Source organism: Myiozetetes cayanensis, unplaced genomic scaffold (genome assembly GCF_022539395.1).
Source record: "Myiozetetes cayanensis isolate MyiCay16 unplaced genomic scaffold, myiCay2020 scf1, whole genome shotgun sequence".
Taxonomy (NCBI): Eukaryota; Metazoa; Chordata; class Aves; order Passeriformes; family Tyrannidae; genus Myiozetetes; species Myiozetetes cayanensis.
This window is the reverse complement of record NW_026086604.1, coordinates 42722522-42794610: the sequence shown is the minus strand read 5'-3', so window position 1 is coordinate 42794610 and position 72089 is coordinate 42722522. Positions and strand designations below refer to the sequence as shown.

General features: G+C 39.3%; 3 protein-coding genes across 3 annotated transcripts; 2 read left to right on the top strand and 1 right to left on the bottom strand.

Moving 5' to 3' along the window:
- Window positions 1-20506: 20506 nt before the first annotated feature.
- On the top strand, window positions 20507-28315 carry LOC126642338 (transthyretin). The gene is made up of 4 exons (XM_050319853.1): window positions 20507-20681; window positions 21440-21579; window positions 26136-26271; window positions 28021-28315. The coding sequence occupies exons 1-4, from the start codon at window positions 20613-20615 to the stop codon at window positions 28126-28128; spliced, it is 453 nt and encodes a 150-aa protein (XP_050175810.1). The 5' UTR covers window positions 20507-20612; the 3' UTR covers window positions 28129-28315.
- A 2912-nt stretch (window positions 28316-31227) lies between these two features.
- LOC126642343 (transthyretin-like) lies at window positions 31228-37731 on the top strand. The gene is made up of 4 exons (XM_050319867.1): window positions 31228-31394; window positions 32850-32980; window positions 35499-35634; window positions 37277-37731. The coding sequence occupies exons 1-4, from the start codon at window positions 31326-31328 to the stop codon at window positions 37382-37384; spliced, it is 444 nt and encodes a 147-aa protein (XP_050175824.1). The 5' UTR covers window positions 31228-31325; the 3' UTR covers window positions 37385-37731.
- A 1582-nt stretch (window positions 37732-39313) lies between these two features.
- Window positions 39314-71080, bottom strand: B4GALT6 (beta-1,4-galactosyltransferase 6). The gene is made up of 9 exons (XM_050319824.1): window positions 70594-71080; window positions 55095-55211; window positions 54639-54752; window positions 48504-48628; window positions 47818-47934; window positions 46837-47024; window positions 44497-44619; window positions 43534-43635; window positions 39314-42296 (listed from the first exon to the last, which is right to left on the bottom strand). The coding sequence occupies exons 1-9, from the start codon at window positions 70706-70708 to the stop codon at window positions 42149-42151; spliced, it is 1149 nt and encodes a 382-aa protein (XP_050175781.1). The 5' UTR covers window positions 70709-71080; the 3' UTR covers window positions 39314-42148.
- Between the last annotated feature and the right edge of the window lie 1009 nt (window positions 71081-72089).

Below are 72089 nucleotides of genomic sequence, written 5' to 3'. Positions count from 1 at the left end.
TGTGCTGTGAAGAGTCTGTTCGAATAGATTCATTAGGAGTGAGTCTCCATTATTTCACTTAGTCTCGTACCAAGGCTTCAGATGCTATCAGCATGTGCTAATGTTGGCAGAACATGCATCAGATTAAGTCACTTCTAATGGAACTGTGTTTTGTAAATGATGGTGAGTGGTGGGAGGAATGTACAGGCCCAAATTAATGGAAGTGCCTGGTTAGCATCTTACTACTAGATAACCCTGAGAGGGGGACTAGCCCTAGACACTTATCTTTGTGAAGAGGCCTTGTTCTGACTTCAAAAGGAAAAACAAGGTCTGTAATTTTCTTATCTAAGAAAAATAGAGCACAGTTATGCTGAAATACCAGCATGACAGGGATTATATCCATGCTGCTCTTCTGTGATTTATCTTAACTGTGACTCCCTGCTAAGTATGTTGGACTCCATAAATATGAACCAGCCTGCCACAACAAGGATGCAGCATGTATCCTGTGTACCCACAAGGAAGTATTTCCTGTGCCATCCCTCAGTGTATACTTGGAGCCAGGCTAGACTTCGCAATACAGGGCAATCTCTTCCAGGCTCCATTCCTTCCTGGGAATTTGACCATAATGGTTAATGAAAGGCTTAGAGCCTGTCTGGGTTATCAGCAGTAAATCAGTTTTAAAAGAGAAAATAAATCAGCTGCTGTCCCTTGGAGAGTGATGGTAAGTGTTTATGGCCTTGAGGCATCCCAAAAATGCATCACACCCTCAGAGTGCACTGCAGTAGCATAGCTAGTGGCACTGGCTGTCTCTTCTGCTGTCTCCTTCTCCCTCCTAGTGGCCTTTGAGCTTCCCATGAACTCAAAGTGCAGTGGCAGTGACAGCCATCCATTCTTCCTGCCTTATGGGCAGGAAGGTTGGCCTCTGCCTGCTACTAGCACAGGCTTTCAAATACATTCCTCCTGACAAGCCAACTTAGGTGAAAATCAGGATGGGAGTAGAATCAAGCTCTCTTTGCATGTGAGGACACAAGGCTGGTCTGAAGAGTGTCCCCAGGGGCTCAGAGTGCCACTTGAGTGTGGATTTTGACCCCACATTGTAGCACACAAGCCAGGAAGAACAGCACCGAAGTGCTTAATGTCCTGTTGGTGCTCACCACGTCATGCAGAATTTGCCAGCACACCCTGGGCTGCAGGGCAGGCCCCAGCAGTACCTGGTTTTGTTGACATGGCAGGCAGAATGGCTCCAGTCCACCTGGGCCCATGAAGGCTTTGGCTCAGGGGCCATCCATGGAGGTGGCTGAGGGACCCACCTGGGCTGTGGCCTGGTGTGGGGGGCAGCACTGTGCCCTGTGGGGTTTAGAGGGGTCAGAGTATAGAAAAGGACTTGGGGGCTGGGGCTTTTCCTAACAGAATTTGAACCCACTGCTCTCCCAGTCCAGGATGCGTCACATGGGAATGATTGTCATGTTTCCTGCTCCACAGAGCACACCTACAGCTGAAGCACACACTCCATTACAAAAGCTGCAAATGATAGAATTTACATCATTCCAAGGCACAAGTGCATGGAAAAGCAAGGCATTGGGAGTCACTGAACACACAGAAGTGGCTTCCAGCCATGGGAAAAGCTGATCTCTGAGAGCCCTGGTGTGAAAACCCTCTTCCATAGGCATCCTCCAATGGTGACTGCTGGTGATGAGAAACTGGATGACAAGAACTCTTGGCATGAGCCAGAAGAGGCTTGATGTCGAGGGATAACGGGACAGCATTCACCTGAAGCAAAAGGATAAATAAGGAGTGTGACTGAGAAGAAACAGGGTGTTTGCCTTCCCTGCAGAAAGCCATCACTGAATAAAAAAACGATGTGGGGCAGGGCTCTAATTGCCAATAAGCCCCCAACCCTCTAGTGAGAGTCACTGCCAGAAAACAACTGCACAAATGTAGCTGCTGTGACACTTGAGCTGCACAAAATGGTTTCAGTCTCCATCTCCCAGTTTCTCCAAGTGGCCTCACCTCAGGAGCCATCACTAGAGGTGGACAGGCACCCGGGCACATCAGATTGCTCAGGACCCAGCTGAAAATTGCGCTTTTATGTAATTCTAAGCAACTTTTTTTACGTGCCAAATGGTGAAAGTTCCAACTTGTGTTAGCTAGCGAAGCCCATGGAGAGAGGGATTCACACGGTGCAGATGTTCCTGTTCCCTCTACTTACTTCATTAGTTTCTACTAGATACTGACACATGTACAAAGTGGTAGTAGCACTGGTTTAAAAATTGCCCTGAACCTCATTTCCTTGAGATACACAACAGAAAGTGTCTTCAGCCATATGGTGGGAATGCATCCAGAAGCTGTTGTGGTCATGTTGGGGAAAAAACACATAGCAAACAATTCTACTCTGTGCTGGGGAGTGGGAGGGTTTATAGTCCTCCCACCTCAGCTCCAAGCTGGTTTCTGACCTACGATTCAAATGTTTAATCACAATACTTCTCCTAGATCTGTTATCTCTAGCAAACAGAACTCAGAGATATCACCTCACAGTGATTAAGCAACAAATTGTGTTGATTCCCTGGCTAATGATTATCCAAGATCTTTGGAGAGTAACTGAAGTTTAAACCCTGGCGGAGAGCAGGAGTTTGAGTAGACAGCGTAGCTACCACTGAAACAGATGACAGGTCTCCATCAGGCCTTGAATCCAGCCTCTGGAAACAGCCAGCTACTGATGAGGATGGGGCACCTGGGAGAAGCTGTGGGACACAGGATGGTGGCAGACACTGAGCTGCTGGGAGTAGCTGAGTGGCAGTAACATGGCACTGGGCAGAAGGAGGGCCCAAGCCCTGGGCTGGGTACCAGGGGCAGGGCTGCAATAGCCCAGGGCAACCTCCAGCCTAGCTGGCTGCCTTCACCACATTCTCTGGCCACCCACTATGCCTTCCTTGCTTCCCTTTATTTCTTCCCCTCACGAAAATCTCCCAGCACTGTCTTTCTAATGTAAGGCAGATTTACTTTTTTTTTTTTTTTAATCTGTAAGTATTACCCATTACTTCTTTCATCCTTTCTTGAAAAGAAAACTAAAAGCAGAGCTTCCAAGTAGAAGGAATTATGTACTTACGGCATCAGCTTTTAGATGGAGCCAAATCCCATCTCCCAGATGATGCATTGCACCTGTTAAAATGCACACCTGACAACACACAGCTACTGACAGGGGAAGATTTTCTCTGTGTGCAAGGGTGCTCACCATCTTGCCATTTATCATCCCGTTTTACATCTATCACTTCTGTAACCAGCAGGCTTGGCTTTTGCAACAGCAGGAAAGACAGAAAGCCTCTCACATTGTTTTTGAATCAGAATCCCAGAGAGGTACTGTCAAAATAATATATCTGTTAAAGAAAATCTTCCTTGTCATCCATCCTACCTTTGTTTTCTGAGAAAGGTGTGGGAGAGATGAAATACAGATCCATGAAAGTTTTTAATTTTTCATAGTCCTCATAACTTGGAACTCCCTACATTCTGCCTTTACTGGAATAAAATATTTTTCCCTAACACAAACAAACCAAACCATATGAGTCAGAGTTCTGTGTGAGGTTTGTCAGGCATCTCCTTAAACAAACAAGCAAATTAGACTTAGCGTCAGAAGGGTAAAAGAGTGGTTGTCCCCTAAATGCCCCAAATACTCTTTTCCAGGCTGTGCTAGTGGAATTGGTTAGTAGTTGAGCCTACTGCATTTTGGACAAATGGCTGTCAGCTGGGGCAGATGAAGCCCAGACTAGAGCAGGTAAACAAGCAGGATGGATCTCAAGCACATGTCCTAAAGAAGGAGCACAGGATCATTCTCATATCCTGGTTCTTTGAATTAATGAGGATTTAAATATTTGATACCATATGAAGCAAGTCCAAACAGAATGACCTTACAGCACCCTTGAAGTTAGGATGCTCTTCTCAAAGGAAGAGAAGACAGAATGGAACTGAACACAGGTCTTCTCTCACACGAAAATTTCCCTTACAACTTGAATACAGTCAACCATCATTATAAACTCTGTGACATTGCCTGGCTCACTCTGCTCACGTTACTTCATAAGATTAGTTCAAGATACTTGTGAGACACACAGAATTTTTTTTTTCAAAAGATAAGATTAAAAGAAAAAAATCTGCCTTTAAATCCTCACCCCTTCCCATTGTGTTTTCATCCTTTCAAATCCAAAAAAATTCCTGCAAAGCAGTTGGAAATTAAAAGAAGATACAAACACCTTGCACTTGTTGAGCATAACACAGTAATAAGAGCTGAGAAAGCAACTACAGTAAAATTGAACTTGTAAATTGATCCAGGTCAATAAAAAAATACAGTTAACTGTTCAGGGATTAAGGAAGTCTTTTGAAAGAGATGTTTAAAGAAACATTCTGCTAAAAAATCCTAAACTTTCAAGACACACGCTAATTCACTGAGAAGAGGTATTTCAGTGTACTGTTTGCCAAAGATCTCACCACTTTGTTGTGATCCCCTTCCTACAAATTCCACTGATAATTTGTAATGCAGTCTGACATCCCACTGTACTTGTGTTGTCTGGGATAGAGTTAATTTTCCTCTTAGCAGCTCCCATGGTGCTACATTTTTCGTTTGGGACCAGAGCAGAGTGTTGCAAACACAGGGATGAGTTGGTTATTGCTGAACAGCACTTGCAAAATGTCGAGGCCTTTCCTGCTTCTCACACTGCCCTGTCAGCAAGTAGGCTGGGGGTGGGCAATTATTTGGGAGGGGACAGAGCTGGGACACTACATCCACAGAGCAAAATCCAAAGGGAAGGGCAGAACACAGAGTGTCTTTACTTATTTCTCAGATATTCTATTCAAGTTTTTCACTGAGGAGTATTCTGTCCTATATCAAAGAAAAAAAGAATGCTATTGAAGAGTCTGAATGGAAGAAATATTCTTGATGTGATGTGTTGTGTGGAGCAAGAAAATAATATGAGAAAGAAAGCTTCCAAGCTTACAAGCAGTGAGGTTCTACTGTAAAGACAATTTTAGACTCTCTTATTGCATCAGCTGAAGTTTGGGATTATTAGAGAAGGACAATATGAAACAATATGTGATAGTGTGGAAGAAGGAGAGAAGCTATTATTTTTAAAATTGTTTCTGGAACAGAATGTGCTGAACATACCACTCAGTCTGAGTTTAAAAAATCATCTACTGAGTCTTAGGGATAAATATTCTGTGAGGAAGGTTTTCTGTACTGAAAGAAATTTGTACCACATATAAATGAGCAATTAGGACCACTAGGGTTGATTTCAGAGAGAGCCTCCTTCGGAAAGCCCTGCCCCTCAGATAATCCCTCTTTGTTTCTCTCTCACATCTACCTTTTCCTGCTGTGCTCTACAGCCAGATTAAAGGATCAATAGGAATTGAAATACTCCACAGTGCCGCCTACTCATCCAGCAGACTGAATTCTTTTTTGTTTAGAGGAGTTGGAGTTTGACAGTATCTACCTGAGTGCATAAGTTTGTCTGTGAAGCATTAGAAAAGAAATTCAGACTTTCAAAGGGAAGGGAAATCTGCCTTAAGCAAATTTTCATTGTTTACTTTGGTGACAGAATGATTTTTTTAGGGGATTTATTTCTTTCTATGTCTGGCTCTGTCTGCCACCACAGATAAGCTTCTGAATCACAGTGACAGAAGAATGGCTGACGTTTTTCATGGTGTTGTCGAAAAGAGAATAAGAGAATTGGTTTGTTATCTTTGTTACCAACAGATGACCAGCTGCTTCCCAGGAGGCACCAAAGGTGTAATGCGTTTTGCAAAGCAGAACCATTTAATTTTTCCTTCAAAAAATCACAGAATTGTTAGGGTTGAAAAGGACCTCTGGGAGACCTTCCAGTCCAACCCCCTGCCAGGGCAGGCTCACCCAGAGCAGGTGACACAGGAACAGGTCCAGATGGGTTTTGAATGTCCCTGGAGAGGGAGACTCCATGATATCTCTGGGTAGCCTGTTCCAGTGCTCTACCACCCTCAATGTAAAGAAGTTCTTCTTTGTGTTGAGTTGAAGCTTCTTATGGTTTAGTTTATGGCCATCACTCCTCATCCTATTGCTGGGCACCACTGACAAGAGTCTGGCACCATCATCTTGGCATCTGCCTTTGGGATATTTATATGTATTAATGAGATCCCCTCCCAGTCTTCTGTACTCTACACTAAGCACACACAGTTCCCTCAGTCTCTCCGCATAAGAGAGATGCTCTAAGCCCCCATTCCTCTTTGTGGCACTCTGCTGGACCCTCTGGAGTCTTTCTTGTATCGAGGAGCCCAGAACTGGACACAATACTCCAAATGTGGCCTCATTGGTGCTGAGCAGAGAGGAAGAATCACCTCCCTCAACCTGCTAGCCACACTCTTCCCGATGCATCCCAGGATACTATTGTCCCTCCATCTGTGTAGGAAAGCCTCGGAAAACAAAGCAAACGGGAAAAGAAAAAAAAAAATCCAGGAACTGAAGAAAAACACCCACCCAGCCACCCACCCAGGGATGGAAGGAGGATGGAAGGAGGCGGCGGGCCATGCCTGAGGCCACCAGGTGGCAGCCCGGGACCGCTCCCGTCCCCTGCCTGCCGGCGACGCCGGGATGCAAGAGGCTCAGCCGATCCCGGTGCGGGAGAGTGACACCCCAAACGTGGCGTCTCAGATTTCAAGGGACGGGGCACGGAGAGGGTGGTAAAGGCGCCCTCACGCCCCGCAGAGCCACGCAACAGTCAGTGAGGTCTTCCCAGCCTCGTTGCGTCTGAAAGGCTTTTGGTTTGGTTAAAAAGATATCGTTAGTGGCATTAGAACATAACCAGTGCTCAGTAAAACCCATGAGATTAAAGGACAAAGTCCTGGACTGCAATACAGCCTCTCTTTTCTAGTACTCTGTTTTGTGTAGGTTACAAATCCTTTCCAAATAGTAATTTTCCCAGCTTTGTCATTGATCTCTTAAATAAGTTGTTCTCTGACAACATACTAACACTCTCCTGCTATCAAAAGATGAATCCCTTAGGAAGCACTTACAGCATTTTTCTTTCAGAAGTTTTGACACATTCTATAATGAAAAGAGAAACAATACTCAACCTGATTAATAGGACTGCAGCTAGGCAAAGGTGACCTGAGGGAGCAGTGCATTTCCTTATTGGTCTTATAATCAAGTAATTCCAGAGCAAAGCCTTTAGCAGTGCATCTCCATTCCCATATCCTTCACTTTTCTTCCCCTCATCTTTGCAGAGCTTTAACCTGAGACAGCTCTACCCATGTGCTGGCCTTATACAGGTGATCAGCCAAGCTACAGGGGAAGGAAAAAAAACATCCCAGCATTGCAGTTCACCGTGTGGCAGTTTCTGTACAGCTGTCACCCTAAGTCAAAAGGGTGAAACCTATCAGTGACACCTCTAGAAAGGGACCTGTCGTGGATGTTGATTTTTTTTCATAGCAGCAAAAATTAAAAAGCAACTGAAAAAAAATATTAAACAAAACATCACAGGATGTCCTCTTGGAAAGAGAACAGACTTGTTATGTGCTCTGCAATACGTTATGTTTTTCCACTCCTTTTCTGTCTCCCTTCTTCAGAGTTTTTCCACACAGAAAGCAGTTTTTACTTCTATCAGTGCTTCTTTCTTTCTCCATCTCACTGCTCTGGAAGATTTGTAAGAGGAGAATAAACTTAACCTAGGGTCAAGACTAGACCCCATTTGCCACCAAGGCATTATTGTGTTTGGTTCAGCAGGGTTCTCTTGGTAGTTTCATCAGCACCCAGGCAAGGGCACCACTGGAGGGTCTAGAAATCTCTTTTCCTTCTGAGCAGAGCTCAGCCTGGGATGAGAGGCAAGTGTAGTTTTAACAGTAGTTTCTGTAAATCACAGCATAATATAGGGGAATGTATGTAATTATAAGGTGAGGGACAAATTAATCACAATGTCATAACTGAATATTCTGACAAATAGCAAGGCTGCCATAGTCGTAGTAATTTAGTTTTCATGGATGTGAGCAATATAGTTTTTGATAACCGTGGCCAAAGATGGGGTTTAGACTGCAGATGACTAATCACAAAAACAGTAGGGTGTCTGTAGGAGTGAAAAGAGAATGCTCTCTATTTTTGAAGGGTATTTTTCTTCCTTCCAGAATGACTTCAGAAGAAGAGGCCTTACCTGATCTTAGGTAAAACCCTTTTTTTTTCCCACAAAAAAAAAAATTATTTTTTTTTTTCCACAAAAGCTGTCTGCTCATGGGATCAAGAATCAAAAACAGGGGTTGTGTGTATCACTGCTCAGAAGTAAACACCTCCTCTGCATGCTCACTTCTCTGATTTCCACCATGTCCACATGGCAAGCTCTCCCAGACCCTTACTTCTGGATTGGTCTATGAGAACTGCCATGATGAAGTCAATGCTACATGTTCAGACTGAAAAGTCAAAAAAAAAATGTGCCTTGGATTCAAATGAGAAAGAAAGAAAGGGAGTGACATCCTGTCCTCATCAAGGGTGCTGTGAGAGAACAGAAGAACCTCAAGGGCAGTAAACACCTCCTGCAGCTTGTCAATTCTCTTCTTTGAGTCTGAAGGAGACCCATAACATACATGGGAAAAATTTGTTCTGGGGTAGGAACTGCAAAGTGAATGTTTACCTTATGTTTGAACAGCTGATTTGTCCCAGCAAGAGGAGTTCCATTTTTGGACCCACCGCTCTAGGCACTAACTGCCCTGATGTGGCCACTGAGCTAAAACCAATCTTAGCAAGCACAGTGTCCTATTTGAAAACAGCAGTTACCTCCAAAGAGAAATTACGTGCAAAGCAGAGTAGGGTGACAGGAGCATTACACAAGCTCTTTAGAAAAAAAAAAAAGACAGTGTGTATTTGTTCCTTCTAAAATTTGAAACAAAAGAAACCTCCAGAGTCTCATTTGCAAGGAGCTCTGTAAAGCAGAATGTCCAACAAACACAAAGCCTTGAGCAGGCACAGGGGCAGTGCAGCATTCAGGGCAGCACATGTCTAATGTCAGCTGCAGTTTAAAACACAGAGAAAATGACCCAGAAAATGTTATTTCAGCCTTGTTTTTTCTTGAATTACTGCTTCCCTGGGAGACTTAAGCCTAACACGTGGAAAATACCAGTTCCCTGAAAAGCAAGTGTATTGAACTTCCCACAGATTTGCTTTTCTATATACTGCTTTCCATTTCTGTGTTTTATTTGCACAACAATCTGTGTCCATCATCTCCTGAAAGTGTATCCTCTCTCCCACCACACGGCCTTCCCTTCTGTTGTTTTTGCAGCTCTTGTTTTTCACCATCCCTCCATGCCAATCCCACATTTTATTTCCCTTTAGCCAGGCAATTCCTCTCCCCACTGTCTTCTAAATGCTCAGCTCATGTTCCGTCCTCCCCCTCAGTCCCAGGGATGGGTCCCCACGCAGCTCTGCCTTTCTTTCTGTCTCATCTTCCTTCCATGGTTCTCCTTGGTGCAGCTTTTCACTTAAAATAATCTAAGCAGTTTTCCTACATAAGGAGGCCTTTGCTCCTCATGCTTCTGTGAATTTACATGCTGTGTACTACCACCTTCTCCTCCCAGCTGACAAACTACATCTCCTTCTTCTCTTTCCCTTTCTGTCTGCATTCCCAACACCAGCCAGCTATGCTGTTTCCTGATTTTTCTGTGCCCTTTTCAGTGTTCTTCTGCAATCCCACTTAAAGCAATTTCTTCCAGAGGTTCACCCTTAACATTTAATAATTATCTCACCCACTCAGACTTGTGTCTTCCTCCACTTTCTGAAGCTGCTTACCACTTTTGCCTGAGACAGTGGAATGTATGTGCTGGGAAAAGAGGAAAAAAAAATAGGGATTTTTTCAGTGAAGGAAGCAAATGTGTGAGCTCTGAAAGATCTGAAGTCTTTAAACCACTTTATGTACTCTTCCTGCTCTCCCAAAATAAATCATTCAGAAGGACTAGGTTAGGACTTTAGTATCTGAGGCCCCCTAGCAGCAGAGACCCTCGGGGTACCCCAGTAGGCAGAGACACTCTGGGGTGCAGAGGCTGAGTGTGGAAAGGAAGGGACCAGTTTTATCAGGATCCTGACAAGCCCCTGAGGAAAAAAACCTAAGAAAGGGTGAGGTTGAGATAGGAGCACAGCAGCTAAAACTCAGTTCTCAAATAAGTAACTGAAATGTATAATTACACAAGAGCGCTGAATAGAGGTTTCTGTTAATCTGTGATCCGATAATCTTCTTTCATTGCCACTTAGCAACAGAATTCCAAACTGAGGTTGGAAAGCCAGATTGACTTAAAATTCCTCTCTTTGCTGGGCAGAGATGAGAAAAGGTCCCTTTCTGGGCAGGCACAACAGTTTTCCAGGTACTGGTTGTGTTGTGCCTTTTAGCACTAAAATGCAGACACCTGAATTTCAAGTTGCCCAAAGTCCAGTTCAGTTGGGCAAATAAAGTTGTTTATAAGAATTAGCAAATTTTACTCCCAGAAACACAGGATTAATCCAAACACACTCACCCACAGACTCCATTAAAATCATACATCATAAGAAGGGACCACTGGGCCAAAACTGCTGCATTGGAAATTACTCTTAACTGGTGGGTCAAACAGCAGTCATCATACTTTTTGGGGATCCACAGTGTCACAGAGATGCTCAGAGAGGATGCAGGAGGGTGTTATCCTACTGCAACAATCCCTACCCAGATTCACTGGCAGTCATTTTTTCATCTTTGAGAGACACTCTACACCCAACAGAGAGCCAGCCTACCTCAGCCCTCTCCTAGGTTCAGCTATTTTCATAGAAATCAAAAAAAGTGTTAGCTTTAGGTGCCTCTCTTCTTTCCATCTCCTTCTTACCTTTTGTTTTTTCTACTTCTTCTTACCTTTTTTTTCTTTTCCTGTGCTTTTTGACTACAGAGTCAAGCAGCCAGATAAGATATCATCTTTCACAATGAGTCTCGGAATAGAGAAGCAGCTAAAAGACACGCTATAAGCTGCTTAACAGACAGGCTCAGCCGCATCTTGGAGTGGCTGGTGAGGCTGCATGCCCTGCTTGACATTCAGCAGATTCTTCCCCACAGTCCAACTCGGATGCCTTTTCCTTTGCACATGCCAGGATCCTCAGAGACAAGACTCCAACAGCAACAGCTTCCTCCCACCTTGAGGAATTTGTTTCCCATACTGTGGAAAGGATGGGCTCCCATCCCAGTAGTGCTGCCCATCAGCAAAGGAGAGAGGGGAGGTATTCCAGCCAAAGGGCAACAGGCACAAGGGTGCTGTTAAAATGAACGTTTGAATTAATATTTACATTTTAAAAGGACTAGCTTTGCTTTCCTGGGTTTATCTTCAGCCAAGGACATGGCCCCTTTTTTTGTTGTTTTGTTTTTACAGTAATGTTTTCTCTGAAACTGAGGTGCAAAGACCTGCCTGTGCCAGACACGTGAACCCTGTTTAAGAGAGTGCCTTTGTACCACAACATGACTTTGCTCCAGATTGCTGGAGTTCTTTATTCCCAGGCCAAACCAACCATGGTGGCACGGGTCTGTCCAAGGGGGCTGCAGAGCTCCACTACTGCTGGGTGTCCTGACATGGACCGCAGGACAGGGTCCCCTCAAAAAGGACTTGATGGAGAAGCGAAGAGGAATGGCAGGCTATGGCACTCTGCTACCTCCTCTATTGTTTTGTGTGGCTGGGTGAAAGGAACAACCAAGGAACTCTGCTTTCAAAAGAGCCCAGGGAATGGTTTCTACAACCAATTACACCTGTGTAATTACAAAGTAATTACACCTGTGTTGGTAGATGTTACTAGAGTACTTAGGGACATCTGCAGGAAATAAGCCTGCCATCCACAAGTCAGCTGGATTTGTGCAGCATGCAGTTGTGCAAGCACTTCAGGCAGAGGGGGAAAAAGTCTCCTAAGAAATGTATAGCTCAGTGCTTTCATGCCCTGAGATTTTCCCAACTTCTGCATGCCAGCCCTGGGTGTAAAAAAAGACAAATTGCTCAACAGAAAGGAGTGTGACTAGCAATTGCACACTTCTGCTATTTACAGCTTTCCTCACATAATGGTACAAAGAAGGAGCAAAATTAGTATGTGTTCCTCTTTTTATGTGACTTTTTGTACTTTGTGGAGGAACTTCAATAGACTCATCAAGATGATACTAATAAAAGATCTACAATTCTGTCTATAGTCAAATATTCCCCAGATAACAGTCGTGGGCTGGAGTTATTTGCTGGTTTTTCCCACCTCAGGTTATGCTTCTTTCATCATTTTTCAAAGACTAAAGCACCTACTTGCTGATCATCATCTTTAGAGAAAAAAATAAAATTTGCTTTTTTCCTATCACCAGGAGCCCAATAGGTAATGATATCCAGCTCCTCGGAAATCACCAGTACAAAGCAGTAGCCAGCTGTGAAGCCTGATACTGGGGACAGAGGGAATCTTTTAAATTGTGTGAAGGAAAAACAGGATAAAGAAAGTAATTCAGAGTGCATAACTCTTTTGTCCTCTGTTGAGGGAGAATGCTAGTTAGCATTGATCTGGCATTTCAAAGCCTTTTGAGGCATCCAAGCAATTCTAAGGATTTGTCTATTTGACCACATTTGAGAGTTTGTTAAGGTAGAACATAAAGTGTGGCAACTGTTCTGCTAGATGTGGACAAGCTGCTGGCCTCGGTTCCTTCTCTGGCCTACATGAAAGAGATTAAAATTCTTTTGAATCATGCTTAGAGGAGAAAATCACAGAGATGAAGAGGATTAAACGAATTTAGTTTACCAGTACATATTTCCCTAAGCGGGTTTCCAGTGGCTCCAGTATTATGGGCTGTAATGCACTTTCAGGAAGACATGGGATGCTGTGCACTGCACATTGTAGTGCTGCCCTACAAACAGAGAGCACCACCTGGCCTTCCTTAGGGCACCACCTAGCCTCATGCAGCCCCCAGATCAGCTTGGCATGAATGGTGGGGTGATGAGGAACAAGAGAGGTCCATGAGCCCTGGTCTGGGAATTGCTGTTAGAAGGGCCAGTACAGAAATCACAGTTCATACTATAAGGACTGCAGATTTTCTTGGATTACGTTAGTCAAACTACACCGAATTCCTCAGAGATTTGACAAACACCAACTCAATCTCTGGAGGGAAAAATGACCCAAAAGTTAAAACACAGCCTAGGCATGTTTTACTGGTACAATCTGTACCATAATCTGCATCAGAGAATATATAGATTTTGGAGTGAAATCTTCTTTGGTAAGAAGATTTTAGACTGCCTGAATGTGAAAGACTTATGGGCTTCTATTGAAGTTAAGTCATTGATGTATAGCATACAGTGGACAAACATCCAGCAGCAGGGCATTCTTTGAATGGCTCCACTACCAGCTGGAATTGCTGTGAGCAAGGAAAGTGATTCTTCATAAAAACTTGCTTGACCTCCACATCTTGCGACAGTAAGCAGTGGGAATAATTCCCCAATAGCTCCATGCTCATCCAGCACTGTGAATCACTCCACTTACATAGTGTTTTTTTATAAAATATTTTAAATCACTATGTGGACTCCAGGTTTGTAACACAAACTGTTGCAAGTCAGGAAGTCAAACTTCCTAAGTGTTTGACTTGAGTACAGGCAATAATCATTTTTCCTAACTCAAGCAGAGACCCGACAGGCTGCTGTAAGCCAGCTACTGTTTTGCCCCCTGGACACAACATACTGCATGACACCTAGAGCGTCTGTTGGATAAGGTGGTTGTTATTCTGCTTGAGTTTGTCCTAAAGACACAATAGGCCTCTGCTTTGTTACCATTATTGATAAAGCATGACTGGATGCAGAAAAAGTCCTGAACAGTTTCTCAGCAATGCAGTGTGTGGTGGGCCAAAATACTATGCAGACCAAGAAAGAGAAGCTATGTGCTCCCCAGAAAGAATACAGGGCTGGAGTAAAATGCACACCTCAGCTGCAAAAAGCAGATTTTGTTATAGCTCTTATTTTAGATCTAGAACACAATGGTCATAGATACAGCTAAGCTGTAGGCTCAGCTGATATTTATTCTACTTTCATGCTACTGGAGGTGTTCTGAACCTAGTTCAGAGACAGTGAGGAAAGACACTGCTATTTTTATCTGCAGCAAGTGTTGCATTGAACTATTCACAAGCTTACACTCTATAAACCTGAGCATGTACCTGTTATGTGATTAGAATTCAGTCTCCTAGCTTGACTCACAATAGATAAAGAGGGATATAACCCCAGAGGCTTAATCATGGAAAAGTATACACAAGGTGCCTTTGTTCATCCATTTAAAGCAGCAATCTCTGTTTGCAATTATGTACGGCAGACAGCAGTTCACGCAGAAAGCACACTGGAGAGTTTGTGTATTTACATATATGAAAGCACACAGAAGCTAGATTTTTCCTTACAACATATTACTGAATGATTGCCAGTTAATCTCCTATTGACTCATACATCCCACTGAATTTCAAAGGGTACAAATTATTTATGTCCCACATAGTCCAAAACCAGTTCAATTTATGGGCAATATGGTAAGAAGCACTAGAAATCTCAAAGACATTCACATATTTTATAGTATGACTTCACCAAGGATTTCCCATCTTGCTCACAGAGCTAGCTTTCACATCTGCTACAGGTAAAAGTAGCAAGAGGTTTTGGCTCAGGGAAGTTAGTCTAAGAGCAGTGGCTGGTCTACAGTAGCTATTAACTCTTCTGCTTATGCATCACACTGATGGTTCAGCAGCATAGAAGTGTTTAGCCCTTCTTCAAGATTTTATCCTTGATATGTTGTAGTATACTTTATTCTTGTTCTTAAAAGTTGAGGAAGAGCAAAATAAAAACAAACAAACAAACAAATGAAAAAAACCCAGATGTTAATAATGTATTCATGCATTGCACACGAGGGTCATAATCTGCTCTGTTCCTGCCCTTTTGAAATACCTATCTGTTTTTAACTCTCAGAAGATACAAAGTTATGTCCTGTCAGATCCATTTTCACGCAGTACACATTTGTTTTTGACAGACCGGTGACACTGGTAAATGTACTTGGAAGCTGATGCAAAAGTTCAGTGAAGTCTGTGGTAGATATAGGAACCCTGTTAATAAGATAAAATGGTTAGTACAGCATTTCCTCAGAGCTTTTGGCAGGAAGCAGGTACCCATTCAATTAATAAAAAGGAAGGCATAAACACGTGACTGTCACTGCAACTCGGTATCTCCCTGCTCAACAGCATGCCTGGGGGATTTTATTCCAGGGCAAATGAAGATATTATTCCAAGATGGAGCAGATTGACAGGAGGGATATATGGTCTGGTTAGCCCAGGACACAACGCAGCACAAAGGCACTTACAAATACACCAGTGACAGTTCACATCAAAGCTGCATCCAGTGAGTCCATGCAGTGATCTACCTATATCTACACTGATCTCCACTAAAGAAAGACTTGAGTAATTCAGATAACATTATAGGATGATTAGCCATCAACCAATGGCTAATTTGGCCTTGTGCAAATTTGAAGAAGCTTTTGAAGAGCCTACCCAGGCAGCCCTGCATGATGGAAAAACAGGCATTTCCTCACACCTATTTGTATTCAGGTACCAAAATGAAGTGCCTTAGACTCAGGAATTTACAACCTTAAACAGCAAGATGCGGAGCAAAGTACAGAGCTGCAATAGCTTAGCAAATACATATAACCTAAGAAAAGATTATAATTTAACCCTGCAAGACCTTTTTTTGGCCATTATAGCTAGAGGAAGATTTTCATTGTCATGTCTGATCTAATTAATCCTTTGACATCTGCAGTCCACTAAGAATAAATTGACAATTTATGGAAATTCACTTTTAAAATGTCATACACTCCCAAAAGAATGTAGCCAAGACCCTATGAAAATACACAGTGATCTCTGTGAATGTTTTCTTGCTATCAGAAACATTTGCATAATATTGTAGATTTACTGCGTACATCTTACCGTAAAAAGGGCACAAAAAATAAATTTATGATATAAACCATCTGATCATTTTACTAATGAATAGATTGACCTTTGGAAACTTTGATCTCATGGCAAGTTCCAGCATCTTCCAGCCACAGGAAACGTTACAGCATCAGGGCTGGCACAAGGCTATTCAGTTAGCTTTGTGTATAAACTGAATTGTGGGGTTTTTTTAGCAATCACTTGTCTAGACTGATAGATTAGTATGTAGACATGAATACATATTAAGCTGAATAACAGAAGTTTGTTTTCAGAGGATCACAGGGACTACGGGAGTAGCTAATGAAGTAATAATGTTCAGTGCCCAGTGACCTTGGAGTCTAAACGCTTCAGAGCAAAAGCCTGCTGAGATGAGCCAGGTGAATTCATACATTACAAATGCCCTAAACAAACAATCATCTGTTTAGATGTGGGTTTTGTATGGACTTCAGGCTATGTCCCAGGATGCTCCCTGGATATAACCTTGAAATGATCAAAAAAACCTGTGATTTTATAGCTCAAGATGAACCCAACCCATCTGTCTTCAAAATGGTTTCCTAACAGTATGCAATTTCTCATTTTTTAATTAACTGGATTTGATTTAGGACACAAAACAAGGATGACATTCTTAGTTTTCTGCTTAAGGTCAATAGTGTTTCGTTACTTCCCATTGAAATAGGAAGTTAGCCCTATGAATAAAGAAGTCTGAGAATGATCATTAAAACTCTAAATACAGACATACTCCTCATAGAAAATGAAAATGGCAGCAGCAGGCTGACAAACATATAAACACCACACATACCTGAAATGCCACCATTTTTTTTTGCTAGTCTTTACAAATTGAAATTCATGCTCAAACATGAACCTCACTGGGCACATTTATTAATTATAAAAGCATTATCCCTGGCTTTGCAGAGAGGGGAAATATTATATGATTGGCAAATAGTGAAAGCCAGAGAACATTTCTCACTGGCTTCCAGCAGTTGCATTGAGCACTCTACTGATGTGCCAGAGCTCTGCCACAGCAACTCAGCTGGCAGACACCTGGAGTAAAACTCAAAGAATTCTTGATTCTAGTTCAGAAAATTCAGGAAACCTTCTTTAAGAGGTAAATTTCAGGTCTTTTCCTGTAAGCTCCTGTGGAATGTTACTCCAGAGAAGTGAAAGAAGGTGTCACATTCAGGTCTGTATATTATAGAAGAGATTTTTTCAGAGCCCAGGAATTCATTAATTCTTTGAACAGTACTAGGGAATTCTATCCAGATTACTGAATGGCTTACCATCTATCAGTCCCTTTCATTCCAGTGTCACAGGAGAAGCTTACAGGTTTTTATGGTCAAAGTCGGGTATTCCAGCCTGTCTGAGCATTTTGTCATGTAGAAGCAGGTGGCTTTCTAAATAAAGTCAAATAGAAGGGAATGAAGCAGAGAATAAGGAGCTTATCTATGTAAAACAAGCCAAAGTGTGTGAGACTACATGGAAGAGAGAGAAAAATACTGGAGCACAGTGGGAAAAATCCTTGACATAAACAAGAGTATTAGCGGGACATGTTTGCTCTTGACCTGAACACTGTAATGCTTCCAAGCAGGGAACATGCTTTCATTAGAAATAGGCATTAATCCTAATTCTTCAGAGATGAACTTCAACTGATTTGGAATTCAGATAAGCCTTAAAGCATTCACATACTTGAGGATTATCTAAATTTTTCCATAACTGGGGGTCTCATACTTCCTGGCTTCCATAAAGCTGAGGTTACTGTGCACACCGGGGACTCTTTGTCGTTCTTTCCTCCATCCCCCTAATCACCCTGTATGCTGGGTGAGCACCCCTTCTCCCAGGTTTTGTATATACCCTAGCCCCCAGACAGCCTTACACTCTCTCTGTATTAGCTTTGTAACCCTACTGTAACCCTACTCTTTCTGATGAATTTTCAGTGAGTCTGTCTACTCTTTTCATACTAAAGAACTTTTATGCTACTGCTCTGTGCTAAGGCTCTGTGTTGCACCACTTTCCACTTTCCTGTGGCATGTATCCTGCTAGTCTCTGGGATCTGCACTGCTTCCTGCTCTTCATGGCAGCTTCCCTGCTCCTTCTAGTTTCCCAGACCCACTTACATCTCAGTGGTCAGCCCCATTTAGTTTCATTTTCATTAGATATTTTTTAATCTGCGATAAGTTATTTAGTTTACAAGCTTCAGAATGCCATTGCACAGAAAATGTTTAACAACAACAGGTAAGAGTCAATCAGCACTTGGTGGACCCTCAGTAGTTACCTACCCCTTTCTCCTTTTCCCTGCCACAATCATGTTTTGATTCTCCATCAAGGGAATCACTCACCATTCTCAGCCAGCTGTACCAAATTCCTAGCCCTCACCCACGTTTTACAGAAAACATTGCCATATTGTGACACTAAGTTGAGACTAACAATGGAAGGAGGAGGATCTATCTAGCATTGCTTTCACTAGTAATTTTAAATTAGGTTTTCACATAGGATTTTAATGGAATTCTTTATAAATTCTAGACTCTTCATAATCAGAGATATAAAAGATACTTTTTTTTTTTTTACCTTCTCACTGAGTCCACCAGTATCTTAGAACTTACAGAAATAATCTAGTTATGTGCAAAATGTGTGAATGGAGATTCACAAATACACAAAGTATCATTTCCACTCATACTGGTGCCCCTGCTAATAGGCAAAATATCCCTATCCAGGTTATGTATGGGATGGTGAGAGCTGAAAAACAAACAAAACAGCAAATGAAGGACAAGGAAAAAAATTCATGTTGGGGTGAGAATTTTTCATGTTCCTTATGCACTTTAAAAAAGAGCTGCCAAAACGTCAATGTTATAAAAGAGGGAAGCAAAATAGATAATATGGACAGCTGAAATGTACTAACCCTGTAGACCTGATTTTTCAGAAACTGCTACTTTGCAGGAAAACCTAGGAAAAAATCATTATTTTTTAAAGCAATTCTCCAATAGCAGAGCAATTTCTCATGCAGACAAGTGCCAGTATAATTATCTCCTTAGCATTATTTCCTTGCAGAAGAGCTGATAGCAAAACACAGGATAGCCTACTGCCCCAGAATACAGACAATTTCTCTTCCAGACTTGCAAAGCTGTATTGCCTCAGAGAAATATTTACAAGCAATGAGAGCAAAATAATGAAGTAAAGTGTTGGTGCACAGACCTAAGAGCAGTATTTAACTTTATGAGATCTGAATATAACACACAAGTGTTGTATTGCAGCATGCTTTGTTACTGCTGGGCACCTCGCACTGACTTTTCCATGCAGGCAAGTGTGTGTAGAATGCTACCTACATATCAGCCTGCTTTGCTGTAAGGACAAAGGGCACTTTGATCCCAGTTCAGGGGATTGCTGTATTAGAGATTTTTTTTTTTTTCAAAAATCAACTTTGCCTGAAGAGCATAAAGCATAAAGCAGCCTGAAGGCATGAAAAGCCCTTGGAGAATACCATCCATGATTTCTCTTTTAGACCTTCATCATAATCTCATTCAAGTTAAGGGGTAAAACTCCTTTTTTATTAGAATACTGTGAAATCAGTAAACAATAAGTGTGCCAGCTCCTGAGAAGTGTAGACTGAGGGTTGTTTGGGCCATCGGGAGAAGGAAATGCCAAACAGGGCTGTTTCTTTGTGTCTCGACCAGCACAAGGTACAGAATGGACAATTTTTATGTGATGCACCTGAAGAAGCCCAGCTATACCATGCTAACTCCCCCCAGCTGAGACCTCCCAGCTTAGGCTGGGGCTAAGTTCACCCCTGAAAAACCCCTAAAATGTACATTTCGGCGCATAACAATAATATTCCCAGCATAATAAGGGTTTGGCAACAAGAATGTTAGCCAGATGTTAACATAAGCTGCCAGGCTATGTTAGCTGCCTTGGCTTCTTCTGGGGTACACAGTGCATGAGAGGGCTCATTTCACTTCTCAGATACCTTTAGCATCCCAAGGGGACAGATTCCAGTGACTAAGAGGAGACCTCAGTATCTACCTAAGGATGAGGAAAGGTGAATCATTAGGAACTTCCACTGAGTGACAGATTTTGTCAGATCCTATCTAAATTGGGTCTCAAAAAAGAAACATTGCTCTTTTCCCACAAGCAGGGAGACTGTTTGGGAATCTGTCTCCCATCAAGGATCATTAGTACTGCTTGAGCCAGACAGTGAACAAACTCCATCACACATATAGTGGGTCTGCATCCATATGTAGGATCTGATCTCCAGAAAGCACTGAATACATTGAGAAGAAACAAGGGGCAGGTGCAGAAAAGCCCTTGGGGCATTTTTGTGCACAACCTGAGGGCAAGATAAGGAAGATGTCCTAAAACTGGATGACTTCTGGGCAAACAAAGGTCATTTGCGTTATTTTGTGAAGGGCTTTCTACTAGTCTAATCTCCCCAGGCAAGGGTCATGTTTGTGTCCCGTTACTTATTTTCTTTGCTCTAATGATCCTGCAGTCCTTCCATTGACTTCAATGGAAGTGCTATTCATGGACTGACTCTAGGACTGGGCTATTTACTAAGCAAATAATCGGAATCAGCAGTTTTGGAGTCATATGGGCACCCAATAAGCAGCCTGTTTTGTTGTCAGATTGGCTATAAAATCCCAAATCCCCTCCACTCCTAGCTGCTGGCACCAAGGCTCACTAACAGCAAACAGAATGGCCTTTCAGTCTGTGCTGTTTGTTTTCTTAGCTGGACTGGTATTTTTCTCTGAAGCTGCACCACTGGTGAGTCTCTTTGTATTCAAACTCAATCATTACAAGAATGATAATCTAGATTTTCTAGATGACTAGCATCCTCCTCATCATCCATGAAATTCTGTAACCACTGGGTTTTGCTGAAATGTTATTTTACTACTGGGTTTTTTATGTAGCATCTTCAGAATTCTGAAAATTGCTCCTTGTTGCCATTTACCCATCTATTTTAAGATATTATGGAAGTGGGATCTAGGGATGTGGCCTTTTTTTTTCTGTCTGTTTTTATCTGTTCATGACTCACACCCCATATTTTCAATAAAGAGGTTCTTTGCCAAACAAGTGCTCCAAAGCACTAAAAAATATTTTTGAAGTATGACTAAGGATTTGTTGTAATGTAATGAAGATTAAGAAAGGGATATTCTTTCAACCTTAGGATGTCATAAGTATTTCTTCATTGGTTTCTCTGGCTAACATACTCTGTCTGCACTTATAATAATTTACTATTTTCTTATTTGTGTTCTTATTATAACATTTTCCTAAGATCATATGCAACTCTAAATATTTATGAAGCAATCTGCATGTGGGTGTGTAACAAAGTTATCAGTGTAAATCTCTGAGATACCCTGCTTAAGAAATAGATGTTTGTGAACTAGCTTTGAACGGCATTTGTCAGAGAACTACTTTTAATTGAACAGTTATTCTGCAGTTAGAACCTATCTTTTCTTTGAAAGAAGGTTTTTGCAGGGCTGGTGAACAGTTCCTATACAACTTCTCCTCCTTTCCCCAAGGTCTCCCATGGCTCTGTTGATTCCAAATGCCCTCTTATGGTGAAAGTGCTGGATGCAGTCAGAGGAAGTCCTGCATCCAATGTAGCTGTTCAAGTTTTTAAACAGGCTGAAGATGGAAGCTGGCAGGACTTTGCTACTGGGTAAGTTGTGTGGTCTTACGGACTTTTCAGGACTCCTTGGGCAAACAACTGAGAAAAAAAGGGAACAGAGCTCTGATCAAAAAAGCGTTGTTTGCCACACCATCACTGTTAGCAGCACACAAATACTGGCCTAAAATCCATCAGATTCAAGTGGAACTTGTCCATGACTGAAATGTTAATTGCAAAAATACACTGAGATGCTAGTCTTAGCTTTGTAAGTGAATATGTTTAATGACTAATTTTTCTCCTAGCTTCAGTATTAACTTTCCTTTCTATAGAAAGAAGAAGAAAAAAAAAAAGCCTATTTACCAGCATTTTGTAGATAATCCAGACTAAACTATCCTCATATACAATCCATATTGAGCTTCATTTGCAGCTGTCATACACAAAATCTTCTCTGTAGGCTTTGCCTGTACACATGCAGATAGTAAAGCACATTAATTGTCTTCTCCTGTGTGACAAATGGGATGGTTGGAAGAAATTCCTTGACCAGAAAGTTTCAGAAAGTCCTTTTGTAACACAACATAGAAGCACAATCTCAGGATTTGTTTGTGGTCATTTCCATAAATCTGCATGGCTTTTGCCATAATGACAGCTTAATACCTACAAAGCACCCTTAGAACATCACTGAGGATCAGGCAAGGATGCTGACATCTTCAATATGTGAGAAATGTATGGGTAACAGAGGAACACAGTTTACTAAACTTCAGATAGAGGAGGTATTCACACATTTAACTTTCATTGCAACAACTCGTTGAATCAGACTTTTGAATAAGTCAAGAGAAATCTCTAGTCACAGCACAATAATCAAGCACTGAATGACAAGCACAAGCATGGACAGGAGTCACCAGAACATTCAACTGTCTTTTACTAGGATTTTTTTATAGCATGATTTACATAAAAGCTACAGAGAAAAAAGAAAAGACATAGAGAAGACTATAAGGAGAGAGAGAGACAGATTTCTCTCCAGCTGAATGGTTTCTTTTCATAAAATTCAAAACAAAAAATACTTTTCCCCATTGAAAAATAAGAAGAAATATTACAATACTGAAGGAGAAACAAACATCTCCACTCCCAAATGCTGAGTGTTAATCTAGGAACAAATGACTAAAAATGGATTTATATACTTCAACAAATAGAGAAACTCCATGAAACACTAACACATTGTTTTCAAATAAAGCAGAGACAAGGATAATGTCCTATCCCCAGTGGGTATTTCTGTCATTATTGGAAAACCAAATTATTTCAAATGTTTCATCAAGTGTTCTTTAACATCTAATACAAAATACAATTTACAGAGGAATAAGATAAATGTAACATTATTGTTAAATGCCCTCTCTTTTAGGGCATAACAGTGTTATCTTGTTCAGCTTGCAATGCTGCTCACAGCAAGCCCAAGGAGACAAATCTCATAGTTCACAGTCAACCTCTGTTGATACTTTATGTTACTACACCCAGGAAAATCAAATCATTTCTTCTTAAATATAAATTGAGAAGATTACCCTAGGCTTAGGTGAGAACCATTTTGCTGGGGGATGGCAGTAAAGGAACATTAAATCATAACTTTTATTGCAGCTAAAGATGTTGACCTTTCCCTTGAATTGCATCTTCCCCAAGGCTGCTTTCATTGACATCAGCTGATGACACTTTGAACAGGGTTTTCATATGAGATTGAAATTTTATTCTTTTGGGGAAGCCAGAATTTCCCTGTGTTAGACCAAGTGAAAATACGAATGCAGTCCAAAACCACCATCTGTAAATACTCCTGTCAGGTGAACAATATTTCGAAATTACAGTACCTAGCAGATACATATGGAAAAGTTACATTTTGTACAAATGTTTACAAAAAGTTTTCCTTATTTTTTTCCTTATTTTTACTTTGCTAACACACTTTATGGAATTAAGTAAATGCAACTAGTAACTGTTGAATTTGGAGTATTTAATGTATTTAAGGGGCAGGGGAGAGTTAGCATAGCAACAGCTACCTTTATTAACAGGCTTATTTCAAAATGACTCTAGCTAAAAATAATCAAGAAGAGATACGAGCTAAAAATATGCAGGAAGAGATAACTTGAGCTGATACACATACTGAGGAAGACTTTAGGGCACAGAGACCTGGGAAGCATGTGATTTGTATTCTATATGAGCTGCTCCCATGACTAGCTTTGACCTTCTGACTCCTCACAAGTTTTTGGAAATCTAGGTCTTATCGCATAGTTCAAGAGTTGCAGTCACTAACATGACTTTCATGCAACAGAAGTGCAAATCATGAAAGAAAAGAGTGCAGCATATTTGAAGTGGTTCCCCAACCCTCTTTTTTTTTTTTTTAACTCCAGAATAATAGTTCGTATTCCTTATATATTTCTTCAGAAGTCTGCATCTCAGAGCATAGTTTATCTCAGTGCAGTATGTGTATAGCAGTTTGTAAACATCACTGTACAGACAGTGTAGATTTAACCTGCACACAATATACAACCAAGGTCTAGACAGTGAAAAAGAGGATCAGGGTTGCAGTCTAGGCTGGTGCTGTAGTAACTTAACAGGAAAAGCACAGCTTTTTTAACTTAACTGTCTGTCTTACAGCAGACACTGGCAGTCCACATCCCATTAAGAATAAGCAACCATACTATATTTATTGCCCCACTCAGACAGAGTGTTCAGAGACAAGCGCTGATCAGAAGGAATCACTTGCAGCATTTTGCTACCAGCACTGAATGCAGAGCATCCTCTGCCTTGTGCTGATCCCCTCCTGGTTCTGAATCACACACTGTCCTGTTGGCAGTCAATGAAGTAGTAATTATGAAGGGTTTCCTTGTGAGACCACTTGCACTGAATGGCTACCACTTAATTAAAAAAAATAAAGAGCTATTAACTTCTGGTACTGGGCATGCCTTTTCAAGTGAACGCTTGTTTCCAGTTTCCCAGCTGTTCTGGGTGGGGAGCATCTGCAGCTCTGGGTCAGCACCCATTAGGGCAAGCACTGTTCAAGCTGCATCCAAACTTTATTCAAACTAAAATGTATTTGTTTGTCTGGACAAAGATTTTGAGACTGACACCATTTTCCCTTTTAACTGGTTTTTGTCTGGACTATCCAACTTGCAAGCAGAAGTACATAGATTGCTAATTTGTTCTCTGAACACTTCTGCAGAATCTCAGCTATTCTGCTTCACAGTTTCAAGGACACTTGCCAATGAATTCTTCCTCTTTTTCTTAAAGCAATATAGATTAAATCAGGAATTACTAATTAAAGCAAAGGAAAACAGATGTGTGCACTTCACAAATTGCCTGTGAGATGTTTCAAATAGGGCTTGGATTTTCTGCTGGTTTGATCTATCCCGGATACAGTTGATTACACTTGGACCAGTAAGACTTTTAGTAGTCTTGACATAAAAGAAAACATGAAAATTATCATGGGATTCTCCATCCTACTCCCTCTTAATTTAAGCAAAAGGTCTGTCATTCAGTCTTTTTCATTCACCACCATTAACCAAAGATAGCAAATAAGATGAAAGAGGAGACAGTGACTGGGAAACAAAAGCTCCGATAGCATACCTGATTCTGTCTTGGATAAGCTGTGCTTTCTTCACTTTCTCTCTTCTTACTCTAGCTTTTTTTTTTTTTGCTACCTAGACAGTTACTCCTTGCCATAAGATGGGAAAGTTCTACTAGGTCTTCCAGTCAAGACTTTCTTCATTTTTCCTTCAACTACATCATGTTTTTATGAAATGCTATGAATATCAAATAAATGTGTCTAGCAGAAAAAAAAAAACAACAACAAAAAGAAAAAACCAAACAAACAAAGGTTTAAAAATGGAAAAAAGGGAAATGAGATAAACAGTGTTTAGGAGCTAAGTATGTAAACATTTAAATAGCTGTCATAGAAAGCTTCAAAAAAGCTTCAAAAAGTTCCTTTTAAAACAAATGGTGTGCAATGCCAGCTATACTTCCCTCTTTCTTCTTCACTTCCTTCCCGCACAGTTTTTTGTTACTAGATGGGTACATAATCTCTAAGGTGGGAATGCCTATTGCTCATTTATATGGTACCCAGTGGAAAAGACCCTTGCTCTTCAACCAAGGCATTATAATTCAAATTAATAAAATCTTGTGATGTTAAATTGCTTTTTCAATACCCTACCGCTCAGGGTCACATAAAATCACATCAGTGTATAAGCGTACAACCTATAGCCTCAGTGCTAATAACTAGAGAACTAGAAATAATTTTCCACTAGAATTTCTCTTCTCTCCTTAATTATATTTTGAGATTTGGGATCTTGCCTTTCATCATGACAGTCTTTTTCCTAAGACTCTGACAGAGGGCACTTGGTACATGATACGAAAAGAGGCATTTGATTTGTGGTGTATATGGATGAGTTGGTAGCAATGGCAGACTCTGCAATATGGAAACACGCACTACGTAGGAGGAGGGAATTATTTCAGATGATTAGAAACTGATCAATGTAGAATTTGGCAAATCTGCTGTTTAATATTCCACACTGTTTCTGAACAACATCTGAATAAAAGTATAAAATATTTATGCAGATATTTTCTCATTACAGGAAAACCACTGAGTATGGGGAGATCCATGGGCTCACAACAGACGAACAGTTTGTAGAAGGAGTATACAGGCTTAAGTTTTACACCAGCTCTTACTGGAAGGCGCTTGGGCTTTCTCCATTCCATGAATACGCTGATGTAAGTAGTTGCAAATATAATTAATAACCTGTATACACTGACTATGTAGTGTTATCAGCTGGAAAGAACAAATACAGTCCTTTAATACCGAAGGAGCAGCATCATTCAGTGAAATGGTTTGCTGCCACACAACATTGGGCAAATAAAGGCAGTAAAAACAAAGTAAAAACTAAGCCAAAGGAAGTAGCCAACTTCCCTGCAAATACTAACACAGCTCTTCCAAAGTGGAGCTGTGCACATTCACCCATTCATACCAGTAGGGATCTTTGTTAAAAAAGAGCTATACTATTCAAAAGCAGACAGGATTTATCAAAGCAAATAAGAAAATAAAAAAGGTACAGCCCTGTAATTATGGGGAAAAAACAACTCTTTCTGGTGTGTCATTTTTTTAATGATGTTCAGTACTAAAATATGCAACTTAAAAAAAAAAGAAGGCATAAAAATATAAAGAAATAAGCATAGTGGGAAAGGAAAAATTAGTGATTTCATCGATACTCATATTTCATCAGCAGGCCAGCAATATAATCATGTCCTGTCCCTCCTTTTGCTTTCAGACCTACACTGATTTACTTTATGCTCTATTTACTACATTTACTTAGCACATCCAAAAATCTACTTAAATTCTTCAGGCTTAAACTGTCATTGAACTTGAGTTTCTCCAGTTTAAGTAGTCTGGAATAGCTATTGGTAGTGTTGTAGAACATTTTAAACCACAAGTTTATGAAGCTCTGTGGAAGACTAAAACAGGTCCATAAAAGTTTGAGGTGCAGTTTGGGTGAATTAAGTCAAATAAACAAAAACTCAAAAAAATTCCCTAACCATTTGGGTGACTAAAAGTTGTAAGTGCTTCACCTCATAAGATGCTTAAAAGTGCCTGATTGAGACCGTTCCAGCCAGGCTGTTGAATAAGCTTTTCCTTGTAAAAATAGCCTACAGGTCAGCAAACTAGCCTGGTAAGTGGGTAGAATTCAATAAGTCTGTGTCTGCGTACAAGGTAACTGAAGCCTACAGTCTTCACATCCAGGAGCCTTAGACTTTGTCAGGACTGGGACATAGGAGAGAGCTTGCTAGTCCTCTTGTAGAAAGTTTAGATGGTTTAGAAAATAGATCAAATATTAAGCTAATGAGAGCCAAAGAAAGCTTGAGCTTAACCCAGGTGGTGACATTCTCCTGGCAACTGGGTGTCCCAAGCTCCAATGGACTGATTTAGAGAGCAGTAAATTAGAATTGTCTTAGGTCAAGGGTTTTTCCTTTGTTCTGGTAAGTCCAGCCACTCAGTTCTTAATGCAAGAACTGACCCACCACCAGTGGTGCCAAAAACAGGAGGGGGCACTGAAGTACAGAAAGAAGCTTTGGGCTCCAACTTGTACCTTGTTCGGACACCTCACACAGAGGTTCTATTTAAATTCACCAGGTGGAATTTCAACCCAGTCTTTCTCATTGGTCACTTGAGATACCACCCCCTCATCCTCCCATTCCACATCCACAAAGTAGTTGCCTGGCTCGGCTCTCCATCTAGCTTCTCCACAGCCAAAGCTCTTTGTGGACCTCGGTCCAAATCTCACAAATTTCTCAGTCCTCAGCAAGCATCACAAAGTAAAGAGGAGCATTACCCTTCAGAAAGGTAAAATCACTGAACAGAAACTGGCAAGGTACGCTGCAGATGAAATGGCATGGGCTTCTTTGTTCTTAATACTGTAGTTTTGAATGTCTGTTGGTCATCATGATCACAAGTTTTCTCTTTTCCAGGTGGTCTTCACTGCTAATGATTCTGGTCACCGCCACTATACCATTGCCGCTCTCCTCAGTCCTTACTCCTATTCAACCACTGCTGTTGTCACTGAGCCCCAGGAATAAACATGTACTGTCCTTGTACAAAAACTCTCCTCCACTAGAACTATCATAGGCTTTTAGGAGGAAGGGTTTTCCTACTGCTAATGCATAATGTTTTGCTACATTAGATTGTTTGTTTTGGTTTTTTTTTTTTCATTTTGTAACCTGGCAAACTTCAGACAAGTCAATAAAACATTACTTCTTTAAAACAGTCTTGACTCCATTGGTGAAGTTTTATTGTGTTCTAAGGTATCTTTTTTTTTTTTTTATTTGCGTTGAAATGCAAAGGACATCTCAAAAATACATGCCAGATGGCACTTAATTTAGTTCTGTTACCTTCCTCCACCACCTTAAAAAAGTCTCACCAAATGCACTGACTCAAAATAAGAAACTTATGGAGTTGTGCTACCTTAAAAAATTTACCAAATACACAAAATAAGAAAGTCATCCATGTTACTCCTAGTTTATACGCGGAAGAGATGGTCCCATTCTCAACTAGGTCACAGGGAAAAAAGGGGAAATTCTGAATTCTGAGCAGCAGAACACCACTGTTCAAATACTGTATGTCCAGAGAACTGAAAGTGTTAAATCTGTGTACCTTTATTTAAAACTTCAGGTAAATCTCAACACTCTGGTTTTTCAAGAGGGAAATTTGCAGGTCAATCAATCTAGGAAGTTCTGAAATAATTTCAAGTAGCACTGTTTCTGACAACTTCAGTATTAAAGTGATTATTTGATATAACCCAGCGGGTTACCCTACTCCACTGTATTCCAATTAAGTCTGTAGTAAGTCAAATCTCTAGCCATCATTAAAAAGAAGCCCTAAAAGAGAAGCATCATTTTAATATTCTCTTCATATTTTCAGAAATAGGAAAAAATAAGCTGTAGAGTGACTGTGATTCAAATAATGTTGCTGATAAACTGACCAAAGACTTTGAGGGCTTTAGCAGTGATTTCCATAGACTCGTGGCCTATTGTATTTAAAACATCCTGAAGCAGAGGAACTGTGTTTTAACTGCGTTACACAAATTACAGAGAAAGATACTGAAATCACGATCACCACTCATTTGCCACTGACCTTGGAGTTTATCTCTACACCCAGAGCTTGCTGGGATGTTGGCATACCAAGTGAATGTACAAGTTACAAAAGCTTGCCTTTAATATTTCTTTGTTTGGTTGCTTTTCCCCTGGATTTCTGGACACTACCATAATTACACAATACTTGTAAACAGTGCAAAGTTTCAAAACAGCACCCATCTTGAAGCATGGAGATTTCACGGGATCCTGATGTTCCTGGAGCTTGAAAACCAGGAGGCTGGATTTGCAGTGGGCTGTGTGCCAAGCTCTCAAAATAGGACCTAAATGTGCTCATATAGATGTAGTCATCAAAAACCAAACCAAAACAAATACTGTGTGTAGTCATCCATCTGATGACAAGATAAACCTAGTAAGAGTGTATGTATATGTGTCTAACCAAAGATCAAAGAAAGACAAAGTTTAATTTCAAGAAGTAACATTTCCCTAAAACGAAGCAGATACTTCTGCTAGGAGCTGACATGCAGTTGTACAGGGCAAGTCCTGAACTTGTAGTGACCTAAGGGACAAGTAAAGTGATAGGACTTAAAACAGTTTAACTGTGGTTCAGAAATGGTTGTGTAGGTAACTGGTTATAATGCTGGAAACCAACATATTTTTCCTCCATGGGGGATGCATAAAATAACTACATAGCCCAGATGTTACCCACTTACCTTTTATTAGAGGTGGGAAGAAGGCCACCACACCACCTTAATAGGTAAACATGTGAAACTCAGTTAAGCCAAAACATAAACACAGATAATTTTGCACTGAAACAGAGGGTAATAGTGAATGGGGTAACATCAGGCTGGCAACCTGCCACTAGTGGGGTTCCGCAGGGCTCCATCTCAGGCCCTGTCCTCTTCAGCCTCTTCATAAATTACTTGGACACAGGACTGGAAGGCATATTAAGCAAGTTTGCAGATGACACAAAACTGGGAGGAGCTGTTGTCTCCCTCGCAGGCAGGGAGACCTTGACAAATTAGAAGACTAGGCAATCACCAAACATATGACATTCAACATGGGAAAAGTGATGGATTCTGCCCCTGGGATGGGGCAACCCCACATGTACATACAGACTGGGGAATGAGATGCTGGAAAGCAGTGCCACAGAAAGGGACTGGGGGTCGTGGTCGACAGCAAGCTGAATATGAGTCAGCAGTGCCCTGGCAGCCAGGAGGGGTAAGCGTGTCCTGAAGGGCATCAGGCAAAGCATCACCAGCCAGTCAAGGGAGGGGATTGTCCTGCTCTGCTCTGCACTGGTGAGACCTCATCTTGACCATTGTGTACAGTTTTGGACACCACAATATAAGAAAGATATTAAGCTATTACAGAGCATCCAAAGAAGGGCAACGAAGATGGTGAAGGGCTTTGAGGGAGAGCCATATGAGGAGCAGCTGAGGGCACTTGGTCTATTCAGCCTGGAGGAGACTGAGGGGAGACCTCAGCGCAGTCTACAACTTCCTTGTGAGGGGAAGAGAAGGGAAAGGCACTGATCTCTTCTCTGTGGTGACCAGTGACAGGGCCCAAGACAATGGCCTGAAGTTTAGGTTGGATATTTGAAGAAGGTTCTTCACCCAGAGGGTGGTTGGCTATTGGAACACGCTAATCAGGGAAGAGGTCACAGCACCAAGCCTGCCAGAGTACAGTAAGTGTCTGGATGATATTCTCAGGCACATGGTGTGACTCTTGGGGATGGTCCTGTGCAGGGCTAAGGGTTGGACTTGATGATTCTTGTTGGTCCTGTCCAACTCACCATATTCTGTGATTCTGTGAAATTGCTAAGTTGTCACAAAATTTGTATTTCCCTCAACTATATGAGATCAATACAGCACTATTCCTCAATTTAAAAAGAGAAAAATATAACAGAATAGACATCGTTTAGAAAAACATTGATCACTGTAGTTGAACTAGGCAATATTCACAGTATTTCCACGAGCAAGGATAGAACACTTACGTTTGCAGGCAAGGTTCATGTTTGTATGGGTTACTTATTTTCTCATTGTTTACTAAGCAAACAATATGAATCTCCACGTTACAAGTCATATGGGTTTTCTGATAACTTCATTTTAGAGACCTTGATATAAAAATCACGGATACCACCAGTTTCTGCCTCTTGGCCCTGAGACTTCGTAGTGGTAGGCAAAATGGCTTTTTCTTCTGTATTTCTTGTTTTCTTAGCTGGCCTGACATTTTGCTCCGAAGCCTCACCATCGGTAAGTGTCTCAGGATTTAAGTCCTTCTACTGATGTAGACCCAGCTTTTTCATTTTATTTTCATTAGTATGGACAAAAAATTAGAATATTCTATTCTACTGCAATTATTTTGATGTCACAGTATATATTGACTGCGGTTCTCTGCTGCTGCTCTCTTCTGGTTCTCCTTTCTCCTTCTCTAGTCATTAGTGAGAGGACTTCATGGTTACAGAAGTAGCACTTGTCATTAGACATAGCAACTACACAAAACCCAATGAAAAACAAAAAAGGGAAAAACTATCATATTCACTACAAAACAAACCTTGAGCCTGTTGAAAAGAATCTGATAGCTTTCATAATATAATGAGCAAGCTGTGTCATGAGGGATTTCATTTCCAGTTGTGAGACTGTTGCTGGAGAAAGGCCTTCTCTTGACTTTTGCCTTACTGCTCTACCCAATACGGCTCAGCCTCATGTAAGCAAGAAGGGATCTCAATACTCATTGAGGCAAGGAAAGAACAGAGCCAAAGTCAGGATCTTCTTCCAGAGAGCTCATTTATTCCAGCAAAGTAAGCTAGCAACACAGATGCCTCAGCCTGAAATTCTCCAACAGTCTTGTCTCTCTCTCGTCAACTACTGATATTTCCTCTCAAGCTCTGATCTTTGGGAAAATTAATACCTGGCCAACCTTGTTGAGGAATTAAGACTTTCATTGAGCTCCCAGGGTGTAAAAGTCAGGAAAATCATTGGTAGCAGTGCAGCCCTTCTTTCCAAGGTCTCACAAGAAACACTAGTGAATCCCTGCATTCCCGAAAGGGAGTGAGAAGAGTCTAGGCATACAGGCACTGTAGATACATGCTGATACACTGGTGGGATACAGGGCATGGTTCCTGGTCAATGAGATGTTCAGTACGTTCCAGACTGTAAGAGGGGGTGAAAGAGAGGGGTCTTAGTTTTTAACAATCTACGTCACAATTCATTTTGCAATGATTACATGGGTATCAGTGACTGCTATTTTGAGACCATCCCTGACTAGCACCTTCTACAAAGCTCTATTTTCTCACTTTTCATCTGTAGAATCAGGTAATGGAAGGTCAAAGCCCTGATTCAGCTCTATCTTTGAACAGGTGAAACATCAGGGCATCATCACTGCCTGTGATGAACACGTTAGGAGTGAAACATGCCATCCTCTCCTATCCCTGTGTAGCTGCTGGGGCTAACAAATATCAAGTTTACAGCAGAATTAAGAAAATGGCAACAAGATATCAGAGATATCTCAACTCCAGAGGGCTGTGCTCAAATTGCCACTGCAAATAGAGAACCCCAGATTCAGGTTACGTTTCTGCAGTACACAGTGATCTTGCTGTGAAAAATATGGTCTCTACTGTAAATCTGAAGAGTAATACTCCTTACTGCTTTAAGATGCACCATTGCATACCCTTCTTGCAACATAAAAACTCTCTCTTCCTATTGAAGGACTCTCCCGACACCAAGCATCCTCTTTACATAAGAGTTCTGGATTCACTCCGAGGAACTCCAGCTTCAAATATTCCAGTTAAGTTATATAAAGAAGCCGCAGATGGATCTTGGGAACTGTTAAATACAAAGTAAGTCATACTAAAATAATGAGTGAAAGACGGGAAAGGCAATGGGAAGAGGTAAAATAGTTGAAAGACCAGTTCCACATATTCTAACATGAGTTTTTTTTGCTCAGAGGAAAGATAACGTACTATTGAATTAATTTGCTGCAGACCGCCTTTTAAATGTTCTACAACTTCAACTACCAAAACAGTTTTATAATGCTTTATAATTCCTATAAGCACAAGGAAGTGTTTTAAACTATCCTTTGATTCAATTATCGCTTCTTCTTCAATTCCATTACAAAGGTTTATATTACTTATAGTTTGAAGCCAAGACTCTGATTGGGAATCCTGCCTTTACTGGCTATTTTCCTTCTTTCTAAGTGGATTTTCACTTCATACAACACCACAGCTTTAAAAAGAAACTGTTTTGAACATTTCCCACATCATATTTGATAACCTTCTTTACTTCAAGACAAAGGACTTGGCCAAAAGGAGAACATTTGGGGATAAAGCTTTCTCACCTTCTTCCCCACAGAGAAGCAATCACATCTCAAATAACAAAAAGAATCTCCAGATATTTAAACATTGCAATGTCTTCAAAAAAAATTTAATTGTAGAATTTGAAATGTATATATGAACACTTTAAAAACTCAAAACCAATTTTTATTTCAAGTATAATCTGAAATGAAATTGGAAAAATTCTTAGGGGATACACAGAATGAACATTCTTTATTCAACAAGCAATATTCCACTTCCACACCTACCTCCTCGAGACAGTTGCAAAATCTCAACAGAGACCTTTCCAGGTATGTTAACAGCCTATTTCACAGGGGAAAAAAAGTGAGAAAGGGCTCCTAAGGGCTAAAGCTGGCATAGCACAGGAACTTTGACAGGGGGATCCCAGACTCAGATGCATTTCTAGAAATTTCTCAAGAAACTGTACATAAGTGGTTCTTTGCTGTCATGGAGCAGTGGGCTGGCAGACTGGCAGACACTGCTTCTATATGTGTCCTTGAAAAATACAGCTACAGTGAAGGTCACACATAATTGTACAAGGTGGGGAAAGCAACCTATTTACATTGTCCTACTTAAATTGCCTCACACCTCTCAAGTGAGAAGAAAACTTCACGCATATTCCGTCACTGGAATTGCTTGATATTTTCCAGTAAGAGAATGTTCAGTTTACTTATCTTCAAATATAAGCTTAGAGACTTTATAGGAAGACACTCATCTAAACAGCTGGATGTTGACTGAAGCCTTAAAAACATACTTAATATTTGAAACAAAGAGCAGAGTAACATCAAGATAAACAACAGTTATGCTAATACTAAATCAACCCCTCCAGCCTTAATAATTGGTAAATAATGGGATGCTAGCAAGAGATTCTGAAATAAATGCTCTCAATTAAAGATATATTTGGTATTATCTGAGAAAGCTTATTAGAGAAGTGACCAGTTATCTAGCAATGATCCATCTATGACAAAGAAAAATAATGACAACTGAATGGATTAAAAAGTTCTGATAACTGACTACAGAGCATCTTGTAAAATACAAATGGTGTTCTATCACTTCATAACTATAAGCTATATTAAAGGAAAAATCATAAGTAATGCTCTGGACAATGACTTCCCCTCCCCCCCCATCCAATGCAATTTGAATCAAATATGTTCAGAAAAAGATCTGGCAGCTTTAACACAAAACAGTGGTAGTAGCTACTAAAATCAGATGCTGGTAGCTCTGATATTTGCAGATAACCTACCTAATAAAAAACTAGTATTATAAAATTTATTTCACAGAAATAGGTTTCAAACAAAGAGTCATGACTGACAGACAGCATTCAACATTGCTTCTGGAACCCTAAATGGGTTGGTGTTCAAAAATGTAGAGCTTCAAGCCAGTACTAGGGCTTTGGATAGCACTGATAGCACCTGCAAACCAAACAAACCTATGTCTTTGTTGAGGATGGAAAACTAACCAGCCAATACAAACTGTAGGGAATTCCATAAGGCTAGACTGTTAGCTGACCTAAGGTCATTCCTTTCAAATAGTAGGTCTCCAATTTCTAAATAGCCAACTGTAAAAAATATTTACACTAATAAAACAACTCAATACATTTAAATAAGAAAGAAAACGATGCAAAAATCATGAGAGTTGACCCTACTTGGTTGCACAGTATGTGCATCATAGAGCTTCCACATTGCTTACAGCAGTGGTGAAGTTTTCCCTCTGAGCAGGTTCATTTAATTAACCCCAAGACTCTGCCAAGGGTCTGTGAAAAATAATGCCAGTTTTTGGCTCACTCCCAAATCATGCAGAGAAGCGACATGGCAGGCAGCCATCTGCTGTGGTCATTGTGGAAGTAGCAAATGCCAAGATAAGCTCTGAAGCGTCCATAATACAGATGGACATAAGCCATTCCAGATCAATAGAAGCATTCATCATATTACTTAAGCTACACATTGCTCAAGTTCAATTGCTAAAAATGGCATCTTTCTCGGGTTTTGACCAAAATATAAAAGTGTGTTCTTCTACCACCACACAGACAAACCAATGAAAAAGGAGGTCTCCCCGAGCTTACAACCAAAGAACAATTTGGAGCAGGGATATACAAGGTTGAGTTAGACACGACCTCTTACTGGAAGAATATGGGTTTGAATGCCTTCCAACACCATGTTGATGTGAGTATTCATTTTCTCCTGTACTTTGGTTGCAAAGAATAAAGCTATTTAATACATCTATGCTTCAGTTACTAAGTGCACACATTGATTTTAAAGTATTTTCATGCTGACCCTCTAAATCCCCAGTCTCAAAGCTTTGTAACAACATACTCATGACAGAGCCTAGTTACTCTCAATAAGCTCTGAAATGTGTTACTTACGAAGAGGGTTTCCATCATTCTACCTCTGCTTAAGCCTGTGATTCTTTCTGTGACTATTCTAAACACCTGAGAGAGAACAACAGGTAGAGTACTCTGTTAAGGCTCCTGGGAAAAGAATTTGTCTGCCTTTTGGACCCAGTATTTATATGGCTACAGAAAAGGTTTATAATTTAGATTTTTAAAGGCAATGGAAGTATGTACTGTGTTCTGGATGCTTGGATCCTCAGTTTACAACAGAAAAAAAAATTATAACATGCCTTTTTAATTTGCATGGGACAAATAAACTGGTTAGAGGAAGGTGGTTCAAACTAGGGACCAAGGGAGGCCTGCTGCAGGAAGTGAAACTCCTTGGAGACTGTCCCCTTCCCCTCCACAGCACCAGGGCTTTCCTATGACCTTTTAGGAGTAGCAGTAGCAGTTCTAAATTAGTTGTTTGATGGACTGTGACAGATCTGCTCAGCCATTCCTTATCTCCTTGGAGAAAAGCTGAAAAACATCTGGGATAAGTTTTGTTTCTGCCTTCCTGAAACAGATGAAAGATGACATTCTTATACGTGACAATAAAGAAGGTTAATGCTGGATAGCCTCACCTACGGTGATAACTGAACTAAAAGAGGGAAGATAAAAGATTTACAGCACGCAAATAAATTGATTATATATCAAAATTATGAAGTCTATATTTGAGACTAGAAATTACTTTAATCTAGATTACAAGAGCCTTCTTTCTTAAAAATGAGCCTCAGTAGGGATCACATTTTGCTCAGTTCACTGTTTTTTTCGTATGCATCTTCTCTATTAATATTGAAGGGAGCACAAGCTGTGCATCACAGACTGTATCCACCACTCTATTTTAAAAGCTGACACCTCTCATCTCACAACACAAAATAATGTACTATGTAGAGTGAGAAATCAAAGAACAGGACATGTGCTGATCAGGGAGATAGTAACAGGGCTGTGGTAAATCATTCATATGTAAGGTTATTCTCATACTGTGGCCAAAGAACTAATGCAGTCCTTCTCTAACTAATACTTTGGAAGTAGAACTGAAAAAACTCAATGTTTCATACTTTGGCCTAATGATAATTACTGTTGCACTGTTTATTTCTGTTCCTCAAAGTTCAGACTTCATAAGAGCAATACAAATATTCAAACACTTGAAATAATAGGCGTTCCATTTTGTTTGGTTTTTTTAATAAAGACAACTTGGATAATAAATACATTTTAAAATATGTAAATATATTTTAAATAATGTGATATTTACACTCTTAATGAAAAAATATTTAACTAGTGGAAAAACTGTGTGGTACAAGAGTCACAGCTCAGAGTGAGAATATTTCTGAAGTTTTGTGTGAAGTTACATAAAATGAGCACAATGGTTCCATTAAGGCTTGTATCTAGAAATCAATTCTCACTTGTCTTGTTTTGGTTTTTCTTTTTTCCAGGTGGTGTTCCCAGCTAATGATGCTGGTTATCGACATTACTCCGTTGTTTTTATCCTTAGTCCCTTTTCTTCCTCAACTACAGCAGTTGTTAGTGAGCCAGTGGAATAGAAGCTGACATTAATCATGAAAATTCAGATGTGTGAATTAAAACTTCCATAAATGATAAGAACTTAGTATCTGATTGTATCAACAGCTTTAGATTTCATAGTAAATCACTAACAGTAAGAGTCAAGTTGTTTATTCTCTCAGCTTTAGGAAGAATGTATACTGACTTTGTTTTCAAATACTCTTCTGAATGAAAATGTTCTGTATTTCTGTATTCTGTCAGTACTGCCCTTCTGAATAAAAGTTTGGGGTTTGAAAAAAGAACACAAAATAAGCTCAGGAAAAAACGTATTGAAATTCCATTACTGAAACTCTGAGAATAAACCAAAGTCTTGCGTGAAGTTAATAAACTACATTTCTTTTTGCAAAGGAAGTGAACAAAACACATCTGAAAGGTGTCTCATGAAAAGCAAGCAAATACAATCCACAACTACCATCTCCTATACTTTGTCACTGAACCCCACAACAGATGAAGTCACGTGGGATTACTTACTCAGAGCCCCACATAATTAGCAGATAAACTCACCTCACAATTCTGATTTTTGAGATATAGATGTAAAAGCAGCTTAAAAGTAACAGCAAAGGTAGAAGAGCGTTTAAGGATTCTAACTGTGCTATACACACTTAAAATGCCTTCTTTCCTGTTTTTGAATATATCATAGCTGGTGACACTTTCAGTGAGAGTCCATAGCCAGTGTTTCAGAAAAGTGTATTGATCAAACATACCTGAAGAAGTTTATTAATGTAATTTCAGAAAATCCTGAAAAATAATTTGTCTCCAGTTGAAGTACTTCCCAAAATTACTTGAATACCTCTAACCATCTGACACTTTAATAGCTGTAAGATACAAATAAAAATAAGGATAACTGATGATTCCTGAGAAAACCAGCTTCCTATTCAATGTCATGAGAAATATGGATGAATCCTTCTATTCCCATTCTAGTAATTCATATACAAAGAAGAAACGTTAGGAGATTCAACAGAATAGCAATCCTGTCTTGGAAAAGTATGAAAAAACATTGAGTCATTTAGCCTAATAAAATCAAAAGCTGAAAGCTTATAAATACCAAAAAAGGGGAAAACTCTTTGCTAGCCTAACGCTTGATCCTGTCACAGCCCAATCTGATATATTTGGACAGGTGTATCCCTTCCTTTTGCTGTTACTTTGGGGTTCTGAGCACTAAAAAATGAGAGCTTTGTCTAGAAAAAAACCACAAAGATGATATGTTTTCCACAGAACCTCAGAATAAACAAACCAACACAATCTTTAGAACATTATATTTCATAAAAGACAATGATAAAAAAAGTACAAACATTTTCATGAAAAACAAACAAACAAACAAACAAACCACAAAAAAAAAACCAACACCAAAGCTATGATAGTACACAGGAAATTCCCAGCATTTGTTTCAGTGCATTTTTCATTAAGCCTATCTCATATACCTCTACAAACAAAATAATCTTAGGTACACTTCCTCTTGCTGATATGAAATGGATCCTTTTAGCTTTTTTAAATAACTGGCTCATTAGTAACCCACTACAACATAGCCATTAGTAAACATAAGAATAGAAAAATAGACTGTGAAGATCCAAAAAAAGGGCATTTTGCACTTGCTTTTCAATATACTGTCTATGCAAAGTGGACTTTTGTTTTATATTCTCCGACTTATATTTGAAATATAGAAAATGGGCATAAGAGTATTATAGCATAACAACCAGATTCCACTGTTAATAATTCTGTAATGTTTTTACTTGCTAATTTGCAAGACCTTCAGAATCTTGTAAAAGACACCCTTTTTCTTCTCCCTCCATGTTCCTTCCTTGAAGAGGTGTCCTTAATTTGCACTGTCAGCAATGCAAAAGCCAATGTGATTGGCTTCTTTCTACAATTTACAAGAATCATGAAAATATCCAAAGGAATATGCACAACTCTTAGTTCTGCATCATATTTATTTTGTTTGAAGGCACTGTCTATGTTAAAATTCACTACAGAAGAGTACTGAGTTCAAGCAGGTAGTATACAAACACTATTGTGATGTAATTTAAGATGGCAACTTTCAAAACTTCCCAACGAAATGGTAAAAGGTACTTAGAGAATAGTGTTGGTCAGCAATTCATAATTTAACATCCATCACTTTGGGGCACCAAAATGTAAATGTTTTAAGAACTCAGCTATATGTCACAATTCATTCACATACTGGTTTAAATCACATTTTTCTAGGACCATACATGATCAATCACTTAAAGCTGTAAAGTTATATTAGTTCAGCCACAGCAAATGTGTAATATAGTATGTATATATGTAAGTATATATACATATATATATGCATTAGATTTTCTTTTAATTGCACATAAATTTCACAGAATGCCTAACAAATGGGTACAAAAGCATGCTTGAGAAAACAGTACAGACCTGTGGTACCAAAGGATGTTTCATAATCATAGGTGTGAAACTGAAGGAGAAATTGTACTGAAAACCAGAAATCACATCAAAATTACATCAAGGATTTAAAAAATTATTCAACTGTTCTTAAAGAATAGTATTGTTCTGCTATGAAATAGCACTAATTTTATTTTGAAGATATAATTGTTCATACATTGTATTATCTCCCCTTTCTCCATATGCTTCAGAATGTTCCATATAATCAGTTACAGAAAAATCTATTAGGAGGTGATTGAACCACTTCAGCATGCTTTTGAAGGATGTTTTCTTCACTTTATGCTTTTAGATATTTTCACTGTATTACCTCATTCCTAAAGCATACTAGATTAACTGGTAGATTTTAAGGTCATTCCAATATGGTATAAAATATCCCTTACAATTGTTCTCAACTACTTAAATTAAATAATTGTATTTCTACTAAATATTTGGGATGCCTACAACTAAGCCCATAACCTTACTGAAGAATGGCTAAGGGCAGAATTTGCTGCTGTGATGTCAAAGAAATAAAAGATGTTTAAGGCAAACTTAAAATATACAAAGCACCACACCATCTGTGGCAGCAATTCAGGAAACCAACACATAGTAATGACTTAAAGTCAGTATTCTTTGCCAACACTCTTGAAGAACACTCTATGGATAAACAATCCTTATTATATATACTGCTTCCCATTCTTCATGGGAGCAGAAGTCCGTCTTTGGTTCCTAAGGAGTTGAGTAACTGTGACAAACTAAACAGTTTAATAGATCTTGGTCAGTGTCTTTGCATTAACATAGAAAATAGATGACCTGGCCCTTTCCCTTAGTATAATAAGGGATGTAAAAAAATATTAGGAAAAGATAATAATGCTTAGCAGTGGGACACTTTCAAGTAGCATAACATTACAATCAAAGAGAAAATAAGAAGATACGCTTTTCATTATAAGTTGAGGAAAGAGGCTCATAGTTACTCATACATATAACACCACAAAAATAGAGAAACAGACAGGACCCATCCTTAGCAGGACTGCACAACCTCAATCTCATTGACAGTCATCGACTCGAGGATACTTAGTTCATCACAGAAGCACGAAGCACCCTGCCAGAATAGGCCCTCAAATAGCTATATTGAATAATGTATTGTGAGTGGAATTTTAAAAAGCACTTGGGATTGGCCTGCTTTCAGTTCCGCTTTTGGCATCATCATCCTCCATCAGCAGAACAGTGTGACCAACACCACGGTTCTGAAAATCCCACACTGCAAGCATTAGAACTATTAGAACTATGTTTTTTTATTGTCTTAAAAATCTAACTTTGATATTCTTCCAATGAAGACACATTTTTGGCTCTTCTGATTTTGGAGGAATAAAAGTGCTGTTTACTAGGATTCTTTGTTTTCTGTTTGTTTTTTTTTAAAAAAAGAACAATACCAAAATACTGTACGCACTCAGACACATTGTTTTAGGCATTAAAATCCCTGACATTGACACAAGTGGCACACTTGGAAACAGTTAGAGTTCCTGTAGATCATAATATGCAACAAGCGCAAGATCTTCTGTAATACACGTGCAATATGCATATAAATAGGATTTAGATGGCAGGCAGGGTATCATACAATTTTGCTGGCAATAAATAAAATTAAAAGCTTTTTTTCTAGCAAGTTTATACACGAAATTGATTTTTCTATATAGATATGCAGGAGGCCTAGAGCTCAAAACTAGTATAACAGTTTACAGTCATAGCTGGCCAACAATTAATATTTCCTTCATTTTACATAAGGTATAACCTTTTTTACAAGCATACTTACATTTTACACTTGTTCTTTCATGCTAATAAAAACATTCCTATAGAATTCAAACAAGAACACACTCAAATACATAATATTGAACAACTGAAAAGCAATGTACATACATTCATTTTACATCACATATTTACAAAACACATTTTAAAAAGAAACAAAAGCATTCATTTAAATACGAGGGGGACGGCAGTTTAGTATAAAAAAATTCCTGGAAGAGGCTTCTGTCTTTACTTCCAGAGAAGCTACGAGTCTGTTCCCTACAGTCTATTTAGTTGAATGGTTAAGATAGAGAATATGAAGAGTGAAGGCTTGAACAGTAGTCTCATGCTGTAAACATCTGAGTGGTAGCTGCTGGCTTTTCTTTCAGAACAAAATGCATGGTAAATACAATAATTTCTCATCCCAAATATGCATCATCAAATGATCAGAAAACTCTAATTCTAAGCTGCTGTTTGTTGGGTTTGTTTTGGTTTGGTTTACAGTGTCTATTAGTAGCTTCCAGTGTTAAAAGTTTATTCTGGTAAGGTAGCTTGTCATTCCACTTCCATCAATAGTCTCTAACAGGAGCAAGTTCTGGTATGAGATTAACAGTTATATTTTTATACAATCTACTGACAAGTATTTTAGGAGTATATACTAAATTGTTCAATCCATCAATATACTGCCGTTCTCTGGAATACCTCAGAAGCTTGTATCTGTAGAGGGAGTTGGAAGAAGAAAACATGAGAAAGATTTGCAAGAAACAATTCAGTTGATGTTAGACATGAATACCGTGACAGTTGTTTCATTTTGAAATACATCTTAAATTCTGAAACTACCTTTCTGCCTTTTGAAATGACCAAATTACCTACTTAAGCTTTGAAAGAAAGATTTTAAAGACTTTTAATAAAGTTAGATTTTATGGTCACATATACAAGTTAATATTAAGACTAAATAACAAAGGAAGCATTTAATATGTGTACTTTTTATAGTCCCAAACTAAGCAGATTTTTAAAGATTATTCAATTTCTTCACGTTGTTTTGTAATAGAACTCAGCTGAGGAGCTAGGGAAATATACAGAAACCTTCACTGGTAATAATTACAGATTTAAATGTCTGAATAGTTTTTTATTTCATTCTTGAGACTCCTGCATTTGCAAACGTCTAAATTTGAGGTCATAAAAAAAACGGTTCCCCTCCCCTAGATTACCAGTTTATACATTTTATTTTCATATAACAGATTTACTCATGTCTACTGTACATCGTCTATTTTAAAATTATTAATAAAACAGAAAAAATATGTTCCCAGAAGGAGACATCCACTGGTAACAGGATTGAGCAGTACTTCTAATTACCTGAAAACACACATCATGAACCCTTTATTTTGTGTTTCACATCCTAATTTTCACATTTAGCTGCATTCTGGTTGCTATTCCAGTGTAGGGCAGCCAGAACCTAATGGCCACCTAAAGTGTTTTGAATCTTTGTGGCAAAAGAAAGGAATCCCAAAACAAAAAATTATGACAATGTATGCAGGAAATGCACCTCACAAAATAATGAAAGATGATGGAAGAAACCAATCCCTGAAGAATTTTAAAGTCTGTTTTCATGCAGGAGTTGCTTGCCCCAGCTGTATTCCTTCCTTTTGAAAAATATTCAAATTAACCAACTGATGGAGCCCTGCCAGCACTAATGCCCAAACTATTATGGAACAATAACATTCTGCATCAAAGATTAGGATGATAATATCTTCTGACACACAAAGCCAGCCTCTCTCATGGTTAAATAAGAAATATCTGAACAGCAAACATAATGTGTTTAATAAAGTATACAGTCTAGCACCAAAGAGGAAATAACACTGATAAGCACTGACTGCTTGTTCATATGAGTGGATATAAGAAAAAGTTTTACATCTTTAGTGGTAGTATTTGAACATTTCTCTGTTTTTCTTACCGTCCTAAAAACTGGACTTCACCTCTGTGATGATGAGGAATGGATTTGTACTTCCCTAAATCTCCCTCGGGTCTTGTTACATTGTATCCAGCATAGTGAACCCTGCAGTATAATACATTAACATTTGTAAAAACATCTTCTTAAAACTCTTCATATAAGTTACAGCAAAAGTGAAAAATAAGCATCAACTATTTTAGAGCCAAGTTTTTGCATTCAGTTACATTTTCATCCTAAAAAACTCAAAATACTCTTACACCAACAACTAAAAAAGCTGGCAAAATAAAGCATGAAATAATAATAATAATAGTAATAATAATAATTTTATATTTAGTATTTCCTGCTTGTTCTTAAAGCTCAACAGCATAAAAACACGAAAATAGCAAGAAAAAAAGAATAAAAACAAACTCTTCCTTTAAAAGACACCTTTTTATATATTAAACTCATGCAGACACTTCATTTCAACAGATCAGTTGTAACATTTTAGATTTATTTACTGGGAGCAATTAGTAATGTCATGAGCATTTCTGTCCATTGCCCAATCTGGGTCTATCAATATATTCACAAATTAACCTCTCTTTCAAACACTGCTCCTAAGACAGGAAGCTCATCTACATGTCTCTGGGATGGTATTCCATAATGCTAACAGAAAGGGAGATGCAAATTAAAGGCAACACACAGAAGGAATGCCTTGAAGGAATGGGATTGTTAACCATTGTTATATCTGTTACAAGACCTATCTCTTAAAAACCTGCTAATTGTCTCCAGGTCAAGAAAACAGAACATCACACTTATGCCTTCAAATGGTATATTCTGATATTTCTGAAGCAAAGTCTTTAGAATTAGAATTTTCTCATTTAAAACAAATTATAAAAAGGTAACAAGTGACAGAAAAAAAGCACCTAATTGCTCTCAAAGGGTGGATACCACAGAACAGTGAGAAAGACCCAAGTGCTGAATACTCACCTGTTCCAAAGATCATCATCCTCTCCACCCCATCCCCAAAAGGCATTTGGAAAACCATTGATCTTCTTGAATTGTTCCACTGTCAGGCCACTTACACCACCGAAGAACTCATTGTACGGAAGGCTGAAAACCAAAGACAAATTCTATATTATTAGCTGAACTTTGATAGGTAGCCCTGCCTTTGAACAATACCTTTCCGAAAAACAAGAACCCCAAACTAAGGACATGACTAGATGCTGAATATATTCACTGTGGAAAACTGGTTGCTGGAAATTGCTGGCATTAAGTAACATACACCAAGTTGAATGAAAGGTTTGCAGTAAAGTCTGATTTGCAGAAAAGGTGCTCCTAGACTGTAGCTCAAATTAGTATCACCAGACGAAACAAAAATCTATCTATATTTCAGATGGCTGATTTAAACCCACAGCTGAAGTGTTAAGTGAAGCCCTGAAACTACTGCATTTTGATACTATTCAACTCAAACCCCCCCTTAATCAACTGAAAAATTACACATCAGTAATGCATCAATTACATAATTTTAATTCATCACTATATTCTACAGAACTGTTAAAACTTGAAACAGTTTAACAGTACATATTCAACTACAGTGAATGACATACCTATTTAAAAACATTTTCCAGATTTTAGAAGATAAACTTTTAAATCAAAGGGATCTATAGGCTTTTCTGGCAGTAAGTAAAAGTAACTGCTAGCACATATTATTAAGTAATAAGCAGTTGGCAAACATGAACGGCCACTGTACCTATATAACATACTAAGCCCCAGTAATGTGATTTCAAGTCCTCAAAACACTTTGTCAATCTTAAAAAAAAAAAAAAAAAGAATATTTAAGTATCCATATTTACTACCATCAACACTGACTTGCATCCTTAACCCAGAGGCTGTTACAGTAAAAGTGTGTTCCTCTTTCACAAGCAGCACACTGCTTCATAAAATAAAAGTCTCTCAAGGAGACGCTTCCAAATCTGGAACCTTCAAGGAGTTAAGACTATCTACAAAAGATTTACCATTGCTTAGGACACAACTGCCACACTGAAGGACAAATAACTCCAGAATGCAAGGGGAAAGAAGAAATACACAGTCATGTAACTTCTGATCTCTGTGGAAACACAGGATTCAAGCAAATCTTAATAGTTTTGGGGAAGGTTGCTATTATAATCTCTTTCAACATTTAACTGAAATAACAGGTGTTCTAACACACCCCCCAGGAAAAAAAAAAACTACGCATACCTCCAAAACAACCAACAAAAAAGTACCACCAACCAAAAACCAGAACCAACTGGAGTATGACAGTTAATGGGACTGTTTGAGATTTTTATTCATATGTATGTATGTGTGTGTGGTACAAGTGCAATTTTTTTGTATATATACACAAACATTTATTTTTGTATTTTATAAATGTGGATTTATTTATACATTTATCAGTTTTGTAAATACTTACCTATTTAGACATTTTATAAATGTACATATAAATATATAAGGTGTTTTGTAAACACATGTATAGATGACATCTCTTCTATATTTATAGGTGTTAATTTATATATTTAGAAATATATGTGAAATCTTGAAACATTTGACTGCTGACTGGCTGACAACCTCGAGTCCAGAGACAGTGCCATGGTTTCAATGCATTGTTTTTGGTCTGTTAGTCGACCAGGTTGTCAAGTTGATTAACTTCACCAATAAAGTTCAGGATAGCAAATACATGCACGTAGCAAGCAATAAGCTACAGCTTTATGTGAAGTGATTCGAAGAATGTCATGAGATAGCAAAGTGTTAAAAAGCAAGTGACACATCATTAATGTAAAATGGCAGAAGGAAAGGAGGTAACAAAACTGCAGGTCCCACTACATTAATTGAATGTTAAGAGACAGAACACAATAAACATAATGGTCTAGCAGTAAGAAAATCTCCTGCTTAAAAAGCAGTATGAAGCAGAAATAAATAGCACAGTTATCAGAAAATTAAGAAAAACCTTTTTCCTATGGTATTTTGATACAGATTACCCGCTTGTCTTTTGTAACAGCCAGCACAAGGGCTTATATAGCCAGAAAAGATTTCTAGTAAGTTAAGGTAAGCTTTTCCCCCTTAACACACAAAGCCATTTTTTTTCTGAAGATCAACTTCACAGCAATAAGTTCAACACTATAGAAAATTATAAACAATATCTTCTAATTAGTAATAAATTAAATCTTCTAATTACTAATACATCAAATGTTTTATTGTTTTCTCCTCCTGTACATATTGTCCCAAAATTCATACCTGTTTTAAAATTATTTCTGCGTATTTAAGAAACAGCATGAATAAAACGTTACATACATGTACATGTATTTGTCCAGCTTTGCTGCAAAATGGCGTGGCATTTCTCCACATCCATAATAATTTCTGTCATTTTCAGGTAAGTGATCCACGTCATGAAATATTATGCAGTCCCAGACGGCATCCTTCATAGCCTCTTTGAAGCCAACATTAAAGAGCATTGCACGATTAAAAGGTTGTGTACCTGTCTTCAAACAGAAAACAAAGGAGATATTGTAAAAAACAAGAAGAGACAAAATTTCAATACTATGAGAAATACCTACTCTACCTGCCCCCCCCAACACACACACACACAATATTGACAAAGATGCCTCTTTTGCCCAGCTGGTGATGCTGGGTTTGATGCACCCCAGCATGGTGTTTCCCCTCGTGGTACAGACTGCTGGCTCATGTTGAATCTCCTGCCAAACAGCACCCCCCATACCCCTTTGTGCAGGGCTGCTCTCCAGTCACTCCTCTCCCAGTTTACACCTGTGCCTGGTTTTACTTTGTCCGAGGTGCAGAATCCAGCATTTTGCCTTTTTAAATTTCATCCCATTAATCACTGATCAGTGCTCCAATTTATCTAGATCCCTCTGCACCCCATCCCTCAAAAGTCAACAGTACCTCTCAGTTTCATATCATCACCAAACTTGCTAATGGTGCACTCAGCTCCTGCATCCACTGAATGGAACTGTCCCCAGAATTGAGCCCTGAGGAACACTGCTAGTGACCTATTTTTTTTCCCTTGAAAGCTTCCAATGACAACACATTCTAAGAGGCCACATTATCCTCTATAAAATATCAGCCCATATTCGAAGAAAAGCACGATGTATCTGGTCGCTGCTTAAACTGAGGAATGAACTTTCCTTGTTCATTTAAAGGAGTAGAACAGTTGAGCAACAATTTTTAAATTCAGGATTCATCCAACTCTTGGTAAGAATATCAAATCCCTGACAGTAAGGAATCTTGAGAAGTCACTTTTCCAGTAAATGCTGTTACCTGTTCAACAACGTAGAAGGCAAATTCCAGACGTTGCTTCTGCAACATAGGTATCAGATGACGGAAAAAAATTGGAAGATGCTCATGGCGATTCCGAAAAGGAATAAGGATTGCCACCTTAAAAAAATTACACATATATATATATATATATATATATATACAAAGCTATTATATCAGCATTTTAAAATTTTAATATTTCAATACAGATCAAGTTTCCCACGTATTACATAGGCTTTTTAACTTTCACATTTAAAGTGGCTAGGTGCTTCACACTTTGGTTTCTGCTAGGAAAGTGTGTTGGAAATTTGCTCAAACAATTAAGAAAAAAATCTGAATAAAGTATAAATAAGATTTTCTTTTTATGTTTGCTTTCTTCTAGTTATACTTCAAGCAACAGACACACAGGACAGGTCTGCACCCATATGGTGAAATGTTTAGTAACCACAGTTAACAAACCTTTAGAAGTCCCTGATTGTCCATTTCAAATTTTACTCCAAGCTATGGTTTCTTCTAGAACACAGATGGCATAATACATATACTATAACATAGTGTATATTTAATTTATATATATATATAAATAAATATATATATTTCTATTTCAGCAAAAGACTGAGTGCTTGCAATGGTAAACTTTTCTCATGCATCAAGAAGAAAAAACAAAACAAAACCAAAAATCAGTCTCTCACCTTCCACCGTGGCTTACAGTCTTTTGGTTTCCAGTGTCCTCCTGGTTCAATGTCTAAATCTTTTGAAAACAGTTGCTGAATTTCATCAAAACTAATTTCACTCATATTGACATCAATAAGGCCTCCTAAAGAGAGGAAAAAAAAAACCTATTATTTATTCATTTCAATTAAGACAACTGTGGTAACACTACATGTTATACCACAGACAAACAGCATCAGAAGTTTGTAGTTACACTGCCTATATATTAAAAAAGAGACAATTTATACTATCCTCCTAATATTTAATTTTTACAGAATGAATTTCAGTGTTTCTCAGTAAAAACAGTCCTTCCATAAGACCTATAAACAAAACACTCTTATCAGAGGACACAGAACAAGCAAAGTAGTTTGAATTCTGTATCTATTACAGAAAATTAGGGTCGCCTTTCATTTCAAGTACCACTGGGAACAATCCTACATCATCTGCACTACTGAACCTTTACTCAAATTCTGTGTGCTTTCCTACCGCACTTCCATATTAAAAGAACATGCATCAACACTACATTCAACAAACTTCCTCAGTTTAAATTCTAAATGATTATGCACATTTCATGTATAATCTTCACCCACTAATGCACTGTCTTCTTCAAACCAATTCATAGCAGCTGACTGGATTTGAAAATTACCACCACTAGAACTAGTGAGCCCAATGGGAAAAGCATTCGCAAAAGGCTATTGATGAGAGTGGAATTCAGTAAGTTATTCAATAAAGACCACAATATGGTTTTAGAAAAAACAGGTTAGTCCTCATTATGAGAAAATATTAACACTTAGTTACTTGATAGCTAAAAGTTGTTGATCATTAGCTTATGCATGTGCAAAAATTTCAAAACCAGAAATAATTATTTTCAGTACACTCAAAAGCAGTAGCAGGAATTCAGATAATCTGGAGAGAAGCGTAATGTAACATTCATTAACCAGAAACTCAAGTTGCTCTTCAGAAACTACTATGCTCTAGATCATCAAACAAAAATCTTGCAATAACTATCTGACAAAACACTATAACATATCCTACTTATTTTTGTCTAAAAATTTAAATATTTTGGTGAGGGTTGGTATTTGAAAGACAGTCAAAGAAATCACTCACATTTTCTCCCCTATGCCCACACCAAAAAGATCCTATTTGTGCCAAAAGATTGCTTCATGTCACTGAATTGACTAGCTATCTAAATCTTTTCGAAAGATGGAAATTTTTGGAACATACTAGGAATAACTATGGTTTTCAGAAGAAGGCAGAAGATACTGCAAGAGCTGTTTTAATTTTGGATATGATTAAATATAGTACTTGTAATGAAGAAGGTAACTTTTTTTTAAAGTAAAATTATAGGGGGGAAAGTATCAAGAACAGTACAATATGGAGATCCTTCAAGTGCAGATTTAAAGAAACCCACATTTATTTAATTATTTTAGAAGAAAAAGTTAACCTGACACTTACTAAAAAACCTGTATAAATATACAACAGAACAAGCTAATCCTATAAAGATTTAAACAAAAATTTGAAAACAATTAAAAATAATCAGTGAAAAAAAAAACTTGGATGATCATTTTCATTGTGTCTGAAACACTTTAATAACCTGAAAAAGAAATCCAGAGTCAATCAACGAAGGACCAGTATATAAACACATATGAAGTAAATTTAAAAAAATAAAAATCACTAAATCAATTTCAACTACCAAGAGACAGAGAAACAAAGAGCCTTTCAGATTATTTACAGAATCTAATAGGAAAAGGAAGATAAACAGAGGTCAATTACTACACCAGAAAAGGAAGCGAACGACATACAATATGATGTGACTCAGATGCCTTAGTCTCCTGAGAAAAGTTTAGATGTGATCAGCTGCTTACAGAGTTTAAATTTAAAAAAAAAAAATCAAATGGTAAAACAGTATTTAGATAAGGTAGGTGCTTCTAACTTCATGCAACATGAAAGAATTCCTTCCAGACTGTTTGAAAAGCAGTTGTAGTAAAGCCTGAAGTATTGGTACTAACTATCAAAAGAACACAGAGGATGGGTGAATAGAATTCAGCATTTTTTCCCCTGCCATTGGTGGGGGCAGGAGAATGCACCTCTGTAAGTATCTGGCCTTTGTATTCACTACTTCAATTAGTGTCTAGCAAGCTGCAATAAGACATATTTATACAACCCACAAAAAAAGAAAGCTGAGGAAGCAAAAAGCATTTTGAAGAAGAGAATCAGAAAGCAAAATTACTTCAACAAATCAGATACATACAGAAATCAATAGAGTGAAATTAATTTTAAAAGTATGGATTGTTACTGAAGGAGAAATGAAGAATACAGAGACAAAACAGGAAAAACCTGGCTATGTTGTAGTATGTAGAAAGATATTTTTAGAGTTTATAATGCATTTCCTATTAATATGAGCTAATGCAATGAAATGCAATTACACAAAAATAGCAAATCTCACCCTGGAATATGTTAACTGCTGTTACATGAAAGACAGAGAAAGTAATTACTAGTTTCTTTTGTAACCAGGGTTTCACCCAGTTACAAAGCTTTAAAAAGAAATCAAATTAGAAACAGTCTACAGTACAAAAAAAAAAATCAAGAATGACAAGAGCTTTAGAAACTATGTAGTCTAGAAAGGTTTCAACTATCAGTTTATCTACAAAGGAAAAGACAGACTTTTGTACTGCTTCTATCTTGAAGTAGAGGTGTCTTGCTTATGAATTACAACAGCAGTGCTGAACCACTGGGTTATAACCTGAAAGACCGAGTCACACACAAAATGCAATAGTGTTCCTATATGTACTTGGGACAAAACATGATTTTACCATACTCCTTTCATGATACAAATTTGGCAAGATGATATAAAGAAGTCGACTTCTATAATAACCTTTGACTATTAAGCATGTGATAATGTACGTGATTCGAGAATCTTTCTTCCCTGGCTATCTCAGGACTACCTACAACATTTCATTGCATTAAATGGTCTTCAGAGAAGTTTGAGTTCGATTATAATTAAACACAGGGATGATGATTAAAAAGGTAAACACGAAAACCAAAGGGTGAAACACAAATCCCCTTGTTGAACAGCAACTTATCCAGTGAATTATTTTCTATTAAAATTATTATTTCTCTATTAAACTAAACATGATGGAATAAGTACAAAGCAAATACTGATTTAAAAAAAAATGGTAAAAAGAGAGCAGCAGCAAGGAGATCCATACAGAAATTCTAATAGAATTACATATGGCAAACATGGTTGATAGCAACAATGGTAGAGCAGAATGCTTCCCTACTCTGGCAATTCTGAACACCTGGCAATTCAAACGAATCTGCATCAAAGATTTAAAAGAACATACTGTAAGTAAGCTGACCTATAAGGCACCTTAGTACCTTCTGACTTGCCTCATTCCTCCACTCCTGGACAGCAGACTAACACACGAGTAGAACAGGTAGCAGAAGTCAATACAGTTTTGAACTAATCTCAGAGAATTCCAACTTCTAGATCCCTTGAAAGTGCCATTAAAAATACTAACTTATATGCATTTGTCAATCAGTATAATCATCATTCTGGTTTCTCTGATAATCCAGATTTGACATTTTCTGAACTTGTTATCTGTTTCCCAAAGTAGCATATTTACTTCTGGAATATTTTAGTTTTATTGGTTTATATGTGCAATATTATATAAAAATGTGATATTGAAAGTCAAATCCTATGTCTGGAGGAAAAGAGGTTGAAAAAAGGATATTATAAAAACATGGGGCTAATTATTAAGTGGCTTTCTATATGATTTTGTTTCATAAGAAACAGCAACTGATCTATACTTTTGGCTCCATGTCTGTATATTTACAATGTTAAGAGACAAAGTTTAGAATCTGGCAGTATTGAAAAGAAACACAGACAACACACACTGTTTCTGTATTCTTCAAAAGATAAACTTCTCAGTGGAGATTAAAAAAAAGTATCATGGAATCTAGATTATCCTAATAAAATCCACTATTTTTCTTTTAAGAAAAATGAGTCAGAATTTCATTTGGCTGTCAGCAACATTGTTTGGTATGATATGGATCTGAACTGCTATATTAAATACTTAATTACTTGTTAATGCTGAATGACAGCCCATAGATTAAGTCAGCTGTTAGTCTAAGACCTTAGAATTCTGGAATGTATCACAAATACCTTCAGAAATTATTTGAAATTTTCTCTCTTACAAATCAGTAGTTTAATTGGTTTAATTATTTCATTTTAGATACTGCAAGTAAAATAAACACATTAGTGTAACAGATACTGCCAGTTACTAACAAACTCATCTCTAGTAACATATTAATATTTATTTACAGAGAGTTGTTGATGATTCTTCTCTAGCTGGTACATTCTGACACCAAATGAGACAGTTCTATTTAAGTAATTATCTTAGATATATATATTAATGCTACCATTAGTTCTTCACTCAAAAATAGTCTGTCTACAAAACATTTACTAGAACTGAAGTAATCCAGTGGATTACTGACTCAAGTTCTGATTTCTTCCAAATGTAGAGCACAAAAAAAAAATATTTAATCATCCTTTACTTCCTACAGGAACTCTGATAATCTAACAACAATTCCTAACAGAGAAAAAAGCTGAAAACTCAATAGTGGTTTCTATGAAGGAAGTTTGTTTCAGTCAAGGGACTGCAATTTTATTGAGCTTAAACATCAGAACAATTTATAACAGCAAACTATCAGTGGTGAAGGTCAATGTAAAACAGGCAGCACTGGCACTGATTTGCCTCTTTCTTTTTAGTGTTTTAAACAGCTCAGTATTTAACAGCTGTTAAATCATCTACCTAACCCTTCCTGTTTTCTAAGGATTGCCTTTCTCTACAAGCTGGGGGAGACCAAACAATGCCCATAATTTTGTCTGAACCTGAATAATGGCAAGTTGGCAGGAAAGGGGAATTCACATGATAGCTTACAGGTTTTAACAAGAATTTTTACGAATATTCCCAAGCAAAGCTATACTTTGATTATAGCAGGGGAAGGACTCCTCTCTCTGAGCAGCAGAAGAAACAACCTGTGATGAACTGACAATAATCCTCATTCCCTGCGTCCCTGTGCTGCTTGGGGAGAGGAGGTAGAAACTGGGAAGGAGGGAGAGGTGGAGGAAGGTGTTTTTAAGATTTATTTCACGTCTCATTATCCTGCTCTGATTTTGTTAGTAATAAATTTAATTAGTATCCCTACTTCAAGTCTGGTTTGCCATGAAAGTAATTGGTAAGTGATCCCCCCCTGTCCTTATCTCAACTCATGAACCTTAGTTATAGTTTCTCTTCTCTGTCCAGTTGGAGAGCGGAAAGATAGAGTGGCTGTGGTGCATACCAGGCATCAAGCCATGGTCAACCTTCTAAACCTATTTAATAGCTTGGGATCTTAAACATCTGCATTTGGATGTTTTAAAATTTTAAAATTTCCTGAGAATCGTAACTTTTCATTTGTTTTGGAAGTACTAATTCCTCATTTTGGCAGGGCTTTGGCATTTTCTTACCTCTATCAATTCTCACTTCACTACACCATCCTGTTAAGTTTCCTATATATTGGTCTAATTGTGATTACGTGATAAAGATTTGAGAATTGGTTTCTGACTCAGGAATCTTTCTATTAGGAATACCATTTCAAAAAAGCAAATTCTTAACTATTCCTCAATATATGCAACTCTGAATGAGTACTTTATATGAAGTTAAGAGTATTCTTACATATTAACAAAACCATTTATTTTTTCATTTGTCAAAACTAGAATTATTTTTAAATAAAAGTTAAAACACATTAGCTGCCACAACAGGCACATGATGTGACTCTTGAGGATGGTCCTGTGCAGGGTTGAGTTGGACTCAATGATCTTTGTGGGTCCCTTCCAACTTGGCATATTCTGTTATTCTATGATTAGTAAAGAGGTCAAAAGCTTTAGTAACATATTAGTTACAGGCAAACTTCAGATAAGCATCATTGTCCATTATCAGATGTATTTTATTCATTATTTTCTGCTATATACTTGGACTCCTTGCAATTATGTTTTATATTAAAATAACTGTATTTTGTATAAAGTACAATTCAATTTACTAGATAAACATCAAGGTCAGTTTAAAACTTACTCATGTAAGGCAGCTTCTCTGGACAAGCCTGGTAAGGAGAGTAGGTGAAGTTCTCTGGAAGATACATTGTTGTTTGAGCAACGCAGTCACTAGAATTGTTTCCTTCAGGATAATCTTAAAAAGAAGAGTTGATTTTTGTAAAAACCTACATTATCCACGGAATTTTTAACACCATCATGCAGGTGAGAGCATTAACTTTGTAAGCAGCAAATTCATAGCAGCATGATAAAAAAGCATTTTACTGCACTAAAGGAAGAATAATTAAATGACGGTATCTTTGTTGCAGCTGTGACAAGTATTTCTTTCTAAAATGAACTGATAAAGAGTTTGACTTTCACTTCAGTTACAGAGAAGTAGGACTTAGGTCCAAATTTTCCTAATTAAGATATGGCATTACTGTTTGGCTTTTTAAAAAAAGCTCATTTAAAAATGAAATTAAATAAGAAACATTCTTACCTGTCCCATTCAGTGTAGTATTTTTGTTAGTGTACAATCTGATCATGTGTCCTATTGTTTTTACATTTTCTCTCAACATTATCCCACGAGCTTGCACCATAAAGAGATACGTGTTCGCTGATAAAAAAAAGCAATTTTGAATTTGAATTAAAATAAGGTATTTCCAAATTATTCAAACATACATTTATAATGTGTTCAACATTTGTTCCTATGTCTGAATCCATGGTTAGTGAACATTAATTCTTCAATATGAAGGTCCGCGGAGTGAAATCTAACAGCAACAACACACAAGAAGAAAATGAATTCATAACCACAGCTCTATATAAAGCCCAAAACTATAAAATGTCAATAGACACTTGATATGACACTTTCATTTCTTTTTAACTTACAAAAACAACTGAGAATGACAAGAAACAACTTAATTTACCAACAAAAAAAGCTTTCATATGTAGATATATCCCTCATATATTCATCTTTATATATATCATTGCAATACAGGACCAAAAAAAAGTCTAGAAAATCTTTTGGTCTATAATGGTCTCCCTTTTTACCTATTAGTTAACACAACTTTCAGCCAAAATGTGCTGCTATTCATTTACTGCCAACAGCTGCTCTGTTATACAACTGCTACAAATCACTGCCAATCTCACAGTATTAATGTTTGATAATTATACATTAAATATTTATTATCAGCATCAAGGGTGAGTAAATCAACATTCTGGGTAATTAAATGACTCACTACCAACAACAGGATGAAATATTCCTCTGTGTCAGACATACACCCAAAGCCCCAAATCTGATCTCAAGACATTTCTTTGTATTAAACAGAAAGAAACAAGGTGGAAATGAAGTTGCATTTATATTTGATCTGAGCAAGCAAATGTCTATCCAGGACTCACAGAGATCAAAAAATATTGCAAAGGGAAGGATAAATTTTTTTACGGAACAGTTTTCACACTGGGTAGCAAAGAGGGTCAAAGGGATCATCTGTCACTTCACCTATGTTAAGCACTCGGTTGTCTGAGGGATACTTGGCTTGCTGTAATGAGCAATCACCCTAACAAAACAACAACAAAAAAAATGCTCAGTCTCTGGAGGAAACTAAACATACCGGGGGAGGGGGGGGGAAGTTAGAAAATTATCTCAGGAACTCCACTTCATCAGATGACTCAGCACCAGTGGCATGACAGATCAACTGATGACTTCTTACAGCCCAACACAAAGAGAGAGACCAGAGCTCCATGTACTGCATAAAAAGGACTGCGGACATTTACAGAAGAAAATACATTGATTAATTCCATCACATTAGCAAATAAGACTATTGACACCTACAGAGATACAAACACCAACTATCTGTCAAGGAATATTATTTGCAAGCTCTACAATAATAGTTTGGGGTTTTTTAAAGAATGGAGGGCTTCTCCTCACATTCAAAAACTCCTTATTAAAACAAAGAATATTAGAGGCTCTGAACATCTCAGGTGCTATGCACGGCATGTAATTCCATCAAACCCTTTGCCAGCATGACTACCTACTCTGGTTAACAAGAGTTTACATGTGTATAAATGTTACTCAGCTGCTAGGATCCTGAAAATGTCTCAACACTCCCTGGTTGCTAAAACAGAAACAAAAGAAAATAAGAAAACTAGAACCTTGGCCTGATGACAGACCTAAGAAATCCCACAAGAAAGATTCTTAATGGGATTCAAGACAACTGATAACACTCAGATTTCCTTACACAAAACTTGCACAAAAACTTCTCAAAATTTTCACCCAATTAATTATAAAGTAACACTTTGGGATTCTAACTATTTAGTTACATTTGTAGTTTTCCATTCAAATACTGGGGGTTTTTATGGTGTCTGTACTAAACATTTCAGGGAATCTGCACAATTCTTTAGTTCATAGATGAAGTTACCTACCTCAGAAACCTTCTTTAGAAATCAACACAAAAGTAAATTTGATCTGTTCCTTGAAGAGCAGTTATTTACCTTTAAACAAACAATTTCAACATTCAAAGCTTCCCTGAAAGTAAAACTAAGTGGATTTTTGCCTTTCAAATAGGACAAAAATTTCCTAATTAACAAAGAATTACTTCTTTCAAATTTTAACACATTTCAAATTGGTATCATCCCCTCTCTTTTCCCCATATATGTTCCCTCCCCCATAAGTACAGCTCTTCTCTTTGATATTTTCCTATTCCACCACTAAAATAATGTCATTTTTTAATATAAATCACTTAGCAAATACTGATTTCAGAGATAACCTCTGGAGATTTTGCACTGTATCCTGCTTTTTAGCATGATACCAAAAGTCAAAGTCACCTGAGTTTCTATCTCTGCAGAACAGCAGGTTTATAAAACCATGATCTTAATTCCCATATACCAGGTGTAGTGGGTTGATCTGGATAACAGGTAAGCCCCCATCCACTTGCTTGCTCACTCCCCTGCCGTGGGACAGGGGAAACAATCAGAAGGGCAAAGGTGTTAAGGAACCTGATAAAGTACAGAACTGTGACCAAGCCTTTCAAACAAGTCCAGAACAAAGTCAAGAGAACCATGTAATGGTTCTCAGTTTTAATGGGAAATGTTACTGCAGTCCAGATAACGTAGATATAAACCTTAATAAAACAGACTTTCTGCAAAAGCATCTGTATCTCCCCTTTGTTGAAGGACAAATATACTCCTGACAGACGAGAAAGATTTGAAAAGACACACAAGACTTTAGTGAGAGAGAAAGCTAGAAAAGACATTTGTCTCAAAAGCAGGCACCATGAAAAGACATAATCAATAAAAATACCACCAAAAAAAGAAGCACAAAAAACCCAAACCAGGAAGAGTCTGCTTGGCTTAAGTATTCAAGAGTGCTCTTGCTGGCAGGAAGATCAGATGTTGTCATGTTTTTATCAAGTTACTCTTGTAGTTTACCCCAATCTAAGACCTCCTTTTCCTAGCTGATCTGCTTGTCAACTCACCATTCAGCTCCACCCAAATATATATGCACAATGAAACATTCTCTTCCTTTCTGTGCAGTCTCTGTCCCAGCTACCTGGGTCTCCAGTACAATCATAGTTACAAAGAGCACAGATCTGATCAGTTTATTCAACCGTCATTTAACAGCTGATTAGGTAGCAGCAGATGCTTGAGCAGCCAAATTATTACATCAGAAGCTAAAAGCATTATGCAAAAATCAAAGATATTAATTTAGTCCTAAAAATAAATCTCTGGCACAGGTTTGTTGGCAAAGACCTATGAAAAAGAGCACAGTTCAAATGTCATATCAGCCAACAGCAACAAAGCATTAAAGATAGTCCACACAGGCCAGAAGCATAACAGAGAAATACATCTTGTCTGCTAGTGTGGTAGGGGAAGACTGACAGCAGAATACCAAGGGCTGGAGTCTGATGACTCCCACAGCAATCTTGGTACTGTAATACCCATCAACTTCCTGAGCTTGGCACAAGTTTTCACAAACCTTACCTATGCTGTGATGACACGTTTCTGTGGACAACTGCATGAGGTTCAATAGGGTAAAGCGCTGGGTCCTGCACTTGGGTCACAAGAATCCCATACAGCACTACAGGTCTGGGGGAAGAGTGGCTTGAGGGTTGCTCAGAAGAAAGGGACTTGGGGGTGCTGGTTGACAGCCGGCTGAACACAAGCCAGCAGTGTGCCCAGGTGGCCAAGAAGGCCAGTGACATCCTGGCCTGTATCAAAAATATCATGATGACCAGCAAGGCCAGGGAAGTGACTGTCCCCCTGTACTCTGCACTGGTGAGGTCGCAGCTCAAATATTCCAGCCAGTTTTGGGCCACTCACATAAAAAAGACCATCGAGTTGCTGGAGCATGTCCAAAGACAGGCAATAAAGCTGGTGAAGAGTCTACAAAACATGTCTTAGGAGGAGAAGAAGCTGAGGGAAGTGGGGTTGCTTAGCCTGGAAAAGAGAGGGCTCAGGGGGACCTCACTGCTCTTTACAACTACCTGAAAGAAGGTTGTAGTGAGGTGTGGGTCAGTCTCTTTTGCCCTGTCTCAAGTGAAAGGACAAGAGGAAATGGCCTGAAGTTGCACCAGGTAAGGTTCACATTGGATATTGGAGAAAATTCACTGAAAGAGTGTTTAAGCATTGGAATAAGTTGCCCATGGAGGTGGTGGAGTCACTGTTCCTGGAAGTGCTCAAGAGACGTGCAGATGTGGCACTTGGGGATTTGGTTTAGGGGTGATTATGGTGGTGCTAGGCTGATGGTTGGACTAGCTGATCTTGAAGGTCTCTTCCAACCTTGATGAGATTGGGATTATGTGAATATGACCCTTACCATGCTGGAGTGCCCCTCAAGTGTCTCTATGCTAATGAATGCAATTAACTTAAGAGATCTCTGTGCAGTACCTTTGTGCCTACAAACTTACCAAGAATCACAGAGACAGGGTGGAATGGCTCCCATGACTGGAGTGTTACAATAGAGAGATACAAACTGTTTAGGGAGGACAGGAAAAGAAGATGAAGAGTACCCTTGCCCTTGGTGGAAGACAATCAGGTCAGGGAACACTTAAGCAAATCAGACACAGATAAGAACATGGGCCCTGATGGGATGCACCAATTGCTGAGGGAGCTGAGAGATGTCATTGCACAGCCACTCTTGACAATCTTTAATTGATTATGGTGAGTGGAAGAAGTGCCCAAGGGCTGGATGTTACTCCTGTTTTCAAGGGCAAGAAGGAGAGCCCAGAGATGTACAGGCTGATCAACTTCCACTTATCCCTGGGAAGGTGATGGAGCAGCTAAACCTAGAAACCATTCTTCAGATACATGAACAACAAGAAAATCATCAGGAATAGTCAGCATGGCTTCACTAAGGAAAAGTCATGCTCAAGCAACTTAATAACCTTCTATGATGAAAGGACTGGCCTGGCAGATAAGAAAAGAGCAGTGGACATTGCCTGCTAGGACCTCAGTAAGGCCTTTCACACTTGATTCCATAAGATCCTCACAGAAAAACAGTTGATGTACAGGCTGGTCAAGCAAACAGTGAGGTAGATCAAAAGCTGACTGACTGATCAAGTCCAAAGGGTGAGGTCAGTGACTCGTGGTGTACCTCAGGGGTCAATACTTGGTTCAGTCTTGTGTAACATATTCATTAGTGATCTGGATGACAGGCAGAGCATACCCGCAGAAAGTTTATTTATCACACAAAAAAGGGGTAAGTAGCTGATATGCATCCAGAGTGACCTCAGCAGGCTGGAGAAATGTGTTTATAGGAACTTCATGAAGTTCCACAAGGAGTGGTGCAAATTCCTGCACCTGGGGAGGAACAAATATATGCTCAGGGGCACCCCACTGGAAAGGAACTTGGCAGAAGAGGCCTTGGAAGACCTGGTGAACACCAAGCAAAACTTGAGCCAGCAATGTGCTGCCAAGGAAGCCAGTCACATCCTGGGTGATCCTTCCAGCCTTCACTCAGCACTAGTGCAGCCACACTTGGAGTACTGTGTCCAATTCTGAGCTCCACAGTAGAACAGAGGAGAAATGGAGAATGTCCAATGGGCCATGAAGAAGACAAAGAGACTGAGGCATCTCTCCTATGGTGAATGGCTGCGAGAGCTGGGACTGTACAGCCTGAAAAGAAGGCTCAAGGGGATTACATTAATGATGTGTCTGTATGTATACAATGTATATGAAGGGAAGGTGCAAAGAGGGACAGACAGAGCCAGGCTCTTTTCAGTAATGCCCAGTGACAGGACCAGAGGCAATGGACACAGACTGAAACACCAGAGGTTCCATTCAAACACCAGGAAACAGTTCTGTACCACGAGGGGGATGAAGCACTGGCACAGGTTGCTCATAGTGGTTGTGGAGAATATCCTCAGAAATATTCTAAAGCTGTCTGTATGTGGTCCTGGCAAACTGGCTCCAGGTGACTCTGCTTGAGCAGGAAGGTTGGACCAGGTAACCTCCAGAGGTCCCTTCCAACTCAATTATTCTGTGATTTTGCTTCTATTACTGTCTTGCTGCATTTGTACCAACCATCACTGTCACAGTGCAAGGCCACGCACAAACCAGGAAGGCAAAATTTCACATATAACCAAAGAAAACATCTAATAATGTAACCACCTAGAACCAGTTTTATTCATATTCTCCTTATTTCACTGTGCATGGTCTGCAGTAAGAAAGAGAATTTCCAACTCAAGAAACAGAATACAGACTGCAACACAGTTTACAAGGTAATCAAATGGGAAGTGCAGTGAAAAATGAACAACACACCCATATAGAACACCTTAGAATCAATATTATACTCAGTGTTGCACTTAAAGCAACTACAGCGTGAGCATGAGCTCACGCCTAATTCTGATGAAATTTTACTATCAATTGATCCAGATCTGTATCAGCAATCATGAGCACACCAGAAGTCCTGGGTTCAGGGCATTATTTAAAACTCATTCTGATAAAGCACATTAGGGCATTAAAAGGATCATCCTGTATTTCAGAGGACATATTAAAGATATCAGATAGCTCATTTTTTGTCTTAATTTTTTATAGCTCACTAGTTATTAATAGTTTTAAGTGGTAGAGTGAAAACAAGACCATTGGGGCAGGGGGTGGGAGCAATGTATTAATTCTTGAAGTATAAAAATAACTATTAAAATGGTTCAATGTTTTACATCAGGTAGCTTTCTGTTATTAAAATATTCACCCAAACAGTATTTACACTATTTTTTTAAAGAAAAAGTTGCCATTCACAGATCACTCTCTCTCAGGGAATCAAGCTCCTTCCAAGCAGTACACCAAAAATTAAAGCACTTCTCACAAGACTGCATTAGTTTATAATCCCTCAGCTTCACAGAAAAAGCACAAGACTCAGTTTTACATAGAAACTCAGTAATTTGTCATGCTGTACACATACACCAAAGCAAAGACAAAAAAATATGCCACAAACTTAAAAGCAACCAACGTAGTAAAGTATACAACAGAACAAGTAAAGCTGAAACTGGATCAATGACTGACATTCTGAATAACAGTAGGAAGTTAAAACTGTGAATACTTTAGCAACATAGAAAAGCATTAATTAGATTACAAACAATGATTTCTTAAATGCCAAACAAAATATGAACAAACTTGGAGATCACAAATTTGATTTCAAAATGCAGCTTTTATCCTAAAAATAAAAATAAAAACAAAACAACAAAAAAACCTCAAACCAACAAACTCAAAAACAAACAAGGAAATAGCCTTATCTCAAGAATGCTATCAAAGGAATAAGTAAAAATTAACACCCCACCACCTTAAAAAGTAAGAAGATGATCGACCATCTGAGAATTATACACTGATCTTTCCAGGGAAAAAAAAATTGCTGGAAAGCTCAGATAGGAGATACTTCATACAGAATCTGTGGATGTTGCAAAATTCAAATGCATGAAACACAGCTTTACAGAAAATAAGTCTTTCCAAATTACCACTGATCCTAAAGTTACTTATCTGCTAGTCAACACCTGTTTTACAGGACTTCTGAAAAGCACATTTAACATAACGCATAAAAATTGGATTCAAAGGAGTTAACAGAAAGTTCTCCACTAGTAATTGTAAAGGGGAATCATCCCATGGGGGCATTTCTAGACCACGTCCCACATGGATATGTTCTCATCTCGAGGTTATATGATATTATTCTCAGCAATACTAGAGATATAAATAAACTATTGGCAGACTTTACGCATAGCAAATTATCACAAAAGTGTTAAAGATTAAATTCTACAATTATGTTAAATATACAGTAAATAGAGCTCAACAGTTGTTCTAAAACACCTAGGATCTAGAAATATTTTCCACTACTGGATAATGACTTTAGTTTGTCAAATTGATTCATTGAACAATTTAGCAGTGAAGGATGATAGCCAAAGTAATGTAAGACTGCTGTTAACTAGTTCCTGTTCACAAACTGAAATTGATCATGAACATCAATAAATATTACAGGAAGTGTACAACTTCCTTAGGATTTTATTTATTTTTACACATTTGTTGTTAATCAGAAGTTGTTTTTAAAGCAGATGCAACCAAAAGGAAAAAAGCAAAAAAATGTATGCCTTAGAATATAATTTTACCCGATTTGTTGTTGAATATTTAAAAGCAGTTTTGCACTATTTGCAAATTAACAATAAATTCAAACTTCTTTCACAGGGATGGTGAGACTGCATTTTTTTTTCAATACTTCAGACAACCTCTGTGTACTCACTGCCACAAAGGATATATGCCAAATGGGTATGTCCTCTGACTGCAAGTCTGAGGAATAAAGTAAATGTCAGTTCACTCTTTATTGGAGAGAGTAGAAAGGGAATCTCATTGATCAAGTCTCCATTTACGGGTGAAAAAAACATTAAATCAAAATTTCTTTCCCTAGCAGTATTTTTAAGCATGATAGAAGATACAATGTTTAAGATAATTTCTAAGACATTTTACACTATTCTACCAGGATACTAATTGATTATAACAGCAATCCATAAAATAGCTCAATAAATGCACAATGAAGTGAAGGTAAAGAAGGACAACTGCAAATCTAAGAAAGTGAACTGACCACTGGCGATACCTTGCAAAAAAGTGTCTTTTATATCTTAAAGTCCTGAAACCAATCTCTACACTGTGTTCACAAGAATCTAACACTGGATCCCACACAGTGCTGAATAATTGCATCATGCTTCCCGTAACATAATTGCATAATTTGAATACAAAAGATTACCTAAAACAGACTAAGAGCTGTAGAAAAGCAAGCAGATAGTCACTTGTAGAAATAGTCTTATTAATGAAAAGCCAGTAGATAAGCCATCTTTCACCACAGACAGGTATGGAAATGGTTAAAGCTTTAGCCATGTCAGTCACAGTTCAAATAAATATTCCCAGGGAATACAATCTCTCTTTCTCAACCCATGAAAAGAACACATTCAAATAACTGGCTGGCTTAAGTGAAAATTCATTTCACATGGGGTCTAGTAATTACTTTGTCCTTGTGAAGTTAGCCGCACACCGTTAAGTGCCTGGGTTTTTTCCCTTTTCTGTCTAATAACATCACAATGTGAGTACTCATTGAAATGTTATGTAGGCAAGTTCCCTGACTAGTAACTACTAATACCTAAGGACTTCAGGAAAACTATCGGATAAAGATGCGAAACTACTGATTCAGAAAGAAACATGCATGTTTAGTCAAAGCTAATGTGTTGGGAAAAGTGAAAGACAGTGAGATGCTAGGAGTGAGACTGTGCTGGGCCAACATAATGGAAAAATCTTTGTACTTCCCAGAATAAGGCAGAAAACTTACCTGCCTGAGTTCATAACGAGCTCAAGCTGTTACTCAGAATGCTGAAGAACATCTGACCGCTGGAAATCAGAGATCAAGCAGAGAATGTTTAAACCTCATTCTCCTTTTTGCACAAGAGAAAAAGGAAAGACCCTATTAATCAGAAAGTTGACTAAAATTTTTCAATTAAAGGATTTGATTAAAATTTGTGGAACTGAAGTGAAAAACTGCAATGCAAGCAAGAAAAAGACTTCTACAACTAATGAAAGTACTCCTGCCTCCAAATGAAGCCTTTAATAACAGGTGGATTTCAATAATGAAATATAGCTGAAAATAGCTCCCAAACAACAATCAAGTCTGTAATAAAGGCATTTCCCTGCAGAAATTATGAAACAATGGGACAGACAAGTTTCATTCACTCAAAAAACTTGGAAGAGACCCATGAGAACAATTCCCTAGAGAGGAGTAAAAGAAGGCTATAAGAGCAGAAAAAGAAAATACAAACATGAACATCTACAACATCCTGCAAAACTCATCAGCCTTTTATCAGGTAACTCCACACAGCATCAAAGAAGTAGAGTAACCAATGATTTATTTTAAGAGGCTAGTTGTATTATTCCTATTTCAGTGCAGCCCTTGAGCTGCAGTAAACCCATACACAGGCTCTATTGCAAAACCCTTAGACAAGGTATTGCCATCTGTGTATCATTGTGGCAAACACAGTCAACAGTATCCTGCCCTGTATTAACAACAGCACACATTAACAACAGCAGACCTATAGCAGCAACTATTCCCCTCTATTTTGCAGCTTGTGAAACCATATTTGGGTTACCATGTCCAGTTTGGGGATCCAAGTAAGAGACAGACATTAACATTCCAAAGCGAGCCCAGAGGAAACCTTCCAAAACAGAGCATATTTTGTACAAAGACAAACTAAAAGAAATGGGTTTGTTCAGTCTCAAGTAGAAATGGCTAAGAGAAGGATGAATGTTTTGCTGTCCTCAGCTATACACTAGAACTGTATAGAGAGGACTAAATTGAACACTTAAAGGTACACAGTGAAAAGACAAAAGGCAATGAACACAAGCCACAAGATGGGATATTGCAGTTGCATATTACAATCTTCTCACAGTTGTCAAACACTGGAAGAGGTTTCCAAGAGAGACAGTAGAATCTTCATCCCAAGAGTTATTCAAAACTCAACTAGACATGGCCTTAAGCAATCCAATCCAGTAGGATCTGCTTTCAGCAGAAGGTTGGATAAAGTGACTTCTAGGGGTCCCTGCCAATCTAAATTTTTCTATAATCAAACACCAAGTCTTCAGTAATACCACAACAGCCATAGATGACAGGAACAAAGAACATCAGCACAAAGGCTGTGCTCACATTTACGGGCTCAGCACGTGGAAGCACTAGTAAACATTTATCTTTCTGATAGCACTTGCAGCACCCTCCTCCATTTTTGCACAAGTTCAAAAAGGAGTGATATCATCCTTTCCTATTAGGAAAACTACTACTTCCTAATAACAGAATTGGAAATAGGTTTATGTAAAGTTGTAAGCTAAAACCAATGGAGATGCTTCAAAGTTCCAACTAGCCTGCACAGCTGCCCTTTGGTTAGGATTGCTATGGAAGTAGCGAAGTTTTAATAAAAGAAGTAGAAGACCATAGGAGAGGAAACAGCAGCTGATTTTTCCTCTCAATCTCATTTCACCATTCAGGATTCCTAGTTACTGATGCCAAAGCAGACTGCATCTTCCTTGATGACCTCATTGTTTCATAACCAGTTCTTATGAGAACTACAAAGTTCATCATGTCCAAGGCGGACAAGTTAGAATCACAGAATATGTTGAGTTGGAAGGGACCCATCAGAATCATTGAGTCCAAATCCCAGCAACATGCAGGACACCCAAGAATCACACCACGTGCCTGAGAGCATTGTCCAAACCTTCTTGAACTCAGACAGGCTTGGCGCTGCGACCACTTCCCTGGGGAGGCTGTTCCAGTGCTCAACCACCCTCTGAGTGAAAAACTAGACTGCAATTGGCTACAGTGTTCAGAGCTCTAAGGTACTCTTCCACCCCGTCTGGTAAAGGTTCTCCGTTGGAATCAGAAAGAAAGGAAAAACCCAGAGATGAACAAGTGATCAATTTCTGAGATCAGTTATGTTGTCCAATATCATTTCAGTGATGATGCTGAATAGCAAATTGGAAAAGCATGGGGAAAAAAAAACAAACTTATCTCTTACAGGACTCAGATTGGCTTGGCAGTGAAGTAAGACCAGCAAATGCTTTCTTGGTCACCATCGCCTTGTTAATTTGTCTTATTCTCATCATCTTTGGATCCTTTCTAGGATGTAAACTTGAACACACCTATGTATTCTGCATAGCTGTCTGGACCAAAGACTATCTGAGTCCATTTTATCACAACCATTACCTACAATAACGAAAGTGAATGTACTGGTGCCAAAGATTCTTGTTCTCAGTCACCTTCTTCAGTCTTTACTACATGGATAGTTGTAACTTCTAGTGAAGTTTCAGAATCACAGACTATCATTATTGACTGATTCAAAATCACAAACTTCAGTTTCTATCCTTTCACTTCATGTACCAGAGAAAGAGCACTAGATGAAGTACTTTCAGAAAAGTGGTCTTTCTGGAGAAGCAGCACCTGTTATCTGCTTTCATCGTGACTATCACACAGAAGTATCATTAAACATTTACATGAGGTTTTTAGATTTTAAACATTTCAATGTTTCAATCTGCTCTCATGTTTGAGCTCCTCTGACTATCAAAAGATCACCAGGGTGCTGCTGATGTAGGGTTGCAGCCATCTCTACCTCACCCAGTCGTCGGTGCTTACAGAAAAGGGGAAAGGAGGCACATGAACAATCCCAACATTATGTATGCATTCTCAACCATTTAAACTCCATATTTTTATATTATATGGAATATTATATGTCTTAGTCTCAAAACACAGAACATGTGCCTGAAAACATGAAATGTAAATGCTTTTTGTCCCCTCATATTCTGAAATACATGGGATAATAAAAGCTTCTATTTCCCAAAGAACTAACATTATAAAAGGTCTCAAAAAAAAAAAAAAAAAAAAAAAAAAAAAAAAAGCTATGCAGCGATGTTACTGTAATGTCTAATTTTTGGGCAAATAAAAACTATAAAATATTAGAAGTAATTAAATACCCTATAATAAGTAATTAGGATTTTTTTCCCTCTAAACAAATTGTCAATATTTCAAATTGACCCAAACTTTATTTGCAAAAAAATACAGTTTTGCTAAAAAATGCAGTAACTCTTGTTTCTAAAGAGCATGAAGGACAGAGGAACTGTGATAGTGACCTCTTTGAGAATTCTCCCAGTGCAGACACCTTCCTTTGATAAGCCATGAATTGCTTGCTAAGAGGGAATCTTACCCTATCAGACCATAAGAATTCAAATTTTCAATCCACTTTGACATCTCAGGAAACCATTCTGCTACATAACCAACTTATTTTTACCCTCCCACCTTCCAGTACACAGCTGTTCCATAAAGCATTTGAGAGTCCAACTTCTCCCTCCTTTTCCCTTCCTCTGACCACCAGGAAGAGAAACCAGCCAGGAAACAGCTGCAGTTCCCTGCAACAAAATTAGAATTTCTATCCTCTCTGACACTGTGCCTTGTAGTTTGCTGAGGATGAAAGTGTTCTGATGAACTAAAATATCCTCAGTAAAACATATCTGTATGCATAAATTATGGCAGATCCAAATCACTTATGATTTAGCTGCAGAATACATTTCATGAAAAGCTGCTCACAGGTAAGGTGGCTGAGCGTCCACAAGTAATCTTAAGCCCTCTTCCTTTCCACACACACAAAATCAGCCTTGACTTAGATACATCTGTTTCATTTCATTCAGTGTAAAGGAGCAAGTAGACTGAAATATTCTATTCTATCATAATATGCAAATGGCATGAGCATACAGCATAGGATTATTAGATGAATCATCTGCCTGTAAACTTGGGTGTTCCTAGGTTTTTTGGAAAACCTTCCACTCTTACATTTTCCCCATGAATACTGTCAGGATGTTTGTTGGTTTTTAGATAATATCCACACTAACATTTTCAGGAGTAAATTACTGGGAATTCAGCATCACATCTGCAAGCTGATAGGCTGAGATACAATTGTAAAAACTTTCCTACTGTGCTTTCCTTCACCATTTTCTATACTCCTTCCCCCAGGGTCCCCCAAACCAGCACAGCTTGGTAGCATTTCAAGCTAGATCCAAGAAGTACCATTGACAAAGAATAACTTCAGTATTGCAGGGTTTTGATTCAAGGTGGATGAGCTCAGAACACAACTGCATACAGGTAGGGCAGCACAGAATTAATCAGTAGCCAGAAAGAGATGTGATCTCACAAACTTGTGGAACTACCCCAAATTTTTGTATTGTTAAACCACAGCTTGAAAGGGACAACTACATTATATATGTCTGAGATAGGAAGAGAGACCAGTTTCAATATGATTTGGTTTTCCTCAAGGTTGATCAGACATAATTAACCTAGCCCAAGAACACTTAGGGTACACGCTGTTGATTTCATTTGTTCCTGATCCAAAGGAAACACATGCAATTTTCAGCAGCTGAGCAGCAAGATGAAGTCAGGAATGAAAAGTCTCACCCCACTAAAGGCTCTGATTCTGTACAAGATACTACATAAGCCTTGTTTAGTGAGAAGATGTTCTTCCTAAAAAGATACCCATGAAAATAAGCTTAAATAACAAAGTAAAACTCCAGTTGTGCACACTATGTAAGATGTTAATAGTTTCACTTAGAAATATGTGTAAACTGTACTCTGCTATTTAAATCATACACCAACTACTTGTAATTAAAGTCTAATATATATATATATATACACACATACACACACACACATGTACTGCACTAGTGTCTCAAAGACCTAAGATTTCTAAATGGACCCTAGCAGCATCATTCTCACTTGCAAGACTACATCACAACCCTTTCAGCAAGGAAACACTGACAAACAAGAAAGTTCAGAACTCCAACCCATGATATATTCGCTAATCTTTTTTATATTTATTTAAACTGGAACAATAAATGACAGGCTTGTCAATATTGTATGAAGTATATGAATACACTATATATATACTTCTCCTATACTATGAAAGTATAGGAGAAGCAATTGCACCTTGAAAGTGCTTACAAGCTAAATATAAGATAGTGAACAAGAGGGAGCCAAACAGCATAAAGTCAAAGTCAATACGAAACAATTCCCGCAAATTCAGTCGTCAAATGTGGACATTTCACAGTAATGACTTCAGAGAGGAGTTTCAAGCACTGAGAACAAAGAGAGGGATGATTTTACAGGTATTTAGGTAGCACCTGAAAAGCAAGGAAACAGGCAGAAGAAAGTGACAACGTTCCCTGGAAAAAAAAGAAAACACTGCCTAGTCAAACACTGCCTAGTCAACAGACAACCAACACAGTGAAAACCTACAGAGCACAGTACAGGATACCACTGGCCTTAGCTCTGGGGTAATGCTAAGCAGTTCTGAAAGCATCATCCAGTGAGAAAAAGCCTGACGATCTCCCAATAACAGCAGAAGAGTAAACTAAAGAAAACAGCACATTTTTTTGTCCGACACAAACTCGCACAGTTATTTTATGAAGCTTCTCCTAAATCAACTGTTTGCCTCCCCACTGAAGTGGTTCCTACAGAAGTGGAAGTTAACAAACTGGAAAAGCTGTGAAGAGGGATCCCACTGACGGAAGGAAACAACAAATATTCAAACTGGTTCTTAATTTTTGTTCACACGTGCTTTATTATTAATGCAGTTACTAACACTTCGAAAGAGGAATGCATCCAAGGGAGTCCAGCAGTTCTGCAGTTCTTCCCTCGTTCCCGCCGCTGCAACACGGTGAAGCGCTGAGCTGCTTTTGTGCCTCACGTTCCCAGCCTGCGAGGCAAGGGCAGCACCCACCTACCTCGCGATGGCACATGAACCTTCTAGAGCATTTGAGAGCAGCAGAACAAAGATGCGGGATCAGCGCACGTTACCGCCGCCCCCGCCGCTCCCCGGGCGGGCGGCATCGCGCTGCGACCCCCGAGCCGCCCCTCGCCCGGCGCCGCCCGTGCCCTCCCGGCCGCAGGGACAGCCCGATCCCCACCGCCGCCCCCACCCCCGCTCCCCGGGGGGCGGCCCCCGACTCACCGATGCCGGGGGCCACGTAGATGAAGTAGAGGCAGGATGAGGAGAAGGAGAAGAAGAAGATGAAGGCGAGCATGGAGCGGTTGGAGACGCGCAGCGCCTTCCGCAGCAGTGGCATCCTCCCGCCGCGCCGGCCGCCGGCCGCTCCGCTCAGTCCCGGCGAGCCGCGGCAGCGCTTCCCAGAGGGAGACGGCCCGCTTCTCCCATGGATCGGGCAGCGAGAAGGCGACGAGGGGGCTCCGCTCGCCCCCTCCCTCGGCGGGAGCGGGCGGGTCAGGCGGAGGCGGGCGGGCGGGCGGCGCTTTGTGGCCGCTCCTTGTTCCCCTCGCGGGCGGCTGGAGCGGGGATGCCCGCGCTGAACCGCCGCCGCGGGGACGGGCCCCCCTAGCGCTGCCGCGGGGCTCGGGGGACGCTCCCGCCGCTGCTCACATGCCGCCGGGCGCCGCGGCCGCCCGCTCTCCCGCCTGCTGTCCCCTCACTGGCGGCGGCGCCGGCTGCAGCAGCGGCGGCGGCGGCAGCAGCAGCAGCAGCATCCCCGCTGCGGGTGAGCAGAGTCACCTCCGCGCCAAGCCCGGCCCAGCCGCTCGCTCCTGCTCCTGCTCCTGCTCCGCTCCCGCCGCCGCCCCGGGCGGACGCGCCCGCCGAGCCCCGCGGCCGCTGCGGCGGTTGTGGCGCGCGCGCGCGCGCGCGAACCCCGGCGCGGCGGCGGCGGCGGCACTGCGGGACTGCGGCGGGCGCGTGCCCGCCCCGCCCCCCCGCCACCGCGCACCAATGGGAGGGCAGGGAGAAGCGAGCCCGCCGCCGCCCATTGGCTGGTGCGCGCGCGAGCGCCGGTGCCGCTGGTGTGCGGGGGGAGCGGGGCCCGGGCGGGCGCTGTGTCCCGACCCGCGCCCCGGCGCCTCCCGGCGCGCCCGCCAGTCGGGCGGGGATACCTTCCCGTGCCCACAGCCACCGCCTTTTGCGGGACGCGGCGGGGCAGCACCGGCTCCCTGCCCCGCCCCGCCCCGCCCCGCCCCTCCCGTGCCCGCTTTCCAGCGCTGGTGCCTGTCCTTCCCCTCCCCTCCCCAGCCGGCGCTGTGTCTGTACCGAGAGCGGGAACGGGCGGATCTCGTCGTGCTTCCCGCTGATTTTAGTGCAGAGCAGTTGGACACGGGAGTCGGGGCTGGCAGCATGTCTCTTATGAGGCAGCTGGGCCTGTTTAGAGAAGACTGAGAGTGGATCTCCTCAATATATGCAAATATCTCAAAGGCGGGTGCCGAGGGGATGGTGCCAGACTCTTCAGTGGTGCCCAGGACGAGGAGCGATGGCCATAAACTAAAATACAAGAAGTTGCACCTCAACATGTGGAAGATCTTTGCCTTTAGGGTGGCAGAGCACTGGAACAGGCTGTCCAGGGAGGTTGTGAAGTCTCCCTCTCTGGAGACATTCCAAACCCACCTGCACATGTCTCTGCATCACTTGCTCCGGTGACCCTGCCTTGGCGGGGGGGTTGGACTGGA

Coding starts and splice junctions, on each gene's coding strand:
- B4GALT6 (XM_050319824.1), bottom strand. CDS start 70,708: ATGCCACTGCTGCGGAAGGCGCTGCGCGTCTCCAACCGCTCCATGCTC. Junction 44,620..46,836: donor CTGGACAAATACATGTACAT/GTATGTAACGTT, acceptor TTTGGTTTTCAG/CCTTCCGTACAATGAGTTCT. Junction 43,636..44,496: donor GATGATGATCTTTGGAACAG/GTGAGTATTCAG, acceptor ATTATACTGCAG/GGTTCACTATGCTGGATACA.
- LOC126642343 (XM_050319867.1), top strand. CDS start 31,326: ATGGCTTTTTCTTCTGTATTTCTTGTTTTCTTAGCTGGCCTGACATTT. Junction 32,981..35,498: donor TGGGAACTGTTAAATACAAA/GTAAGTCATACT, acceptor ACCACCACACAG/ACAAACCAATGAAAAAGGAG. Junction 35,635..37,276: donor CCTTCCAACACCATGTTGAT/GTGAGTATTCAT, acceptor TCTTTTTTCCAG/GTGGTGTTCCCAGCTAATGA.
- LOC126642338 (XM_050319853.1), top strand. CDS start 20,613: ATGGCCTTTCAGTCTGTGCTGTTTGTTTTCTTAGCTGGACTGGTATTT. Junction 20,682..21,439: donor TCTCTGAAGCTGCACCACTG/GTGAGTCTCTTT, acceptor CCTTTCCCCAAG/GTCTCCCATGGCTCTGTTGA. Junction 21,580..26,135: donor TGGCAGGACTTTGCTACTGG/GTAAGTTGTGTG, acceptor TTCTCATTACAG/GAAAACCACTGAGTATGGGG.